The sequence below is a fragment of the Poecilia mexicana genome, unplaced genomic scaffold, assembly GCF_051168715.1.
Source record: "Poecilia mexicana isolate PSO_F unplaced genomic scaffold, ASM5116871v1 scaffold_11, whole genome shotgun sequence".
Taxonomy (NCBI): domain Eukaryota; kingdom Metazoa; phylum Chordata; class Actinopteri; order Cyprinodontiformes; family Poeciliidae; genus Poecilia; species Poecilia mexicana.
Window position 1 is genome coordinate 21,586,588 of NW_028263380.1, and position 71,235 is coordinate 21,657,822.

Consider the following 71,235-nt stretch of genomic DNA (forward strand, 5'->3'; position numbering starts at 1 on the left):
CGCTTTTCAATTTAGCGGCAGGCGCAGAGGGAGCGGCGCCCAGCTGCGTCCAGACGCAGGAGGAAGATTGCTGAGCTAATAGTGGACAGAAAAAAGCTGGAGTCAGAGCAAACATGGCCGCTGTCCAGATGATTCTTATTATTGTGAGAATCACGAGAACGATCCATTGCCATCAGCGTATTTTTACGTCAGAAACATGTGTTCGACATTAAGGCTTGATGACAGCGCTTCTGATTTAATTTTTTTTGTTTTGCTACTTCTTTGTCTCCCACTGCTCATGAAGATATTCGGAGTGTGAAAGTGACAGCAGGGTGTTGAATGTTTTCTGCTCTCAGTTTCTAATGTCTCAGGCTTTTGGGCTCGTTTTCTGTCTCTCCACACTTCATCTCGCTTTACTTCGCTGCTGTAATTACTTTCTCTGCGTCTCATCTCACTGTTGATAAAATCTATTTATCTGATGGCAGGAAGTGTTTTGGTGTCAATGCCTCTCCTCATCCCTCCATCTGTCCATCCGTGTTTTTTTTTTTTACGCTGTTTGTCTCTTGCTCTGTTTCAGGTTTGGTTGTGATTTTCCGGCATAACCAATCAGTGGTGTCAGCAGGCTCCCCCGCTGCGCCTGGACACATCGCCGATGTCTCGACTAAAAGAAAAAGAAAGAAAAATGACCCCCGACTGCCAAACCCGACACACCATCGACACTTTGAACGAGCAAGAGTCTGTGCGTAACGAAGGCCCCGTCCAGATTAATCCAACTGTATCAAAATGGATTTTAAATCTCACCTTCAGCACTTTTTTTGTTGTTCAGGAAAACAAAAGTTTTTGGACACTTTCTGAAGCATAACATTTTTAAATTTCAGTTTTTATGGACAAGTTATCTGTAGAATATTGGTACAGATGACTAAATAATATTAGAAATGAATAGTAACTTTGTTTGGAGGTTAAACATAGGCTGCAGTTGTTAGATGAAAGTTGCTAGCACAACGTTACCCATGTTGAGTATCTTTTTCCTTTGAAATCTGATCATTAATGCACATATTACTGCCACCTGCTGGAAGGGAGTGGGTATTACAGTGTTTCTGATTAGAATCCTGGATACTACAGATCTGATTGTCTTTTCAAAAATCAAATATTGATGCGGAGTTTCATAAACCCCAGATAAGGTCTTTGCATGCTAGCAGAAAACTTCATGTACTATTAAAATGCAAAGTTTTCTGTTCTCTGTCTCAGAAAGTTTAACTAAAAAGCTGGATCACGAACAAGAGGAAACCCAAAGTTACTTTATCAACTGATTTGAATTTAAACAAGTGAGAAAACAAAATTCACTCTGTTTTTGGGTCTGTAAAGATTTCTAAAATACTGGAAAACAACTATTGTAGTATGTTTCCTTTAGCACATTGGAAATATTTACCCAATTTCATCTTTTGTACCCAGTTTCTCCAGATTTTAACACTGTTTTTTAATGCAAGTGGACAAGTGGGCACCACAGAAATAAAGCAAAAAACAAAACAAAAAAATAATAATAATATGTAGTTTTGGTAGATTTTTCAGATAGAAATTCAGAAACCCTCAACAACTCACATATACGGAGGACAATTAGAGTCATTGAAAAAAAAGAGAAAGTCAGCATTCTGAGATCACAAAATTACTTTTTTCTCAGAAATGTGACTTTTTTCTCAGAATTGTGGCTATTTAAAATCTAAATTCTGACTTTAGTCTGAGAATTCTAATTTTGTGTCAATCTCTGTCAAAATGACTGTCAACTATGTTGCTAATAAATATATAAAAACTAATCACATAACTATTTATTCCTTCTTGTAGGAAGTCAAACGTCAGAAGAAAGTTAGAATTTTGAAACTAAAGTAAATTTATTTTGTGTTATTGGCCCTAATGGTGTTCCGTACACCATGGAGTATCAAAGAACTCACATTTTTATCAATCAAATCTCAGCCCATATATGAAAAATGTGAATGTTTAACATCTAGGTAAAATCGTAATTGAAACCCTTAAAATTATAGAAATGAATTCATTTTAAGTAATTTTTTCATTCATGTGGGACGCCATGTTTAAAACCAAACAGCCAACACAGCGATCGTTCTCACTAAACAACTTTCAGTCTAGTCAACAGTAAATCTGCAGAAAAAGCGTTGAATGTGACAAAACCAACGAAGCGAGACGCAGAGAGGAAAGAGAGCGATGCTCTCAGACGCCCTGATGTTCCAGTTGGACGATCGTCGCTCCGTTTCAACGTCCTGAGCTGCAAACATCGTGTCGTCTTCTCCATATGTCTTTCTCATATTCCTGATGTTTTTGTTTCTGTATTTGCTTTACATCTACATTTATGGACACTTTCATGAAGGTTTTTACAGCTTTTTTCACTTAAATCATCCTTTTCTTTCCTTCTGTTAAATCTATGCGCTCTGACTTAATTTAGATTTTGTGGTTTACATTTCTTCTCTGGTCATTTTGCAGATACTTTGATATTTTAGCCTCTTCCCTCTTTTAAAATAGTTTCGTGACCATGCCAGTCCTCTGACTCTTTATCCCTGCAAGCGGTTTCTGTTTCCTTTTGAACATTTTGCCTTCATCAATTCTCACTTAAACACATTATAGGAATTAGACGCATTATGCAGGAAAATTCATAATTTATAATTGCAGAGTGTGGTGAGGAAGAAACATTTCTTTACTTTTTGAATTAGGGATTTTTAACTTGAATGACTTCACATACAAACAGAAATATTTCTGTTGTTATGTGGGTAATTAAATCACCTGAGACTGATTTAATTCACTGTCACATTGTCAAGTCATTTTATTGCTTGGAGTTGAAGAATGATAAACATTTTAAACTTTTAGATTATAAATAGAATCCAGATTTCTGTGGTTGTTCATGCAAGCAACTTTAAAAAACTAACATTTTATTTTGTGACACGGTGTTTCCTGATGCTAGAAAAGGCATTATTTATCACAAAACTGGAACTGTATCATTGGAAAAAGGAATATCTGTAAAAAGATGGCAACCTGACGCTTCAGTTGCATCATTTTATGAGGTAGTCTGGAATCTGTTTTTTTCACATCTCAATGTTTTAATTAATGGTTGATTTGTGTGAAGTTTTACTAGCAGCAATGTCCTTGCCAGTGAAACTCTTGATAAAACGCAGCGATGACAGCATGTTTCCCTGGAGGAAACCATCATGGACAAAGTAAGAACATGTTCTACCATCTCTTTGTTTTTAACCAACCTTTCACTGCTGATTCAACCAGATCAAAGATATCACTAAAAGTTTAATTAATGTTTTGGCATAAAAGCTGCTTTTCCACTGACTTTATAACGGTGCAAATTGGAATTATGAAAATAAATTTGCTTTATGGAAGCATGCTAATTTTGAAATTTTGCTCTAAGATGAGGTGAGTTTTTGTTGTATTTTGCAACATTTTTGTTGAATCTGGCGTAATGTGACCAACCACCGGATGTTTCTACTGGTGGAGACGACAAAGAACCTGACAGGAATTGGTTATGCTTTGCATTGACTTGTGTGAACAAATTTATTTTATTTTAATTGTGTTTCTTATTGCAATTGCAAAATTGTGTTTTTTTTCTACATTAGCGGGATACTGTCAAAGTTTTGCCTATATTTGTAGTGGAAACCCAAAATAAGAGATCTTTGAAATGATGTCCATGGTGTTTCAAAGTCAAAACTACTTCTCATTCTTGCAGATCTCCAATAACTCCAAAATGCAACAACGATGTGACCTCGCTTTGATTGTTCATTTAGAAACTTTGAACAAAATTATTTTTAAGTAAGTGAAGTTTCTATTATTGATTGTTCATGGTGTTAAATCTTGAATGTGAACATGCCTTAAATGAGTACAGCAGATGTCTTAAGGTCTGAAAAATGCTGAGTGAATTTTTATTGGCTTTCTTATGTAGCCCCAAGTCCTTCTCTGATTGGCTAATCAGTCCCTCATGCTAACTCCTCCCCCGGGACCAGCTACGCACAGAATATGATTGAAACAGTCCAGAAAGGACTGGCCAACTGTTTAAAATACATATGAAGCACAGTGTCAGACCTGCTCAGTTACTTTAGTGATCTAAATCCAGTGACATTTTTTCTGTATTGTTAGAGATTTTTAAGGTGACAAAGCATCACCATAGGAGCAGTTTTTGGAGAAAGCATAGTGTTTTCTCTTTTCATACATATATTTGCCTATTCTAGTCAGTAGAGAATGTTAGAGAGATGATTAATAAGGTGCAGTTCTTAAAGCCTTTGGTTATTATCTAATTGTTTCTTAAAGAGTCATATTTTGTGAATCGAAATGAATTAAAATCCTAACAGAAACAGAGTAATTCATCTTATGTAACAGAGTGGAAAGGTTGGCTGCATCCTTCAGATTAATTTTGTTAGATTGTGAAAGTGATTGATTAACAAAAGGCGACATTATTGAAGGTAGTTCAATAATCACTACAGCAATTTAATTTAATATGAGATCACTCTTCATGACAACACCCAACGCAGACTACCACAATAAAACCGTAAGGAGCAAATTTAGCAAAAACTGATCTTTGCTAGTCTCTTTTCTTAGTATGTTTTATCTTTTCCTTCTTTAAGGTCTATTTCTGTGTCTTTGAGATCACTAATGTCTCTATATTTGTGGTCTGTCGTTCTCTAATTAAATTTAAACCTTTGTGTTTCTCGCTTAGAGAAGCTATTTCTGTCTTCCTCTTGATTCCCAGCTGTCTAGCTCTCCCTCTGTGAGTCAGCAAATATGGACAGGACAAACACAAAGATGAACATAACAAAAATCTAAATATAAAGCGAGATGCGAGAGGTTGAGTCTGGATATAAATGATCTGACAGCTAATCTGTTTTCTTCTCCATATTCAATCATCTGTTCTGTCTGGGATTCGGGTTCGTATTGACCGTCCACTCTGGGGCCGTCTCTGGATGTCAACAGCTTTGGCGTCACTGCATTTTCACGCTGTGTGTTTTTAACGCTTTCACTTTGGATGGTGTGAAATAAATGCTTTAAAATGTTGCAGAAGAAGCTTCTTGAACACCAGAAACGGTCCTGTTACTAACTCAGCTCCGGGAGTTAGAAATATTTAGGAGGAGGAAAGAAAAATCAGAACATGCAGATTCATACTGACTTTAAATACGAAAACAGATCAAAAACTTTCTGCTTAAAGGGGCAGTGTTACGTAAAACCTAGATTTTTAAGCTTTACATCATGTTATAATGTTATTCTCTCATTAAAAACATACCTAGAGTGTTGCCTTAATTCTTTCATGCATGTCTGAGAAATCCTTTTATCTCCATGGCTACCATTCAGCTGTAAAAATGCCTGGGTGGACTTAGCTCCGCCTTCGAGGCATAGCTCCTCCTCAGAGCTGCTGTTTCCATGTTTCCAAACTCCTTCAGACTAGCCAGCAGGAATTAGCAAACACCAGGTGGAACTGCACATCTGCTGAGCTCATTGTAGGAAATACTTCTCAGTAAAAAAGTTGTTAAATCGTTTATAGAGGGACGATGTGATGACTTCCTGAAAGCAGCGTTTCAGAAAGAGCAGGAGTTTTTAAAGAGACCCCAATTTCAAGGACTTAAATTACAAAGTCAATATTTAATGGAGATGTTTTATAACAACTGAAGTTAACATAGTTACTTGATTGTGCTATAAAGTGGCACTATGTTCCTGGAGAATACATAATAGTTCCACTTTGAAGTGTTTTTATTTTTTTTTTATTTTTTACTGCAAATAAATGTGATCAACTCACGTTTTCCTTTTCTAGGTTACAAAAGATTTATCTTATATTCTTATTCCCCTCCATCAGCTTGATCCTAAATTTTATCCCTCAGATATTCTTTTTGTCTTAAATTCCCAAATATTTAATACAGTATGCAGCTGAAGCTTTAAAGAGACGCAGAAAAAGCAATAATGCACAAAACGTTACATTTTCTGATAACTCTTGTTAAAAATACAAAGCTTCTGCTGCCTTGTTTCAAACATCTACTGTAATTTCTAATAAATTCCATTTTAATTTTGACTGAGATCAAATTAAAGCAGATGCACGTCTCAAAGAAAGCTGTGGAGAAATGGGCCAAAGCCGAATCAGTCTGCACAGTTATCACAGGAGCAAGTTTAAGGTTTCTGCAGCCCAGTTATTGAACAAAGCTGGTCCACTGTTGTGCACTGAAGTGTGGATGAACAGACGAGGCATCTCCATCTCTTTTGTTGGAGTTCTTTAGAAGAAGCACTTTTTATTCTGGGCATAGGAGACTCTGTTAAAGCCGAGGGTCACTGCGGCTGAAAGCCAATAACTCCACAAATCAATTGCAGCTCTTTTTTACATTCTAAAAAGAACATGCTAGAAGAAATTTCAATGCTCTGAAGGGTCTACATTTGAAATTGCAACTTGGTAAAACGCTATATTTTTGAGTTGCTCCATTTACAAAATTAGCAAACTTCAAAAAATACAAAAGAGGCAAAATTACAATCAGCTTCACCATAATTTCCTCCAGCTACTCTTGATTAAGTTTGCCCTCCAAGTTACTTTGCATCTGAATGGAAACTTAAAAACATTTTTCATTGCTAATAAAGCTTCTTGAATGTGTATAACTACCAGTTTAATTTAGCAGGTAAAAATACATACATTTCTTAATTTATGTATTAAGAAATACATAAATTTCTTAACACGACCAAGCCAGATCTTGGTCGTGTTATTGCGAAAAAAGCTAAAATAAATCGGTATCAATTTGTGGGGTTTTTAGCACACCAAAACCTTTGTTTTTATGTGTGTGTGGGGGGTGAGGTGGGAGGTTAGTATTTCAGAGGTGTTGTCCTGTTAAATAACCTAAGTGTGTTTGAGTTTATATTGTCACACTGATACTACCACATTTTCTGTTTTAATTCAAATGCGGCATCATAATGTGCACCATCCAAAAAGTATAAAGATCCTTATGAAGATGTTTTTTTGAGAAATCTACCTTTATGTTTTGAGTACTTAATGTTGTTAAACAGGCTCTATCTACTTGATCCTACACTTCTGATAACAGGAAGTTTTAGTATGAATGACTAAATTTGGTTTGTACCATTTTTTTCTGTTCCTAAATCAAATAATCATCTAAAAAGTGCAATTTGCATTTACTCAAATTAGCATTGTCTGATAGAAATCTGAAACCTTCAAGGTTGACAAAAAGTAAGAACAGAAGTAAAATGAGGAGGCAACTACTTTGTACAGTACCATGTTGGTATTAAACTAATGCAGTTTATAGGTTGGGTTCACTAATTCTGGTACAATCATTTCATAACAGGGTTTTTATTTTGACAATATTATAAATGTGACATGTCAAAATGTGTTTAGTTATTCTTTTAATTTACTTTATTTGGTCAAGAAGTTGTTTCTTCGGACGTTTATTGGCGTATTAAGTTCTGTTACACTGCTCTTGACAGTTGGTGGTTACCGTAGTAACCAGTAACTGACGGCTCCTCCCCCTTTCTCAGTTGCCGTCGGTAACTGTGGGGCCTGATGTTGACCACCAACTTCATTTCCTATTTTGTTAGAATAAATACAGCAAACCTGAGTGTTTCTTTCGTTAAGTCAACAAACATAAATACTTTTGAAAAATAAAATAAAGTTTTTCTCAACTAATTTTTTTTTGTAGTTGTCTAATCATTTCACCCAGAAAAATTATAATTTTTGAAACTGAGTTTCTCAACCAGAACTGTAAACAGGTCTCTACCAGATCTTAGCTTTCAGCTTACCACAGTAATTAAGGAATAAACACATGCTGGAAACGTACATCGTAAAATAGGATGTTCAATTACTCTGACAAACCGAGAGAAAAACAAAACAGGAACAAATTCAGATAAATGAAAATGAAAACGTTTCACAAAGAGCAGCAACAACCTGTGGATGACACGGCAGCTCATTACTGAGCTCACACACATTTCATCTCTTATTTCTCCCAACAAATTGCTTCACGACAAGCATCTCTGTCTGGGTGAACGTATTTTTTCAATAACACTTCAATTTTATACACTAATGAATAACTGCGATATTTGAGGGAAAAGTGACATGGGTGTGATTTTTCTGACTATGTTACTAATTAACAATAACTTGATGATGAATAGTTAAGGTGAGAACTAATTAAAATTAATCATTTAAGCTACTTCACAACCCTGTAAATGTATAATTAATGTTTATTTAATCAAACTCAGTTTTTGCATTTATTTCCTTTGCTGAGGAAAAATAAAAAAATCGTCTGAACAAAAAAAAACATATCTATGCAAATGTTGGGCGTGATTTTGCCAAACATCTTGCAGTGACAGAGGCATTTTTTGGCCACAGTTTTCTGGGTGTTTACCGGCTGGGAGACGCCATCACACCAGACTGGCACAGAAAGGGTCCATGACACGGCTCACCTCCCTGCACCACACCGAACCCTCACATTCTGGACCCACATGCTGGCCAACACAAACCACGTCAAAATAAAATGAAATAAACCCCCACAAAGTGACACAAAGGTAAGTTGGGACTCACCGTGCAGAGGCGGCGGCGGCGTCGGGTGCCGGTGCCGCTGGTTGTTTTTTGTGTTTTTTGGCGTCGGGGTCACCACCTGAACTCCGACGATGCCGAGAGCTGAAGCGACACTTTCCTGTGTGAACAAGTTGTTACCATCTTCTCGCAGCCTCTCCGGAGACGGAAGCAGAGATAGAGCAATCCGGGTGACTTGAGCCGCTTGTTGTTTTTACATCTTCCTGAACATTTGGCGGGTTTTACTTTGACAAGGCAGAAAGCTCTTCAGATCTCTCTCCGCCGCTCTGCTGGCGCCTCGCCTTTCTCTCTTCTCCGCCTGCCTTTCGACAACAACTGAGGGGAAGATGCTCGCTGGCGCTGGCTGTGTCTCGTCACCCGTGGCAACCAGTTGCTATAGCGATGGACCTGAGCTCATTGGGAGAAGGAGGTGATGATGGAGAAGCTGGGAGGCCCATAGAGGGATGGAGGCAGACTGGGAATGATTATTGGGAAGTTTATAGGTTGTAAGATTTTGAGAAAGAGGGGGAAGAGAGAAAAATATTTTTTGAATATTTAGTTTAATTCTGTTTTGAGTTGTTAGTGTCAGATCCTTATAAAACTTTGTAGAATAAGAAAATTAAATGCACATTTAGTCACTTTTCTCTTTGTTAAACTGTTTAGTCAGCCATCTGATGGGCTGTTAATTTTCTTCTTTCTGTACAACATCAATTATTATTTTATTTTATTTTTAGAAAATAATAGAATAAAAACAGCCTTTATTGTCAATTCAGGTGTGACAGCAGCATCAGGTATAAAAATAAAGCAGAAAGTACAGCACAGTTATTACAAATTTACACAACGACAGAGATGGATGTCAGATTGCACAAAATTAGTTCAAACTTGTACATTTTCAAATCGATATGATTTAGAAATCCCATTTAATCAACAATCAGGTTTCTTTGTTAATGTCTATAAAATAATGCAGGTTTAGTTTATTTCAGGGAAAATAACAATAACAACAAAAAAATCACAACAAGTTTTCTTTTGAATTTTTAATTAAAGAAATATCAGATTTTTGTGACCCTCCACATTGTCAGCTTGAACAGTTCTGCTGGAGCGGGTTATATCAAGCTTATCTTTTTCACCATAGCAGACCGCAGCAACAACATCATTATGACTGATGACTCTGATTTTCCTATTTATCTCCTGCTCTGCCTGACTCCTGCCATCACTTAACAAGACAGAGATACTTGAACTCCTCCGCTTCTCTGGTTCAAATCTCTGGTTTCTGAGTTAGACGGGCTGATTCTTATCAAAGTTACTTCGCAGTCGGCTGTGAACAAATCCAATGCACTCTGGAGGTAATAGCCTTAAGATTTTATATCTATGCATTTATTTATTTATATCCCTCCCTTTTCCACTTCTACCCAAAATATCTGTGACCCTATATTAATCACGAAATGTCTGAAACAAGGAAAAATAATAATGCAAATCAGAAAATAACTGCTAATATTAAAGGGGAAAGAGTATATCCTAACCCACATATGTTAAAATCTTTTTAATGTATTTTTTTGTTTTTGTTGATTTTTTGTTTTATTTTGTTGCTATTATTCATTCTCTTATATGGTCATTTTGTAGATCTATGCCTTTTTTTGATCTGCAGTGTTTATTTTATATTGCTAACTGATTGATAAAAAAAATAAAAAAAATAAAAAGAATTAAGACGCTAACAAGACCATCAGTGGCAAAAAGCAAAGATGTGTCACTCAATAACAAACGACAACAAGAGATTGCTCGACTTTCATGGTAAAATCATCTATTATTTTCAGCGTTTTCCCTAGTAATTTTTAAAAGGAACTTGTATAAAATAATAGTTAGCTAGAAATTTCCCCAAATCACAGAAAAATAGTTGAAGGAATTATAGAATTACCACAGATAGCAATTAATTTTAGATTTTATCCTTCAGGATAATAATAATAAAAAAAATCCTCACACTGCAAAATACGACTTGGACAAAACTTGTCAGCTAATGCCGTAGTTCACTTTTACACTGTTTATTATGCTCATCTTCAGGTAAAAAAAAAAGTTGGAGAAGCCGTGTAGCATATTTACAATGGACGTTTAGGCAGGTTAAAAAAACAAACAACAAAAATGCAGCATTACCTCCATAGCAGCTCAGAAGTCCATCACATTCAGTGCCACCGGCTGAGAGTTGAAACTTTTCCTTTTTTATGGCGGTTGGCAACAAGAGTTGAAACGCTTCCTCTTGTTGGTTTTTATTGGCGGTTGGAAAAAAAACGTAAAGTAGTTCTACCGCCACCTACTCGGGGAGAAGGTGACCCCGTGGCGCCTTCCTTCAGCGTCACAGGGTCCGTCCACAAGAAGAAGAAAAACAAACAAACAAAAAACAACAAACATTTACGTCTAACTCAAGTAAACTATTGTCAAAGTATACAAAATAAATTTTAAAAAATCATAATACTGAAAAAAGAACCAAGATACGTAATGATGACGTCACTATTGCGCGCATTACGGTCCGGAAACAGCTTGGCCTGAAGTACATTTGGGAAAATGACAAAAATGTCGACCTAATATTTTTTTGCCAATCCCCAATAAAACTCAAGAAGAAGAAATGCTTGACATTTGACACAACAAGCGAGGACAAACACGACAACTGAGGCAGGAACATCGCGTGGGGACCCACGACGAACCGCGCCAGTTTGAGCTGAAACCAAAATGTAAGTTATGTCGGAGCTGGTTTTAAATTCTTAATATTGATTGAATGTATTGGTTCTGCTGGCAATTTATTTCACTTATAACACAGGAAAAATGCCTCGCTATAAGAGAAATAATCTGTTTGCGAAACTAGAACTATTTAAAATCAATATTAAGAAGTCACAATATCTTGTTTTACAGTTAGTGTAAGTTAGTTTTGTCTTGTTTCAAGTATACGAAGATACTTAGACCAGAAACTAGGCCAAAAATGCTTGCTAACATTGTGTGTTTTTTCACTGGTGGAAAATCCTTATTTAAGTAAAAGCCATAAAATTATTAACTGTTTTACAGTTTAAACATGAACTTGTGAGCTCCCTCTAGTGGAAGTACTCTGTATTGAATGCATTTTCAAATAAAAACACACTCATAATGTTAAATCTGATTATATATGACTGTTCATTATCAGTGTATCATCTCTGAGCGAGTGTATGAACACACTATTTGTGTTCAGATCGTGTTTGTCTAAAAGCAAAGAGGCGACATGTGACTGCAATCAGTGCAAACCTAAAATTATCCCAAACATGCTCACTTGAAGCTGCAGCTGCACTGACAGACAGCTGTGTCATTACAGGCCGGTAATTTCAAACGTTTGATGGAGGCGTCACAACAGCATCTGGGAAAAACAACACCACGCAGGGAAAAAAGATCACAGCTCAGACGCCGCATGGGCGCTAATTATCACCTCTGTCTGTGTATTTCAGGTATAAAGACAGAAAAAGGAGCAGTCTTGATTTTGCTGATTCAAAATAAGGCTGGCCTCTTATAGAAGATGCTTGAGTTTATCATTACCAGTGGAAGGCTAGTCTAGGTGCTTTATTTTAGCATGTGTTCATGTAGAAGGACTTGACTGTGGTCAGAATATCTGAAATTAACCAACTATTCGATCTGGTCATAATAAGCTCTTAGTCTACACCACATGTGTTAAAAGTAAGGCCTGGGGGCAAAATCCAGCCCGCCATATGGTTTTATTCGGGCCACATATAAATATCCTTTAAGGAAACAGTTGTGTGCTTAAAGGGGCAGTATTATGTAAAATCAAGTTTCAGAAAGAGCAGGAGTTTTTAAAGACAGATGACCAATTTTAAGGTGATAAATTACAATGTAAAATTTCTTTTAAGTCATCTTTGAGTCAGTTGTTATAAAAATGTGTATAAAAATGCATTTTTCTAACAACTAACGTCAATATAGTTACTTGATTGTACTATAAATGTGCATAGGAAAGACATAATGCTCCTTTAAATATGTTTTTGTCATTCAAATTAAGACAGTTTGTAACTGTATGCTGACAAATTACATTAATGTCAAAAAAGATGTTCAATATTTTATCATTTTAAGACATACTCATGAAATATTTTAACATTTTAACTACATTTAATGCGTTTTATTAATCCGTTCTGCTCCAACCAGCCCTTTGAGGACTTTAGTGAGACAGAAAATATATGTTAAAATATAATGTAAAGAAAACACAGAAGTGATTCTAACACATACAGAACTGATGCTGTTTGCAACTTTTTTCAGTTGGAAACAGCGTCTGAAAAAAAGGGGCGGAGTTTCCGGTTTCCGGTTGCTATGGTAACTACCAACCGCCAACATCAGCATAACAGAACTTAAAACACCAACAAATGTCTGAAGAAACAACTTATTGACTAAACAAAACAAATTCAAAGAATAAATAAACACATTCTGACAAACTTCACATCTCTAATATTGTTAAAATAAAACCTTGTTATAACCTGGTAAAGACAAAAAATTCAAAGCGTGAATTAGAATAGATGTTACTACTTGTGGCCTTTCTGTAATGCACTAATCACAGCTTGACATCGTCGCTCCGGCTGACAGAAGCTGCTAAGATGGTGACATTTCACTGCAAATTCAACTCATCCAGAAGGAAAAATGCACATCTGACAAGACTAATGTTACCTTCAGTGTACCTCTACAATGAGAACGAGAAGCACCAAATCATGTGATTTTTCACTGCCAGAGGTTCGACGCTCAGAGGGGGAGAAAAACGCGGCTGCTTTCGAGCTCGCTGAGTTGTTTTGCTGCTAGGAACAAACCTTCTGCAGAATGAAGGAAACAATTGAGATAAAAAAAGTAGTTTGTCTTATATTATGTTAGATCAAAAGTTCCAAAAAACCAATTTGCTGCAGCTGCTAAAGCTGAAGTCTTAGGAGAGCTTTGACTTTCATACTGTCATATCTTAGGTTAGAGGGTTAATAATTTTTTTTTTTTAATAAAATACTCTGAATTTAAAGAAGCAGAAATTGACTGACGATAGACGTCCTTTGTGTTTGAACAATGGAGGACAAAGACTTAACCAAGGGCTTTTGTTGAATGTGGTGCAACATTTAACATTTTATTTTGGTTTATAACTACATTGCAAAAACTAAATCTTACCACGTAGTTTTGGACTAGCTTCTAATGTTTGGTCTAGTTTCAAATATAAAACTTAAAATCAGTGAAACAAGGTTTTTTTTCTGGTGCGTTGCTCCAAATAAGACAGCAGTATGCTGTGGTCCACTGTGCCAGAGGCAGCTGGGTCTAAATGTAGAAGAGTAGTTCAGTTTTCAGCCAATAAAAGCTCTCACTCTTTTAAGCATGCTGGTTCTGTGCCGTAAAGAGCTTTAAACCAAACGTAAACACTTCCTGAACGTTGTGTGGATCTTATAAACAATACATTTATTTAAAGGCCTGGGAGGCATTGCCGGTTCAATTTCTTCACAAAGTCTTTATTATCTATCTGGGTGTCCTCAAGGTCCGCCAAGCTGTTAAAATGAATAATGTCCTGCATTTTCCAGGCATTAAAGGGAATCAAAGCCTCTGTAGTTCATGAGCCTAAAGTAGCTCACTGTTCTCCCACCTGCCTTGTTTCCATCCCTGCATGCTTCTTCCCAAAGGCCTGCATCCTGCCAACCCCAGACCTGATTCCCCTCCTGTTCGCCATACGGCAAATAGCATGCCTCTTTTGCCCCGACGCAACACGGAGAGTAAAAGAAACCCTTTTCACCAACTGGTGTCGAACAACAAAGGTTTCAGATAAACATCTCAGATGCCGAACCTCCTCAGCGAAGGATAAATAGAAACATTAAGAAGTAAGGATCACATATGAGCGACATGCACCATTTATAGTTTGGTCACTACAGATAGTTTTAAAGGTTCAGCATGAAACTTTTATTTTAAAAAAATAGATGCAGATAGTCTGTGTTGCTATTGCTGTCTGAAGAAATGCCTGGTCAAAAACAACCAGTCAGAGTCAGGGGAGGGTCTTAGCGCTGTCAATCAATCTCATGTACGCTGCTAAAAGTATTAATAGCCAAGAAGAAACTCACCGTTACGGGGAAACGATTTATACGCCATGCTAAATACCCTTAGCTTTCAGGCTTTAATGCATTTATTTTACTAATGTTTAAGGGAAAGTGTACTTCTAGATGTAGTTTTACTTCATCGTAATTTTTACTTTTACCTAAAATGAATCACTTCTCTTGAGTAAAATTCTGGATACCTATTGGAAGTAACTATGCTGAATGAAAACACATATATTTTAAACATAAATGCACATTAAGTATCTTACTAAATGTAAAAATCTAATGTATGCCTTACATTAGGTCCCACTCAATGTAAAACATACATTTACATTAAGTGAAACTTATTGTTTGTGCACATGGTTTGTTGTTCTAATGTTCATTTCTGTCTTTTGTGCCATTTGGAGATCAAGTGAATATTTAAATACCTCAAATTGTCAATGGAAGCACTTTATTCTGTTAAAACTAATACCCGTTTTATGTATTAGATTCACAAGTCTCATAGTAGAAAAAAAAGTTTTTAAAAAGTGTTTCATCTGCTTGAATTTGTTTTATTTATGTATATAAATATATATTTTTGGTCTTAGTCTTCAAAATACCAGAATTTGCTCATAACTTTATGTTTGAGCATTTAATGCTATGATATATTAACTTTATATGCCATAAAGTTATCTCATAGCTTAAAAATATTTAAACCTATATAACTTTCCCCCAACAAAACAGAGAATAAAAGAAACCCTAAAATAAGATAAATTATAATTAAATTTGAATTAATTCTGTTTCATTTTAAAATATTAAATATTCTGATTTAGGATATTAAATCAGAATATATGATCAGTTACTCAGTACTTGAGTGTGAATTAAATGTTTAAGTGCTGAACTTTGAGCATTAAGAGTTTTAAGAAATGTAAGATAAGCCTGAAATCATTATTTAATTCAATATTTTTTATTTAAGTTGTTTCTTGATAAGTATGTAACCAAAACAACATTGACAGATTCAGCCCTCTCTTTCTGTTTTTTAAATTCAAAAAGCCTTTGCTGAATATTTCAAACATTGTGAAATATTATGTCAGTACCGCTCTGTGTTTCTGTGAACTCCAGCGCCCTCTGCTGGTCATGTTTGTGTTCATCCAAACTCTCAATCCATGGATCATGACATCAGTTTAATGTAATTATGTCTAATTTTCATCTTGATTAAATTTACATAATGAGAACATCCTGGTATAAGCAGAGACCAAAGCAAATCCTGTGGAACCTGCTGGAATAATCACATTTTATTTATTTATTTTATAGTAGATCTATAGGCAGAAAAAATAGTTAAATCTAAAACAAAGCTTTGAAAAAAGCATTTACTTAGCTAACTTAACCAAGACTTTTTGATGAGTCTACAAAGTAACTTTTTTCATTTTTAAAAGCTGGTTTTCTTTTTTCATTTTGCACTTAATTACTGTATATTATGTGATTTTCATGGGCTACTGGCAGAATATGCTTCTCTGTGTTTCATCTGGTATAAATCAAATCATTTATCTTTTGTTTCACACAGAAGTTGTTGCGCAACCCTCCCCCCCTCTCCCTCTACTTCCCCTTGTCAGAGGAGGGAGATGTGCTACCAGCTCTCCGTCTGACGGGTGAATTGAGTTTCCTAAATCTGCCAAGATTTACCCTGTCCAGAAGTGAAGTAAACTCTGATTAAGCTGGCGTCGAGAAAGACTAGCCTGGTTCCTGATGACCTCCATCCAGATGTCCCACCCTTTTTCACCCTGTGAATTAGCCAGATTGAGCTAATTCACTAGTTCCAGCTAGTTTCACAGAGCACACCTGTTAATGATCGCTCTTTCTCTTTATCACAACTTGCACTTGTTACTGAACCAGGTTGGTTTTAGTGACTCGGGCGAGTCCCAAGGGTGTTGTTTCAGTTTTGGGCTGAAAGCAACCTATAAAACATTTTCCATTTTTTCCTCCCTGAATCAAACTTCATAGCTATTTTACAACCATCAAAGAACTTTAAGGTGACTCATTAATTGAATGTCCACAACATCTTTTAGATTTTCTTAATGCTAATTATTTATATTATTTATTAGTAAGGCAATTTTTCAAGGGTCAGTACAGCTTAATTCAGTTGCAGAAATAATCAAATAAATAAAATCAGTAATCTAGCCTCTTTCCCTAATGCTGACACTGTGAACTAAAAAAGGGGAACTTTGAGAGAGACGGCCGGAGTTTGACATCTTGAACCCCAGATTTGGCCTGATGATGAAGAAGGTGTTGCAGCAGCAGGAGGCTCACAGCGCTGATAGATGAGGGCAGACGTCCCTACAGGTCTGATGAGCTTCCATCTCTGCTTCGATGGTGAGGTCACACAGGACTTCGGTGCTGGCAGGAAGAGTACTGACTTAGAGCGGCAGGTCTCGGGCCTCAGGGTAACTTCCTCTTGTGCGTAGCGGTCCTCAGCTTCTTGTCTTCCGGCTCTGTAGCTCCCTCCTCCTCGTGTCACGATCTTTCTGGTCCGTTAAGATGTAGACGAGCTGGTCTCAGGGAAGGAACGCACCAGATCTTTCTCTTTGCCTTTGCCCTGGTCTATGTCTTTAGGGTCCGAACCCAGCTGATGAGAGAAGTACAATTTGAAGCCACATGTTGCGGGGCTAACGGGTTGGTCCCCATGTGCAGAACAGTCTTCGGCTCTGTGGCCCCAGCTCTTCTTCAGCTGCAGAGTTCTTTGTCCATCTTGATCTTGGCTTGATGCTGCCTGAAGGATCCAACCAAAGATTCCTTCAGCTTTTGGTGCATTTGCATTGGCTAGCTTTGTTGCTGTGCCTGTCTCATTGGCTGACTGCTTGGACCGATGAGCTCCTATCTATCACTGTCTTGGAGACATTATGACCTGATGTCTGTTCTAATGACCCCGAGTTGCTCAACAGTCCTCCTACGTCTGTTGCCTGCCCAACCATTTCTTAGGAAAGTTAAAGTTCAACAATAAGGCCTTGGTCAGCTCTGCTCTCCCATGAGTTCCAATAAAACTAAAAAGAAATAAATATTTACAGAACAATTTTTTAAAAACCACAAGATGTGATAGGATAATGTATAAGAAAAAAGGTTATTGCCTTTAGAGTAAGCAACTTTTATTGGTTTACAGACGAGCTCTTTATGTCTAAAGTTTCACAGTAGTGCAAACATCTAAAAACAGAAGCAGAACTCGCAACACCTAAGCCCTAAATAGGAATCCATTTTGCATTGAAAAAGGGAACATGAGGTTGATGAGGTAGGTGTGACGATATTTATGTGACAAACTGGTATGGCTTTTGTCCTACCAGTCTAAAATCTGACTTTTGCCTCCTGATATGCAGCCATTTCCTGTGGCTGCATATCGTTAGCGTTCCTAATCGTCTCTGAGAAACTGAGTCACAAGATCAGCAACACCGATTGTTTTCAGTTCCTCTCAGAATAACATGAAAGCATAGCATTAATGGACTCATCTTTGCCCAGATTAAAAAAAAAAATCTCATAATGGCATATGGGGCAATTTTTACAGCACAATAAAGTAACTATGTTACCTTCAGTTGGTATAAATATGCTATATATATCAAACATGACTTAACAGAAATTTGACTTTGCAATTTTATGTATTGAAATTGGCTTCTCTCTCTTTAAGAAGCTTCTGCTCTTTCCAGCATGTCATCATCTTCTTTACAACAATGGTACTTCATTATGCCGTTTACAATCGTTGCTAATTGCTGCTGCCGCTAGTCTGGAGGAACTGAGAGGGAGAAAGCAGGACCTTTTTGGAAATGCGTGGAGTTTGGATTAAAAAGGCTGAGCTTTGTGAGACCAAGCACCTAAATAGAGGCTACTGGAGTTTAAAGGATTTGTCAAGCATGTATGAAATAGTCAAAACAACACTCCTGGCATGTTTTTAAAAAGGAAATAGATTATTGGACGATATAAAGCTCAAAAAGCCATTTTTACATAATACCATCTTCTCCTTTAAGAAAAAACTGGCAAGAAGGTAATAACATGTCAAAGGTTATAATACTGTTTAGCAAAAAGCTCTTATTGGTGCATCTTCAGGAGGTTAAAGGTGGGGATTTGTAGAGTCTTCATTGAGTGATGTTCAAGGAATATTCCTCTGTGAAGAGATCAAGAACTTTCTGGAAGGGTTTTATATTTCTTCTAGCGTCTGATACCTTGTAGTTTTCATGACTGGATTGGAGGAGCAGCTTGAAGCCTGAAGTCAAAGGAGCAAAAAAGAGAGGATGAATTAATAGATGTTGATTTTTTTATTTTTTGTAGTTTTTAAATCTTTTAATTCAAGGAACATTTTTGAAGCCATAGATTTGGACCAGATACATTTTCAATGAAAGGTCCATATCTTAAAATACATTAAACCTGTAGCACACAAATGTTATAAATAAATATGTTTTCTTTTGCATATTTGTTAGAATGGTCACCATGACAGTTTATGAGACAGATAATTAGTGAAAACATTGCGCTCCTCCACCTTTTCCCTGATTTGTCTGAAAAAATGAACGACTCCTGGTCAAAAACAACCAATCAGAGCCAGGAGGAGTGTCTTAGCGCTGCCAATCAACCTTGTGAACTTCTCTGGTATGCATAATACCAGAGAAACAACTCTCCGTTACAAATAATATGTTCATTCGCCTTAGGATTCACAATAGGCTCTACTGACAGGGAGAAGTTGTACCTTGCAGCTCTCTCTCACCATCCTGCTGGTCCGATCAGCAGGTCCGTGTTTTCTGAGTCCCCTGCCTGCAGAGCTCTCTGGACGTTCTGCCAGAAAACTCCTGGATGTTCTGCAGCCTGGGGCCAGCTCAGGTAGGTGCGTTTCTTCACCAGCTTCCTCATGCGGTAATATGGAGACAGATGACGAGCAGGAATCTCCTCCAAAAACAGAAGAATCAGAACATCTTTCTGTTCGTCAAATAGACGAAAGCTGCAAGATGTCAAAGAAAACTTATCAGATATTTTCCTGACGCTGTTCATAAATGTGTAACAGAAAGTGAAACTGAACAGACCTGATTTTGTCAGATCTGTTGCAAATAATCACTGTTATATTAATTTAGGTTAAAAATGCACTTCTTTTTGGTGAAATTACATTGGAAACAATCATTAGTGGTGCTTGTTGCATTGTATGATGAACGAACTTGCATGAGAAGGAGAACGCTAAATATAAACATCCAAATAGTTGAGAATCTATTAAAACTACAAAGCTAACACCAAAAAGTACAGAGATTAGTTTAGCACTAGTCAAACAAGAAGCACACTTTCCACCCTCACACCTCAAACGATGCATAGATGTTGTAAACATAAACCTTCACGAAGCATACATTTACATACATTTCATTTCTCCATTTAAAAAGCATCAAGTTCAAGAATAGCGCCCCCACCTGGCCATCTGGATCTCTCTGGAGCACCATTCGCTCTGCAGGTAGCTGCGGCTGATCACACAGATGGTTTTCCTGCTGCCATAGATGGCATCAGTGATGTTCTCTATGATGGGTTTACCTGTGGATATAACAGATGTATTTTCAGCCGTATCTCAAAAAGACCTTGCCTACGTTATAGTAAAGCCTCCAGTTCAACTTCTGTCTAAAAATGTAGCTTCATCAAATTTATTGTCAGAATCACCCTGGGTGATTTCCCAAAGAAAAAAAAACACTGCAAAGTATGACCTGTCCAATGGTTGATATTTGAAATAAAGCAAATAAATTAGCATATAATAATGGATTATTCTTCATTCTCAGATACATTTTGACATTTCAGTAATTATTTTAAGGAGTTTTAATAAATGTGACCTACTATTCTTCCTTCAACAGGCTAGGATAAGACTATGGACTGTACAAAACATGTTCATTACATTTTTTGCACAGAATCATTCCTAAATAATGAGAATTTAGTCTGATCAGTTCTGCCTATTTTGAGCTTCTTTTATCTGTTTCAGGGCCTCTTGACATTTTAAATCCAAATAAGCTGCTGCTGGCCAAATATTTACTACCGTATATATTTGAAAAGCAGAAGAGTTAAGCACACAACCAACAAGAATCCATGAAATGCTTTCTGAATAGTTAGAAAAACAAAACCAAACAACATTTCACTTGTCTTTTCCAGCGTACAATGTACAGCACATGATCGGAACTCAGATTGCGTTGCTAGGAGACGGGCTGGGCTTTCCCTGGGGTTGCTAGGTAACGGGTTGGACTTCTCTGGGGTCACTAGGTGAAGGCCAGAGCCTGCTGATTTCTGATGTTGCATTCCGAAGAGTTTTGAAATGGGTAATTTTCCACACACTAAAAAACATTGACTTACAGCTGAAACTGAGCTAGGAGGTTTTTAAAAGCAGTAGAGATCCAAATGGAAGAAGAAAAATGAATTTTTCGTAATATGTCCCCATAATAGAACATTAATGTTTTTGAAAGTTTACAAAGTCACCAACATTTCTCAATCCTCTACACCTCAGTCATTCAACAGTATCATCGTAAAAATAAAGAGTTAAAATACTTTATTTACCTGGTTGGAAGTCTCTGTGGTGCAGACACAGTCTCCAGCCCTGCTGTCCCTCCAACACTGGGAGCATTTCCCTGTAAACCCAGCCCTCATCGTGGACGTTATAGGACACGAAGGCATCAAACTGATGAGGGTTCATGGTCTTTCTCTTCCTGCTGTCGTAGAGAAATGCTTGGAAGAGGTGGAAGGTGTATTTGAGATGCCATCTCAGGAAGTTATAGACGAATGATGTAAGAAGAGTTAGAACAACCAGACAAGTGCTAGAAATGAAGTAAAGAAAGCTGCCATCTTCCCAACAGGTCTTAACATCAAAGTCTAGTAATAAGGTACCCCGTTTAGACACTGGAAAGGAACATTCATACTGATGACCATTGAATACCTGTGTTTGCTTGTTGCTCTTCACCCACTGGATAAAACCTGCGTTTAAGCACTCACAGGTAAACGGGTTATTACTCAGATCCAAATATGTTAGAGATGGGAGATACTGGAAGACAGTCTCATTGACCACAGAAAGGTCACTGTCTGTCAATTTCAGATATCGGAGAGCAGAAAGATTGGCCAGCATCAGAAAATCCAATGACTTGATCTCAGACTCAGAAAGATCCAGAGACTGCAGGTGTGGGATTGGTAGGAACATTTTATGTTTTACAATCAAAAGATCAGTTTTTGTTAAAGTTAGACTCTTGAGCTCAGGAGTAAGCTTAAATGTTCTTCCATCAGGAGGGTCTCCATAGATGTTTATAGCTGTAAACTTTTCAGCAGGTTTAACAGTCATAAGAAACTTTTTTACTGAATCAAAGTCAGTGGGTTGGTCTTTGGCAATCAATGTGAGACTTTTCAGTGAGTGTGAGTTAACGTGTATTTCAGAATAGTTTGAAACAGAGGTTTTAAAGTTTTCTCGAGGGCGTAAATATATTGTTAGATGGTCCAAGAGCTGTAAGTCATTGCAGACATATAAATTATTTAAAAGCTGTGTTTCCACATTTAACACTTTTAGTGACTGTAGTTGTTGAAATTTCTTTACGTCTAGCGTTTTTATGGGGTTCTGGATTACATCCAAGATCTCAAGCTTATGTAGGGGAATCTCAAAGGAGTCTCCAAATGTCATTAGTAGATTATAGCTCAAATCCAAAACTGTGAGATTAGGAAGTTTTTCAATCACACAACTTTTGATGTCAGTTATACGATTTCCAGTGAGGTATAGCTCTCTAAGACTTGTTGTGTTCACAAAATCCTCACAGCTCAACGTGAGGATTGTGTTGTTTTGCATATTTAAGACCTCGAGGAAGGTAAGGTTTCTTATATCATATGGAACTATAGTGAGTCGGTTGTTAGTCACATTCAGTGTCTGTAGTCGGTTGATTGATTGTATTGAACCTTTTCGCAGTTCAGCCATTTGACCGAAGGACAAATCAAGCTCTATGAGCTGAGAGCATGATGCAAGTTCAAAAGTTAAATTCTGAAGATCACTGCACATCAAATTCAGACTCCTCAATGTTGGTATGTTACAAACTGTAGACAATAGCCCTCTCTCTATCCACCTGCTTGTTGCGTCTAAGCTCAGATATGATAGAGAGTTGAGACTCTTCATTACTGTCTTGATATTTTTAAAGAGAAGTACTCTCCAACCAAGATACAAATGTGTTATGTTTCTCAGAAAATGTTTGTCCGATATGTACCATATCATTTTAGACAACTGCAATGGGCGTAAAAGTTCTATAAGTTGGAGGTGAGGAAAAATTGGAGTTGTGATGCTAAACATTTGCATGTTACGCCCAGAAACATGCAACTCTTTAAGACTTGATGAGAAATTAAGCTGCAGGTCTTTTGTCTCAAAGGAAGGAAATGAATTGTCTAACAGTTTAAGTTTCTGTATCTGTGGTAGCTGGAAAATGGGTTGGATTTCAGTGATTTGTTGGAATTTATTTCCACTTATCTCTACAGTTTGCAAGCTGACAAGGAAATTGAATGCAGTTTTATGAATACACTGGATGCTGTTAAAACTGAGGTCAAGCTGGGTAAGATTAGATAGTCCTTGAAACATATTGGCTGTTATACTGGTAAGTTCGTTCAATCTCATGTTGAGAGTCTTTAAAAAAGCCAAATCAAGAAATGATTCATTTTCCACATGATAAATTTTATTTAACTCTAGTTCAAGAATCCTCAGTTTGAACAAACCACGAAAATCATCTTGTTTAAGTTTTAGAACATGATTTCTGCAAAACAGTAATGAAACTGCATCTTTAGGGATGTCATCAGGAATAGCTAAAAGGTTCCTCTGTGAGCAATCCACATAAACATGATCAGATGGATTCTCCTGATAAAGGATAGAGCAGTTCTTCAGAGAATAAAGCAGAGAAGGGTTCAAATGAAGCAGAAGCAAAAGAAGTCTTAGAATCAAGAGTGAAGACAAACTTCCTTTGGTGGCCATAACTGCAGGTTTATCATTCAATGGTGATCACCTGCAAAGACATTTACACAAATTCATAATTTCTTTGTAGCTGTAAAGTTGTACTTTGAACGTTGAACTGTGTAACTAACCCCCAAATCAACCGCCTAAATGGGTTAAGGTTGTACATTTATATTTTGACATTTTCATTATGTGATTTTCTTTTAGTTTCAGCAACTTTTCAGCAACACGTCCTGCGGAGGTGTGACGTATTCTGCAGGTGTGAAGAACGCACAGGTGCAGCATTTTTTCTATAATTGCATGGGCAGTTAGCAACAAAAACAGTGGTAGATAGCATTGTTTTGTGTTTTACTACTTAACCTATTCAGTTTAACGCAGAGTTGACTAAAATATTCAAAATCATTCCTTGGAATTACTTATAATTATGAGCAGTAACAAAAAGAACTGCTGAACATCCAGTTACTGCCTGTCTCCATGGGCGGGCAGTAACTGTGTCAAAAGCTGATGACGCCTCCGGTCGAGAGAGACAAAGCTAAAAAATAAAACCAAAACCAGAAGCCAACCTTGAAAGTAAACAGGGCTTGGGAGTTTCTCCCTAACTTGCCCTGGTATCTGATCCACAAAAATCCTAAATTCTTCCAAATTTTCCCTTAGGATCCAAAAAGGCATCTAAATAAATGAAATGAAATGAAATTCGAACATGATACAAATATAAAAATAAAATAGTGCACAGTAACAAGAAGTGCATAAGAAAGAAGAGAAAATACAGATTTTTTTGTTTCAGTTAACATATCATGCTCAAAAATCAAAATATGTTTTTATTTTAGATAAAAAAACAATCCAACTGTTAAGTAAATTGAATTTATCATAGTTAGAATTAGTTTTGTTTATAATAATAGTATAGTAATATACAGTAGGGTCAATGTTTGCAATACTCACATTTGATCCTCAGCAGTTTGTGACCGAAGTGAAGCTCTTCTTACCTTCAGTCACTTTAAGAGACGATGTGTGAGCTGTGTTGGTGTGATTGTATCAGATGTTGGATGTGTCTCTTTTATAAGCGCTCCAAAAGGGGAACCAATTTTTTTTTCCTTAAAAAAAAGTACTATTGAAACTGTCTATGCACTGAACAGTGTGCACTCATAACACAAGGTTAATAATCGTCTTTACCATACTTTGTCCCTGCACCAAACTTTCCAATAATATTCTTGAATACAGCACTTTGTCACCAACCAACCAACTTGTGTAGTTTACCAATAAGAACTCAGCAGTCTTGTAGGTATAACATGACTACAACATGATGTTATTTGTATAATAAACCATTTGTTGGTCATTTTCACATTTTTCTACAGAAAGAGAACAAGCTTCAGGAACAAATTCCTGCAGGTTGAAAACAGAAAATTTAAGATTTTAATTTAAACAAAAGAATAAAGTACTACAATAAGACAAAAGCTAAAATTACATAATGAGAACAAGACATTGAAATAAAAAAAAAACACTAGACAGAGCTGAACAGATGGCACAGAAAATAAAAAAAAACTGTTGTAAATTTTGCTTGTATGTTGTTATTCCACATGTCAACATAATAGTACTCTAAAGTTTCAAAGATCTACAGTGTTTGCATGAGAAAAAACTGCCATTTCTTTCCAGGTCTGCTGTCAGGTTGAGTCCGAGCTCCTTTTCTCTCTTAAATTTAATGCGTTTAACTTCAGTAGAAATCCTCCTCACAATCAGAAAGAGGAACATTGCAGAAAGCTGATGATGTGTGACTTCCAGTTTGCACAGAAATGCATCGCAGTCTAATTATGTCTGCAAGAAACTCAGTCAAAAAAGAGGGGGCAAGTAACAGCTTTCAGTTCCTTTGACGGAAACACTCAGCTATTCTTTGCAAAAGATCTGAAAAAAACCGTGAACTATGCTGCTTAATGAGCAAAGGCTAACTTGTTGCACATTGGAAGACAGCGCCTGGAGGTTTTTCATGATGGCAGTGCAAAGTTATGCTTCATAATCACACATGAAGAAAAACAAAGATTGTGTATACTTACATTGATTTACATATCTAACACCTTTGTCTCACAAGCTCTTTCTTAGCTATGTAATGCTATGGCAGTTGTACAAATGTTTGAAGGACAGTGTGGTAGGTTGGATATTTATTTACATTTATGCCAAACCATCAGCCATGCTGTTTCTCCATCAGACCAGTCAGAAAGCTGCTGACTGGTCTGAAGGAGCTGTATCCATCTTAATGCGTATGCATTAAGATGGATACAAAAATAAACGAAACAAAAAGGACGCATTTCCTTTTTGTTTCGTTTATTTTTGTTGCTATTATTCGTTCTCTTATCCGGTTATTTTGCACACACCAATGTTTGTTCTGTGTGCAATAATTGGTGAATAAAAAAAAGAAGTCTGAAGGAGCTGAGTTGGAGAGTCTCGAGAAGCTCCAAGGAGAAGCTGCGCCTTGAGGGCGGAGCTAGGTCCACCCAGGCATTTTGCAGAGCTGAATGGTTGCCATGGAGATTAAAGGATTTCTTATGCATGCATACCTGGAGACAAAACTCCAAGTATGTTTTTGAAAACATAAAATGATGTGAAGCACAAAAAAATTATCTTACATTGAACTAACCCTTTAACACCCTGGAATAAAGTTAATCTATGGTTAATCTTAACCGTGATTTTACAGCTCTTTACATTTTCTCAGCATCCTGCTGGACCAGTCAGCGGTCCGTGTTTTCAGTGAGAGCGCCCGCTGTCTGCAGAGCCCTCTGGACGTTCTGCCAGAAAACCTCTGGATGTTGTGCAGCCTGGGGCCAGCTCAGGTAGGTGCGCTTCTTCACCAGCTTCCTCATGCGGTAATATGGAGACAGATGACGAGCAGGAATGTTTTCTAAAAACAGCAGGACCAAAACATCCTTCTTCTCATCAAACAGGCGAAAGCTAAAAGAAGTCAGGTGAAAGAGAGATATCATTTGTCAATATTTGTGAATAGTGATTAGTTATAGCTTTAATCCATTCAGTGTAATTAGTGCACTTTTAATCTTGAAGGGCAATATTATTGCCTAAATGTGAACAAGAGTGGTTTGGGGATTAAGTGACAATGTCTGGTTATGAATTATTGCTAATTTGATGAAAAACTAGTGCAAAAATTATTACAAATTTGATAAGTTTTTGTTAAGACAGAGTTTTGCAAAAAAAAAAAAAAAAGAGGCTATAAGAAAAAATAAAAATTACAAAGGATTTATTCCACTCCAGTCGTTGATCAGAGACTGCACTTCCATAAATCTCAATATCTATGTATATATATGTTCGATTTTCATGAGCTGTAAACCCTAATTGCCACAATTAAGAGATGAAACCATTTATAGCAGGGGTTTCCAAAGTGTGGTCTAGGGGCCATTTGTGGCCCTTGAAATGGTTTTGATCAGCCCCCTGAGAACTGTAAAAATTTGGCCAACAAACCTGAAATCAACTGAGGACTTGTGTTGTGTTTTTCTTTTAATAAAGGCAGCAGTCCGAAGCCGTTTTAATGTTTTGGATCTTTAAGGATTTATATATTTTATTAAAATGTTGCTTATTATTGAGCAGGTGAAACTAAAGAGGGAAAATCACAAACAAATTTTTTCATTTTTAAATGCTACAATCCGCATGGTTCAAAGTTTAGGAAAAAAGTAGCAGCTTATAGTCCGGAAAATACGGTACCATAGGTGAAATTGGATAATTTCCACGGCACACCTGACGATCACTCACGGCACACTAGTGTGCCTCGGAACAGTGGTTGAAAAACACTGCCATAGAGTTATATTCTCGTTGTTTATAAAAAGAGACAGCGCCCCCACCTGGCCATCTGGATCTCTCTGGAGCACCATTCGCTCTGCAGGTAGCTGCGGCTGATCACACAGATAGTCTTCCTGCTGCCGTAAATGGCATCAGTGATGTTCTCTATGATGGGTTTACCTGAGGACACACATGTAGTGCATTAAGTGTATGTTTTGTCATTTCTGATTAAAAAAAAGAAACAGAATATTAGCAAACAAAAGAGAATTGTTAAACTTATTTTCTAATTCAACAAAACAAACTATAAAACAACACACAAATCGACAGGTAAAACAATAAATCGATTGCTTTCTGATGTTATTGTCATTAAGACCTTCCTCTGATAATGTAATGAATTTATGACTTTACTGGCATATAAGATAATTTCCTGTTGAAATATTTATACTTAATATTGTTTGTTTTTTTAAATTATTTGTGCTTTGCAAGGAAAATAAAAGAACAACCACCAAAAACTTTAACTTAGATGAAAAAGAAAAAAATAATTTTATTTCCTAAAGGGCGCTATTAAATTGAAACAAAAAATGTTCTAACGCAAAACTTTCCGTCATTTGTTGGCTGAAGTTTACTAGTAAAGGTGTGACCACCTGGTAGCAGCTTTGGATCTTAAAGCCATAATTTGAAAATGGCTGCAAACATATGTGTAGTTATACAACAGTACATCTTTGAAAGTCTTCTGCACAAAAAAACAAGAATACATCAAATGCTTTCTGAATGGTGAGTCAGGAAGACAAAACATTTCACTTGTCTTTTATGGGAGATATGGTACAGTGCCTAGTCGGAACTCAGATTGCGTTGCTAGGAGACGGGCTGGGCCTTCCCTGGGGTTGCTAGGTAACGGGGGTGGACTTCTCTGGGGTCACTAGGTGAAACGGGTAATTTTCCCACACACTAAAAAACAATAACTTACAGCTGAAACCAAGCTGGGAGGTTTTTAAAAGCAGTAGAGACCCAAATGGGAGTAGAAAAATGTGAATTTTTCATAAAATTTCCAGATTAAAGAAAATTATGTAAAAAAAATTTCACCGAAATTTCTCAATCCACCACGTCAGTTATTCAACAGTATCGTCTTGGCAATAAGTTAAAAGCCTTTATTTACCTGGTTGGAAGTCTCTGTGGTGCAGGCAGAGTCTCCAGCCCTGCTGTCCCTCCAACACTGGGAGCATTTCTCTGTAAACCCAGCCCTCATCATGGACGTTATAGGACACAAAGGCGTCAAACCGATGAAGAACTTCCTTTTTCCTTCTCTGACTGTCATAGAAATAGGCCAGGAAGAGGTGGAAGGTGTAGGTGAGATGCCACCATAGGAAGTTATAGATGAACGATGTGAGAAGAGTCAGAACAACCAGACAAGTGCTGGAAATGAAGTAGAAAAATCTGCCATCGTCCCAGCACAAATGAACGTCAAATTCTAGTAACAAACTTTCTCCTTTATCCACAGATGAGGAACATTTATATTGATGAGCGTTTACCACCTGTGTCTGCTTATTGTTCTTCACCCATTGGATAAAGCGTGCGTTTGAGCAGTTACAGGTGAACGGGTTGTTGTCCAGATCCAAGTACGTTAGAGATGGGAAAGACTTGAACACAGTGTCATTAATCACAGAAAGTTCATTGTCAGTCAGTTTCAGGAATCTGAGTGCTGTAAGGTTGGCCTTCACCAGAAAATCCAAAGAGCTGATGTTGCATTTGGAAAGCTCAAGACTGTGCAGGTTTGGGATTGGAAGGAAGAGTTCTGGACCCGCGTCTGAAAAATCAGTCTCTATGAATGTCACACTCTTGAGATCGGGATTGAACCAAAACATGTCTATAGAAGGAGCTTCAATAAAGACGTTGACAGCTGTAAAATTCTCCAAATATGTCATAGCCCTGTGTATATCTGCTAATTGATGTGGAAAGCAAAAAATGTTGCAGATTGCTGTGTATCTTTTCATTGATTTAAAGACCACAATATCTCGAGAATAGTTTGTTTGAAGACTGCTGAAAAGGTTTCGAGGGTTCAGTTCTATTGTTAAATTTTCCAAGAGCTTTAATTCCCATATTCTGTCACGAGATGAAATATTATTCTCCTGTTTATTGACTTTATGAAATGATCTTTGTGTCATCCCATCAAAGAAAGTTGTTCCTAGATCCAACTGTTTCAGGGATTGGAAACCAAGAAAATCAAGTATTTCTAGGAAAGCTATTTCATTGTGATTTATGTTTAAAATTTCAAGCTTTGGCAAATAAATTTTGTTTTCAAATGTCATCAGTTGATTAAAACTCAGATCCAAAAGCTTTAGGCTTTCAAGATTTAGAAAAACACAGTAATCCACTTGGCTAATGCGATTTCTCTTCAGGTAAAGCTCTCTCAGTTGTGTTGTGTTCTCAAAGTCCTCACAGGTCAACTCTAATATGTAATTGTAATTCAGATTTAAGATCTCGAGGGAGCGGAGACTTCTCGCATCATGTGGAACTTGCTTTAGCTGATTGTCACAAACGTTTAGCGATCGGAGATGCTTCATTGACCCCAGTGACCCTTGAGGCAGTTCGTCTACATCACTTTTTCTCATGTCAAGCGCTGTGAGTTGAGAACAGAGTGCAAGTTTAACAGGCAAATTCTTGATATGACTGTTAAACAAATCCAGCTTCCTCAGTGTTGGTATTTTGCAAATTGTAGATAGCAGTCCTTCGTAAACATGCATCTTCAGGGCTTCTAGTCTTAGATGGTGTAAAGAGTCAAGACTCTCCAGGACTTTTGTGATCCCTTCGAAAGAAAAAATAGACCTCCCAAGATATAAATACGATATGTTCCTCAGAAACTGTTTGTCTGGAATTTCCCATTGCAGGTCTTTGTAACAAAAACACATAGATATCTCTATTTTCTGGAGGTAAGGAAAGACAGGTGTAGAGATGCTGAAAATTGTCAGGGAATCACCAGAAATATCCAACTCTTTGAGATTTGACGACTGATTCAGCAGCAGGTCTTTGGTCTCAAAGGAAGTAAAGCTGTTGCATTTAAGTCCAAGCATCGTGATTTGAGGTAACTGTAGGATGGGCTGAATGTCGGTGATCTGTCGAAGCCTGTTGTTTCCTAAATCTAGAGTTTGTAAGCTAGTGAGGAACTGGAAAGCTGTTGCATGAATGACCTGAATACCATTGTTGTTGAGAAAAAGCACAGTAAGGTTAGACAGACCCTGAAACATGTTGCTCATCAGGACATTAAGTTTGTTATTTCCCATGCAGAGAGTTTGTAGAAACATCAGATCGATAAAAGACCCTTCATCCACTTGAGCAATTTGATTTGACGTTAAATCCAGAATTCTCAACTTTGACATGCCAGAAAAATCTCCTCCATTAATTTTCTGCATCCAGTTGTTGTTCAGGTTCAGTGAAACGGCATCTTTGGGGATGTCTTTGGGGACATTTTCAATTTTCCTGTTCGCACAGTCCAAAGCCATATCAGCGGAGGGATTCTCCTCGTAACGTACATTGCATTTTTTCAGTACGTAAGGAAGTGAAAGATTGAAATTAACAACAAGAAGGAGAATCTGCAGAACGAAGCATGAAGACGGAGGTCTAGCAGCGGCCATTTCTTCAGTTTGAGGTGGCTGACAATGTCATTCAAGAATAATTACCTGCATGCAAAAGTCACACAAATCTAAGATCAGAGATGGGTAGAGTAGCACTACTTCAACATATTAAATATGTCTAAGTAAAAAATATCAATCATTACCCCATCATCCGGACCAAAATAATTTTGGTATTTCAAGATTTATTTCAAAAATTGTCTTTCAAGATGAAAAAGACAATAATTCATATCGGTAACAAAAAATAACAATATCAGGCAAAAAAACCCCAATTCTAAATCAGTTTTTGTTGATAAAAGCTTTAATAAAATCTGCAGGTGTGTTTCTTCTACACCCTTGTCCCTTAGTGGGGTCGGGAGGGTTGCTGGTGCCTCTCCAGCCAATGTTCTGGGTGAGAGGCGGGTTCACCCTGGACAGGTCGCCAGTCTGTTCCAGGGCAACACAGAGACACACAACCATACACACACTCACATCTAGGGGCAATTTGGAGAGGCCAGTTAACCTGATAGTCATGTTTTTGGACTGTGGGAGGAAACCGGAGTAAGCCCACCATGCACAGGGAGAACATGCAAACTCCATGCAGAAAGACTGGGACCGGGAATTGAACCCAGAACATTCTTGCTGCAAGGCAACAGTTCTACCAACTGCACCACTGTGCAGCCCGTTAAATTTACTTGTTTGGTTAAAACAAGTGGATAGAGAATCCAGAAATTTTACTCAAGTAACAGAATCAATGCTTTATAATAAAGTTGCTCAAGTGAAAATAAGAAGTATAGTGTAGTAAAAATACTCCTAAAAGTATTTTTTCCCCAAATAAAATTTGTCCAAATAAATGTGCCTAGTTTTTCGGTGTAACTTAATCTGATGTAACCAGCAACTATTATATTACAAAACAGGATGTAGAAGTTTTAAACTAGTCAGTCCAGATTTACATGGCTCATTATTAGCACAAAACATCAAATTTCTTTTTAAAAAGTGAATAAAACTCATAAAACAGAAATTAAGCAGAGATGGGAAACTACCACATCCTGATGGATACTCCATCCAAAAATATTAAATTGTTAAAAATCTGCACATAATTTCAAAAACAGAACTACTGAAAAATCCAAAAATATTAACACATAATTTGATCAGTTTTGTGATCCAGCACAGTGTTCAGAGAAGTTAGATGCATTATTAGCATCATAAAAATCATGCAAACTATAAAAGTCACCACAGTTACATGAACAAATCAGAAGACATCAAGAGCACCAGAATGTCTCTATTTATGGAAATAGTGTTAGCCAATATAAACTTACAGAATATACAAAGTAGTGCAGAGAAATGCTGAGTACTAAAGGAAAAGTCAGACTCGTCATGTTTACTTTGAACAACATGGTGAACAAAAATGATCAAAAGATAAATGGTTGGTTGGCTGGCATCCACAAAAACCTCTTTCAACTCTCAAATTGATCTTTTTCACTATTTCTGTTGCTGAAAATTGTTCAAAATGTAACTATTTAGTTTTTTTTGTTGTTTGTTTTTATTTAAGGTCGTTTCCAGCTTAGGTATAATCTCAAGAAGATCAATCTCATCTAAAAGAACTTTAATTTGAATTTAAATTTCGTCTAAATGGCGATTGTTATTGTTGATGATGAAAAGAAGAGTATCTGTTTCTGGTACTCACATTTGATGTCTGCGTTGCATTATTCTGAAGTGGCACGGCAGGTTTTTCTTTTTGAGTTTTGTGTCATGTCTCGGTTCTTTAAATAAAAAAACAGGAAACCACACACACCAGTTTTATTTACAGATTCATTCTTCCTCCTTTTATTTAAGGAACTGAGTAAAACAAAAGTACAAATTTAAGTTCTGCCTGCAGCATCGTTTTTAGCAACAACTTCTTGAAAAACTTTACATTGCAAAGACCACTAATCTTTTCATTGCTTTTTTTTATTTATTGCTCTGTTTACTATTAGAAAATTAATGGAAAATTGTACTAAATGCAAGCCAAAAATATAAAAATAGTTAATGCAAAAACATTAAAACTGTCAACAGAAGCTTAAAGTAATAATTATGTGAACCAGGGGAGTCAAACTAATTTTCAAGACAGATCATGAATGCTCTTAAAGGGCCGGTTGTGGCAGAATGCATTGATGAAACCCATTAAACTGTTAAAATATAAAAACATTCTTAAAATTAAATAATATTGAACATCTTTTCAATCCCTCAAGGATTTCGTGAGTTTTGTGATTTATTTTGCAGTAGAAAAGTGTTTGTAGTAATAGTTTAGAAATATTTGCGCTTCTATGTATGATGATAACATTACTTGCCGTATAATTATGCATCGTAGCATCAGGTGAGGCAGCTCTTCAATGGAAGTAAGAAACAGTGCCACCTCTAGGTGGGAGTAAGCCGTCACTTAGATCCAATGTTTTTCACTAACTTTCCGGAAAATTTGCAATAAACTCACAATTCTGCATTAACGTGAAAAAATGCAGGAATTTGTTTATTTTACGTTGATTTTCACGATAACTCACAAGAAATTGGAGGAACTAATTGTTGCAATTTGGCAGTAAACAAAGAAAAACTGTTATATTAATTGATAAAATCATATTTAAGCACACTGTTATCTTGATGGTTCCAATTATGTGTCGATTAAGAGTCTAAAGGGCTGCACAAAAAGCTATGGCAAGCCGGATTTGGCCCCTGGGCCTCGAGTTTGGCACACGTGACGTAAGCCATTCATTCTTTCCCTGCGAGGAGCAATGGTTACAATATATTAGAAGAAATGAAGATACACCACAAACCTGATGTAAAAAATTAGGTTAACAATAACAAAAAATGACTGATCCACCCTAGAAAAAGGAAAAACTGATGCCATAAACATAAAAAAAAAATGCTCGACCCACTGTTTACAGCCAATCTGTACATTAATTCATGCTCTGATCTGACTTATTTGTGGTACGAAGAAGAAATAATGTCAGCTGTTCTCCATTTTTGCTTTTAAATGTTATGATGATATGATGTGCATTGTGATTGTATAATTTGATTTGTACTTTTATTCTTAATATTTAAGTTACATTAACAGCCATTGTACATTTCTCAAATTCCAGCTGGTCCGGTCAGCGGGTCCGTGTTTTCAGTGACAGCGCCCCCTGTCTGCAGAGCTCTCTGGACGTTCTGCCAGAAAACTCCCGGATGTTGTGCAGCCTGGGGCCAGCTCAGGTAGGTGCGCTTCTTCACCAGCTTCCTCATGCGGTAATGTGGAGCCAGATGGTAGGAGGGGATCTCCTCCAGAAACAGCAGAATCAGAACATCTTTCTTCTCATCAAACAGGCGAAAGCTGCAAAACAAAAAAGAAAAACATAATAATCAACCTTCCAGACTTCCCAGCTCTTCTTGGACAAACTTCCATAAAATGGTAAAACAGCCGAAACACTGAGTGCCTTTAAGTCTAGACTAAAAAGCCGACTGTAGACTTGATTTTGAAACATTATGAATGAAACACTAACCAACATTTTGATGTTGGACAGTATTTGGGAAAATGTACTGTAAAAATGTAATCAACAAAATTGTTGATTGTTGTGTTTTTATGATGTAAAGAACTTTGAACTGTTGCTGAACTGTGCTATAAAAATAAAATTAGATTTGATTCGAATAGTATTACATTTTATTCATCTTGTCTGACTAGGAACACTGCTACTTTGCTCAGACTATTATTTCATCTGGCCCAATAACAATAAATAGTACTGTAATACCTATGTTGTGTCAGCAGGTGGCAGTAGTGGAAACAGAAAGATGAATTTAAATTCAAGCTAAAATAATGATAATTTGGCTGAAAGTTCTCCCAAAAAACACATCTCAGGTTTTCCATTACATCCTGTAGGTGTCACCAGTGAACCGCAGCTGTAGAAATGAGATCACGCAAAATCATGAAATGGTGCACCGCATATTTTTGTTTGTACCTGTCCGTTGCAGACATTTACAATTTGGCATAATCCATAAATAACTGCATAAAACGTAACAATTTTTTTGCACATTTTTCTCTCATGTTGCTCTCTCAAAAATTCTATAATCTTTTCTTGAAGACAGAATTGTTATACTTTCATTATTCAGAAAGACAGCGCCCCCACCTGGCCATCTGGATCTCTCTGGAGCACCATTCGCTCTGCAGGTAGCTGCGGCTGATCACACAGATGGTTTTCCTGCTGCCGTAGATGGCATCAGTGATGTTCTCTATGATGGGTTTACCTGTTTACAGACGCATTAGTTGTTATTTGATTGGAGTTTTTCATGGTAGGAAATGAAAAGAATACCAAAACGTAAATGAGAAAATGGTTGTGTTTAGAGCTGCAGTATGAAACTTTTATAAAAGATATCTGTCACTTAATGCTGCGTTCACACTGCAGCCTGAAGTGACCCAGTTCTGACTGTTTTGCCTTAAGGCGACCTGTATCTGATCTTTTCATGACAGTCTGAACAGATCGGATTTTATATGCGACCCAGGCCTGATATCCGATATGTATCTGATCTTTTCACTTGTGATCGGAGTCTGTACAATCAGGTTGTATTCAACAGACCTGAAAGTCAGTGATACTCGAAAAACGCCACAGGGGGCCTCTGGAGGCGCCATGATGGATGTCTGAAGTGAGGGATGGAAGAATTGAACAGAGCGACTGAAATTGTTTTCATAAGTTGTTTTTGCCAGTTTTTTTCATGGCTTCTACTTGTTCCAGTCAAATTAATTTGTCTGTGAATGTAACGCTCCTGGTTGGAGCTCAAAGATGGCGATACTGACAACAGTTGGAAATAATTAGCTTAGAGCCCATACCTCCTCCTTCCTGATGTGTTGATCAAATTACCGACTTTGCCTGAATTCACACCACATTATTTATATCACTATGTCATAAAGAGCGTTTCTCCTCACACCAGAGGAGCCTTTAAAACGGACAAAAGACGAGATGCTAACCAGTTTTTCTAGACATGCTAGGCTACATGACGGTGCGGCGTTATCTCCATGGTTACCAACGGTTCGACACGTACATTCTCCATAATGTGGTATTTGATATCTTTCATCTACACGTAAAGTAGATGAACGTTAATCTTCTTACCTTGTAAAAAGTGTTCTCTGCAAATCCGCAGTAACACGGAGGGCTGACAGTCACTGTTAACGGCTACTTTCCATCGTTGCCGCTTCTTTCCTCATTAATGGTTAAACAATAAAATGACAAGTTTGGTTTCTATCCCTACCAGCTGATGGTGCAGCATCCTGTGACCATTTTTAATATGAAATCAACTAAATAGAAGCGATATTAGGTTACAGATGTCTGTCTTTAGACCAGCTTTAAAGGACAGCGTTGTTTTGACGTCTGTCATGGTGGAGGGGCGGAGTTATGGAGAGCGTGACGTCACGTGCAAAGGGTCAATCCAGAGTTTACCTGGTTGGAAGTCTCTGTGGTGCAGGACTGATATGTTACCTGGTTGGAAGTCTCTGTGGTGCAGGACTGATATGTTACCTGGTTGGAAGTCTCTGTGGTGCAGGACTGATATGTTACCTGGTTGGAAGTCTCTGTGGTGCAGGCAGAGTCTCCATCCCTGCTCTCCTTCTAATACTGGAAGCATCTCTCTGTAAACCCAGCCCTCATCGCGGACGTTATAGGACACAAAGGCATCAAACTGATGAGGGTCTTTCTTTCTCCCCTTCCTGCTGTCGTAGAGAAAGGCCCAGAAGAGGTGGAAGGTGTAGGTGAGATGCCACCTCAGGAAGTGGTAAACGAAGGATGAGAGGAGAGTCAGAGCAACCAGACAAGAGCTGGAAATGAAGTAAAGAAAGCTGCCATCGTCTCGACATGACTGAACATCAAATTCTAGTAACAAGGCTTCTTGTTTGTCCACAGGAAAGAAACATTTATACTGATGAGCGTTTACCACCTGGGTTTGGGGGTTGGTCACTACCCAATGGATGAAGCCTGCGTTTGAGCACTCGCATGAGAACGGGTTGTTGTCTAGAGCCAAGAACCTCAGAGAGGGTAGAGACTGGAAGACTGTCTCGTTAATAACGCTGATCTCATTGTCAGTTAGGTTCAGATATCTGAGAGCAGAAAGGTTGGCCTGGACCAGAAAATCCAAAGACCTGAGTTTAGACATGGAGAGATCCAGGTGCTGCAGGTTTGGCAGTGGTAGGAAGAATTTAGAGCTTAAGTATGACAAATCCGTCGATGATAACGTCAGACTTTTTAGCTGGAGGTTCAGCTCAAATGTTTCCACTTCATAGTAATTTATATAGATATTCAAAACCGTAACGGTTCCCAAATCTCCATAAGCTCTGAGCATTTCCCTAATTGTATTAAAGGGCACCCATTGGGTATTGCTGCTTCCGATTAGAGTTAGCTGCTTCATTGTGTTAACATCACTAAAGGGTTTATCATTGTTTGACTGAAGACTTTGGAAAGTCCTGTCTGTATGTAAGTAGATTGTTACATTTTGAATGTTCTCTAAGCCACTGAAATAAGGTACGTCTACAAAATGATAGGTTTCCACCTTCAGTTCTTTGAGAGACTTTAAATATTGAAAAACATCTGTCTCCAGATACCTTATGGGGTTGTGGCTGATATCTAAGGCCTCAAGTTTCTGCAGGGAGATTTTGAAAGAATCTCCGAATTCTTTCAACTCATTGTTACTCATATCCAAAACCTTTAGATTGACGAGGTTTTCAGTAATACACCTCTCCAGTTTGGTTATGTGGTTCATGTTCAAGTAAAGTTCTTTCAGACCCGTGGTGTTGGAAAAATCATCGCATTTCAACCCATACATGTCATTTGCACTCATAATCAAGATCTCAAGAGTCGAGAGGCTCCTTATGTCACCTGGAACTTCGGTGAGGAAGTTGTAACCCAGGTTTAAGAATCGCAGCTGCGTCATTGATTGCATTGAACCCTTTGACAGTTTATCCATGAAAGTATCTTCCAGGTTAAGTTCTCTGAGCTGGGCGCATGATGCAAGGTCAGTAGTAAAATTGTGAAAATGGCTTTGGGAAATAGTAAGCTTCCTGAGTGTTTGTATTTTGCAGACTGCAGGTAGCAGACCCTTTTCAATCCAGTTATCCACACATTCAAACTTTATATCTCTCAGTCTTTCAAGACTTTCCAGAACTTTATGGATTACGTCAAAAGAATCTGATGCTATGGCAACATCCAAGCTTGTTATGTTCTTCAGTAAGCTTTTGTCAAATAACACCCATTTTACACTATCTGTGAGTAAAACATCTACTGTCTGGAGGTAAGGGGAAATTGGCCCTATGATGCTCAAGATTTTCAAATTAGAATTAGAAATTTCCAACACTTTAAGACTCAAGGAGAGATTCAAAGGGAGATCTTTGGTGTCAAAAGTAGTAAAGCTGATGTATTTTAAGTTAAGTGTAAGTAATTGCGGGAGATGGAAGACTGGTAGAATTTCTGCAACTTTCTTAAGTGGAATAAAGGCGATATCAAGAGTTTCTAAGCTGGTCAAACACTGGAAGGCAGATTCATGAATATGCTGGATCTTGTTTCTGCTGAGGACCAGAACTGTGAGGTTGGACAGGCCTTCAAACAAGTTGGCTGTCAGACTGGTAAGTTTGTTATTTCCCATATCAAGTGTCTCCAATAAAACCAAGTCGATAAATGACCCTTGTTCAACGTAAGCAATTTTATTCACTGCTAAATTCAGATTTACCAGCTTTGACATGCCGTGAAAGTCTTTTCTGTTAATACTTAGGAGCTGATTGTCTCCAAGTTGTATTGACGAAGTATTTTTAGGGATGTAATCAGGGACAGTCACAAAGTTCATGCTTCTACAGTCCACAGAAACATCAGCAGAGATGTTCTCCTTGTAAAGTATAGTACAGTTTTTTAATGAAAACGCCAGCAAAGGGTTAACAGGAAGCAGCAGAAAGAAAAGATTAAGAATAAAGTATAAAGATAAAGTATTTATAGAGGCCATGTTTATCTGAAGATCATCACCTGCAAAAGAAAAATGCAGTGGAAGAATAACACTTTGGTTAGGATCACCCATTTAATCCCATAAGCAACAATTGGTGTCAGATATTTTTCTAACTTCTTGAAGGTCTAAAAGTGTTTTTTTTTTTTTTTTGGCTTTTGGCTGATGATTGAAGTTATAAAACAAAATAATAGGTTGTATACTCTAAGCAATATCAATTTAATGTAGGTAGTGTTAATAGTCACATAACCTTTTCACTTCGTACCTTTACACCGGGAGTGAATGTCTGCTTAAGAGGAAGTCAGTAAAACACTTTAATAAACAAATAAAACTAAAATATCTTGTATATTTATTCTTTAAAGAGTCTTCTACTGATGCATAATGAGAATTTCATCCCTGCATGTATCAAAAAAGAGTAAATGTAAGCATAGCAACAATTATCACATAACCAGCATCAAATGTAATGTAATTTATGCATTATTAATGTAATAACGCATAAATATTATGCATTAAGGAGGTCCAGGGATTGACATGCATTCACTTATTTTGCAGGAAATAAACTGGGACTAAACGGGTTCAGTTAAGTGACCTTTCACATTTCATCTGAGAGGTTCAGTCAATGTGTCATGGGTGTTGACTGTTTTTTCCAGTTGACTGGTTTATTGTTGTGGAAACTGCTGAAATAAAGCCATCGGTCCCTAAAAGCCTAGCCTGCCATACATATACCCAAACAGCTTTTGGTATACCAAATGAAAACCAAAATTAGATGCTTTAATCTTGCATAAAGATAGGCTAAGAACAAATTTTAGTACTCACAGTTTGATGCCCAAAGCTGTAAATGTCTGAACCAACGAGTTGCTTCACGTCTTAACACCAACAAAAAGGAAGCTACGCTCTCCCTACATGTACTGTTCAGTGTCTTCCTCTAACAGCATTTTAGTACTTTAGTTTTAATGCATCAAATATTTGGTAAATTTAGTTAATAAGAAGTAGAGATGTTGTATTCTGACATTAAAGCAGGTTGATGATGAGCACTTATTATACTAAATAGGAGTAATAATGTTTTTGTTTGATAAACCCACAATAACTACCTGAACTCCAGAAATGTGGAGTCCATTAAAAGCTGTACGACAGTGACACCTGGTGGACAGAGTAAAGAAGACAAGCTCATTCAACAACACTGTAAAACTTGGTGTAGGTCAGGGGTGTCAAACTCCAGTCCTCGAGGGCCGGTGTCCTGCAGTTTTTAGATGTACCACAGGTATAAAACGCTGGAATGAAATGGCTTAATTAACTCCTCCTTGTGTAGGTAAGTTCACCAGAGTCCTGCTAATGACCTAATTATTCTATTCAGGTGTGGTGCAGCAGAGGCACATCTAAAAGTTGCAGGACACCGGCCCTTGAGGACTGGAGTTTGACACCTGTGGTGTAGGTGGTTTAACATGAAAATGAAAATCCACCTGCTGCCTTGAAAATTCAATTCAAGTTGTTTTGCTTTTAAACAAGTTTTGCAAAAAACTTGTTTAAACGTGGAAAAGAGGTAGCAAACTAACACTCTTATGGCACAAACTGACCAGAATCTCTCAGTGTGTGTGCACGACTGGACCTGTAAGACATCAACCACTGTTGACCTCTTCCACTGTTTTTTTTTTTTTTTTTTACAAAAACCTCCACTGACAGCCTGACTCTTGTTGCATGAGGAGTACAGTATATTTATTTATCATTTTATGTGCTCCAATCACAAACATGATGATTTTGGCAAAAGTGACAGAAACTTTGAACAAAACTTTAAGACATATTTCATGAAAATAGGATAAAACAGCTACAGCTGGACAAAACAACGAGCACAAAAACGTAAATAACCAAGTCAAAGATTTACCCAAGGATGTTATTTTTTGCAAAAACTATACTGGAATACTTCACTGACTTTTTAATCTAAGTATCATCTCACAATAGAGTTTTATTTTAAATTTTTAGTTTGTCAGGAATGGGCATTATTTAGCTTGCAACATATTATGTAATCACAATTTTTTCCTGCATTAGCTTAGAAACAATTACACATAAAGTGTTCTTTCTCACAGAATAGGTGCAACGTTTAACCAACAAAATATTCCTTAAATGTAGGAATTTCCAATCACTGATTGAATCGATAAAGTTTCTGATACTCACAGGAAGTCACTTGTGTCAAGCGAAGCGTAAAATGTTTGCGTTGTTAGACTTCCTCCTTATTTCTCTGAAAGTCACACCGACACCTACAGACTCACTACCACTTGTGATGTGAGCGACTTCAGTTACTAAATATGGAAAATAGGAAGATACAACCCTCATGACCCTCCACTGTTGTGTTGTCTTCACTGAGATTCTTTTAAACGCATTCAGAAAGAAGTGTTTAATTGCTGCACAGACACAACCTTTACATACATCAGGGTAAAGCACCAATGAGGTTCTTTATTTGTTTTTTACACACGTAAGATATACACTTGTGAAGAATAGTAACAAAAATTTCAATAAACTAAAAAGTGAAATAAACTAAAAAGAAAAAAAGAAGCATAAAATGAGATGTAAATTCAATAGATGGAGTTTTTCCACAAAATGCCAGTGGTTCTTTGTGTTATTTGTTCCCCTTTTGCCTGAATGTGACCACTACTCATGGATGACAATTCAAACCTCCTTCAGCTATTCATACAAACTTAATAATATCCTATTGTACTTTGGATAAACAGATATTTTTTATATACTTTTTATACTATTTGCATTTATCTTCATAATTCCAGATGTTGGACTGAGCACTGAACATAAAGCTTGACTCATGCAGTATTATAACATAAACAGTTCCTTGCTTACAGATTGTGAGTTTGTTATTGACCCTTTCCACATGACGTCACGCTCTTCAGAACTCCGCCCACTCCGCCATGACAGACGTCAAAACAACCGATGCGTTAATTTAATGCCTGTAAACAGGCAGCCGGTAACCAAAAAACGCTTTTATTTAGTTGATTTCACTTTAAAAATGGTCACAGGATGCTGCGCGGTCGACTGCACAAATAGACAAGGATAGAAACCAAACTTGTCATTTTATTGTATAACTTTTAATGAGGAAAGATGGCGGCGGTGGATAGCAGCCGTTAGTTATAATCAGCCCTCGGTGTAACCGCGGATTTGCAGCGAACGCTTTTCACAAGGTAAGAAGATTACGTTAAAAGTAAGTGTAATTAGAAAGATATAAAATATCGCATTATGGAGAAAGTACGCGGCTAACCGTTGGTAACCATGGAGACGGTGCCGCACTGTCATGTAGCCTAGCATGTATGAAAAAAACTGGTTAGCATCTCGTCTTCTGTACGTTTTATAGGCTCCTCCGGTGTGAGGAGAAACGCTGTTTGTGACTTAGTGATGTAAATCATGCGGTGTGAATTCAGGCACAGTCGGTAATTTGATCAACACATCAGGATTGAGAAGGTATGGGTCGGTTTCTAAGCTAGCTGTTTTCATCTTTTGTAAATGTGCCGTCTATGAGCCCCAACCAGGTGTGTTACGTTCAAAGACAATTTAGTTTGATTGAACAAGAAGAAGCCACGAATAAACAGGCAAAAACAACTTATGAAAACAATTTCAGTCTCTTTGCTCAATACTCCCGTCGCTCACTTGCGACATCCATCATGGCGCCTGATTGCGTGACGTAGTTGCAAAGAGTCAATATACAGTAGCTATGCAGTTTTAAGATTTCCCTTTTTAGAAATCTTTATTGAAAGCTTCTGAATGGGACTACACTATCTGACTTCTCTCAGCATTGTGTTGGTCCAGTTAGGAGAGCTGGGTTTTTAGGGGGATCGTCCTTTGTCTGCAGAGCTTTCCGGACGTTTTGCCAGAAAACTCCTGGATGTTTTTGAGCCTTAGACCAGCTTAAGTAGGTGCATTTCTTCAGCAGCTTTCTCATGCGGTGGTAAGGAGACAGATGCTGAGGAGGGATGTCCTCCAAAAACAACAGAATCAGCACGTCTTTCTTCTCGTCAAACAGGCGGAAACTGCAAGAGGTCAGATGAAATGGGAATTAAATCTATGCAGAAATTCATACTCAACTCAAAATCCTCGTTTGTTGTCTGTCATAACAAGAAATGTAAATCTTGAACTAATGTTCTCATTTTTCAATCAGTGAGATCAAATAAGGTTTTGTGTCATTAGTACCACTGGGAGTTCCTGATTCTGTAATTGATAGTTGGAAAGGTTTATATTGTTTTATGAAGCATCCATATTCTTATTTTCTCATTGAATAGAGATACCTGGCCATCTGGATCTCTCTGGAGCACCATTCGCTCTGCAGGTAGCTGCGGCTGATCACACAGATGGTTTTCCTGCTGCCATAAATGGCATCGGTGATGTTCTCTATGATGGGTTTACCTGTGGATACAACGTATATGGTGCATCAGAGTGTCTTTAAGAAACTTCACCAGGCAATGACATTAAAAGAGCAGCAAAACTTTCTGCTTTAATATTACACTATGAGCAGAGGTGGGCAGAGTACCCAAAGATTGTACTCAAGTAAGAGTAGCACTACTTCAACATATTATTGCTCAAATAAAAGTAAAGAGTAGCCTTCCAAGTAATTTGATCATATTATCAATCATTTAATATTTTAAAATGACACCATCAGTTGGACAAAAGTATAAAGTTATGTGGAAAATTTGATATTTTAAAGACCAAAATGACAATAATTCATATAGTTAGCAAAAAAAAAAAAGCCAAATCAGGCAAAGTAAAGTTTCTTTCAATAAAAAATATGAAACTTTAACAAAAACTGTAGGTCTGTGTCTGCTGAATTTTTGGCTAAAACATGTTTTTGATTCAGTGGGTATAAAATCCAGAAATTTTAAATGATTGATAATTTGATCAGTTACTCAGTACTTGAGTAGATATTTTACCAAATACCTTTTTACTCTTACTTAAGTAATTTCTTGGATGGCAACTTTTTACTTTAACTTGAGTAAAAATATGTTGAAGTATAGACAGACAATACAAGGAACGCTAAAAAATGACATTTTCTTTGAAAAAACAAAGAGAAACATAGTAAAATCCATCCTTTACCTGGTTGGAAGTCTCTGTGATCCAGACAGAGTCTCCATCCTTGTTCTTCCTCCAGCACAGGAAGCATTTCATGGTAAACCCAATCCTCATCTTGGGAGTTATAGGACACAAAGGCGTCAAACTGGTAGGAGTCTGCCTTCTTCCCTTTCCTGCTGTCATAGAGAAATGCCAGAAAGAGGTGGAACATGTAGATGAGATGCCACTTCAGGAAGTGGTAGACGAAGGATGTGAGGAGAGTGAGAACAACCAAACTAGAGCTGGAAACGAAGAAGAAAAAGTTGCCTTGGTCCCAACAGGACTGGATATCAAAGTCTAGCAACAAGGTTCCTTGTTTTTGTACCGGGAAGGAACAAACGTACTGATGAGCGTTTATAACCTGTGTTTCCTTGTTGCTCTTTACCCATGTGATAAAATCTGCATTTAAGCACTCGCAGGTGAATGGGTTGTTGCTCAGGTCCAAGTACGTTAAAGACGGGAGAGCCTGGTAGACTGATTCGTTGATCTGACTGATCTCGTTGTTGGAGAGTTTCAGATATCTGAGAGCAGAAAGATTGGCCTGCGTCAAGAAATCCAAAGACTTGATTTTGCATTTTGCAAGATCAAGAGTCTGCAGGTTTGGGATTGGTAGAAACATACCAGGTTTCAAGTTTGACAAATCTGTTTCTGCAAGTGTCAGACTTTTGAGCTGGGGATTAAAATGAAATGTTTCTGCAGGTGGGGCGTTTATGTAGATATTCAGGGCGCGGAAACTTTCCAAATGCTTCATAGACTGGAGGAGCTCAGTTGGCATGTCGAGCGGAAAGCCATAGTGATAGTCTTTGGAGATCATAGTGAGCGTTTTCATAGATTTTAAGGTAAAAAAGCTTTCATTAATGTTTGAATGATGGGTTTTTAAAATGCCATCATTGTACAAATACAATGTAATATGCTCTAAAAGTTGTAGTCCCGTGAAATTAGGTTCATAATCATATGGGAGACATACTGTAAGAGATTCCAGGTTGATTAACTCCTGAAACACTTCAGGATTTACTTTTCCAATTGAGTTTCTTGTCACATTCAAATATTTTAGTTTCTGTAAACCTTGAAAGTCACCTGATTCTAGAGATATGATAGAGTTATGGCTCATATCTAAGACCTCCAGCTTGAACAGAGTCTTTTTAAAGGTGTCTCCAACTGTCAAGATCAGATTGTTACTCAAACCTAAAACCTTCAGATCAGTGAGACTCTGCAAGACGCATCGCTTCAATTTGGTAATGCGATTGTTATTCAGGTAAAGCTCCATCAGACGGGTTGTGTTCAGAAAATCCTCACAGTTCAGTTCTGAAATTAGATTGTTGCCAACAAGCAAGATCTCCAGAGAAGATAGGTGTCTTATGTCAAACGGTACGTTGGTGAGCCGGTTGGTGCTCAGATTCAAGAACTGCAGCTGTTCTAATGATTGGAGTGAGCCTTTTGGTAGTTTACTAATGTAACTTTCTCTCAGGTAAAGCTGAGTAAGTTCAGAGCAAGGCTGAAATTTAAGAATGAAATTGGTCAGACGGTTAGACAAATCCAGTGTTTTTAGAGCTGGTAGTTTGCAGACAGTAGTCAATAATCCTTTCCTAATCCACTCATCTAAATGTTGTAATTTGAGATGGCTCAATGAGTAGAGACTCTTCAGGACTTTTTCCGTTTCTGTAAATGACAACACAGCGTCTGCAATGTACAGCTTCACCACACGTTTCAGTAACGTTTTGTCTGTTATGTCCCATTTAAGGGTTGAATTTCCTTCACATCCAGACAGACTTATCATTTGGAGGAAAGGGAAGATTGGAGTTGTGATGCTGAATCTTTCCAGGTTTCGACCAGAAATGTCAATCTCTCTCAGACTGGAGAAGTTCAGAGAAAGCTCTTTGGTCTCGAATGATGAAAACTGGTTGCATCTTAGTTTGAGGGTCTGTATTTGTGGTAGCTGTAAAACGGGCTGGATCTCAACAATTTGTTGGAGGTCATTGTTGCCTAAATCTAGAGTTTGTAAACGGTACATGTGGCGAAAAGCAGAGCAGTGAATGAACTGAATGAAATTGCTGCTGAGGTTGAGGAGTGTGAGGTTGGACAGGCCATAAAACACGTCTCTGGTCAGGTGGTTGAGGTTGTTATGTTCCATGGAAAGTGTTTTAAGGAAGACCAAATCACTGAAAGACCGATCGTAGATACTGTCAATTTGATTGAATCCAAGATGGAGTCTTCTCAGCTGTGACATTTTGGAAAAGTCCTTTCTGGTGATTTTCTTCAGCCTGTTGTTGTTAAGTTGAACCGAAGCAGCATTTTTAGGAAAGTCGTCAGGGATCGTCTCGAGGTTCCTGTTTGCGCAGTCCAGAGAAACGTCAGCAGAGCGAGTCTCCTGATAAAGTATGGTGCAGTTTTTCAGTGAGTAAGCCAGTGATGGAGTAATGTGAAGAAGACAAAACGGTTCCAAAATGAAAAATAATAACAAGTGTCCCCTAGTGGCCATCCTTGGGAATTACAAGGAGCTTGTTCTTCAGGCCTGCAATAAGAAACAAAATATCATCATGTCTGCAAAATGTGATCATGATTTCATTTGCAATAGCAGGAAATTATTATAATTAACAGAAATAGTGTCTTGAAAATATGACAGTGTTAGAGCCACGCTAAGAAAAAAGAAAAAGTAAAAAATTAATATTACAAGAATAAATTGATGGGATTACAAGAATAAAGTCAAAACATTCTCATTTTATTCTAGTAATATGATTAAATTCTCAAAATATTATGATGTTATTCCTGTATTATTATGACTTTATTCTTGTATTACTGTGACTTCATTTTTGTAATACTATGTCTTTATTCTCGTTATTTCAACTTTATTCTTGTACAACTTTATTCTCATAATATTATGACTTTATTTGTGTAATGAAGTCACTTTATACAAATAAAGTTGCAATACTGTAACTTGATTCTCAAAATATTATGACTTTATTCTCATTTCATTTTTTATTTTATTTTTTATTAATATGTCCCTAGTACTCTGCATATAAAAACATCAGTCATTTAGAAAAAAATGACTTCAGTTTTATCAAAATGATAAATTTTATTGATCATGTCTGGCTTCTTTTCACTGACTAAAAATGATGAGTTTTAGTCTTAAGGTTGATAAATATTTTAATCTGTTGATAAAATAATAAATGCACACTTGTCATTATTTTATTTATACATGGCATCAACATGATTGCTGCCTATTTTTTAAAATTAAATCAGAATAAGTGAGATTTCATGCCAAACTCTCTCTTGCAGAATTTTTCTTGTATCTGAATCAAATATTTGATGAAGAGTTACACTAAAATTAACGCTTTCATTCAAAAACTGAATGTTGTATTAAATAAAAGATGCATAAATGGTTCTGATACTCACAGTTTGACACCCGACGTTTGTCTTTCATGCCAGGTTGACCTTGGATAAGTTCCCTGTTTTATACCTGAAAGAGACAATGACCATCGCATTTGATTAAAACTGCTTCACCTTTTTAATACCCGCCAATTAACCCAAACAAAGCACTGCAGTGTATCTGGAACCTCAGTGAGGGAAGAGCTGTGATCAGTGGGTTCATCTGACTGGTAAAATCAGGAACTTCTTTGAAGATTAAAGATTCATTGTTTTTTCTGTCCTGTCGGCATTTGGCTGACATTTATTTCATCATATCAGAAGGAGAAGCAACATGTCAGAGCTTCAGATGGGAGTTTTACCAATATTTTAGCACAAAGAAAAAAAATTCAGTATCTGTTAAATATTTGTAAAAGATGCTTTGCATCAAATTTATGACATCAGAGTAACACAGTAAATGTTTTATTTGGTAAAATTTTTTCAATTAAATTACCACAGTTTGTGTTAAATTCGACACATTTACGTTGCTAATATTTTAACACAACTGACGTATTAAAATTATTTAATGACTGTGTAAAATAATTTAATTAAATAATTTTTTAACACAATAAATCTTGAATTATTAGCAAAGAAAATGTGTTATGTATACACATTGATGTTGTTTTTGACACATTTTGTGTTGATATTAACGCATCCGTTTTAAGCGTGAATCCAGATTCTGTTCAGTACCCATCCTGGGTGTCAAACCCGAGGCCCGGGGGCCAAATCTGGCCCACCACAGCATCTTATGTGGCCCTGACAGTTGTGTGTCTTAATATTAGAGAAGTTTTTATCTTCTTACTGCCAAATCATTCCTTTAGTTTTTGTGATTCCACAACCATGAAAATTTACACAAATCCACAGATACTCGCATTTTTTCACACTGATGCATTAATGTTGGTTCATCGCACATTTTCTACAAAAAAATTGGAAAACGTTGGGTTTGAGTGACGCTAACTCCTGCCTGCAGGTGGCAGTACTTCATACCATAAGTGTAGATATTTCTAAATTTAAGCAACAATTTTTTATTATTTGTGACGGTCTGGGACTCGTGCATGACTCTAAATTTCTAAAATTTGGAAAATGTTTTACTGCTTACACTGTAAATAAAGCAGAAGGGCCACATTTTGTTTTACACATATTGTTTCACAAACTCATTTAGAGTTAATTTTCTCTTCTTTTTTCAACGATCAGGATTTCTCTTAGAAATCTGTCAGGACTGACAGAAACGTGTCTTGAATTTAAAACATTAAGATGCAAATTCTGGGAGCATCATTGTTCTCCCTGCGGTTTTCTGTTTATTGTATTAGTTCCTCTTCACATGAATGAGGTAAAAACTCAAACTTCCTACCTATCAGTTTGTATAAAAAGAAAAAAAGATGAAATGCACATATTTACCCATCTTATTCCAAAATGAACTTTACCCTAAAGTAGACATCTGCTGCATTGAAAATGGGTGATTTGTTGTCTAACAACGTTTTGGGGATTAATACCATTTTAAATTTTTAGATGAACTAAGATTTGATTTAAGTTCATTGCGGCTTTGACTAAATTACAACAATAAGTGTCAATTTATAGAAGTTGGTGTTAAGTTGTCTGTCACCAGGGTCAAACCTTCCCATTTTGAAATCCCACATTAAATAATATAAAAAAACTATAAGCTACAAAAGACAGTAGAAATTGTTCACATTCTCTGTTTCTCTTTAATTTTCTTGTAAATGTGGAGCGAACTGTTCCCATATTTACATTGCAGTAAATAAACCTGACACTAGAGGGCGCTGTTGAACCTTCAGGAGCAAGTACAAGACAATATTTTCTATGCATTGTAATTTTATTTAAATTTAACAGCATTCCTTTCAAAATGAATTTTGTTTCATGAAAATGACTTTTTACAGAAGTGTACATTGTTGGCTGTGGTTTCTGTGAATTACTTGATAAATATCCATGACCTAAATCATTTATTAAAATGTACTAAAGACTGTTTATCTAAAGGAAGACAACAATAATAATAATTTTCTACCTTAGACAATCAAAATTATTGAAAAACACATAATTTCTGAAACTTGATGTAAGTAAAATATTAACATACTGACAAAATTCTTAACTAAGTGATATTGTGATAAAGCAAAAAATATTATTATAATTAACTGATATCCGGGTGAAAATAGTTTTGAATAACTACATATTTAATATTTTACCAGAGTACAGTGACATTAAACTAAGTATTCTGCATTGAATTAATGATTGTCTGAAGATCCTTTATCAGAAAGACAAAGTAAACTTTTGCCATTTCCCAGTAGGAGTTTAGATTAAATCAGAAAGTTTTTTACTTGAATATTAATTTTAGCATGTGGCTTTTTCATGCAAAGCCTCCCCAAGCAAAGTGACTTTACTCTTTTCCTCTTTCTTGATTTTGTGCTGCAAACTTTTACAATAAGCTTCCATTTTGCTGCTTCTTTCAGCGTCCATCCGGTACCAGTTCAGCGACAGCGCCCCCTGCCTGCAGAGCTCTCTGGACGTTCTGCCAGAAAACTCCTGGATGTTCTGCAGCCTGGGGCCAGCTCAGGTAGGTGCGTTTCTTCACCAGCTTCCTCATGCGGTAATGTGGAGACAGATGATGAGCAGGAATCTCCTCCAGAAACAGCAGAATCAGAACATCCTTCTTCTCATCAAACAGGCGAAAGCTGCAAGAAATCAGACAAAAACTGGAGACAATTAAGTTACTCACTCAACAGAGAACGTTATTCAGCTTTTATGCTTTTTTATAATGCAAGACCTGCAAACAAAATACATGCTACAGGTACTTTAAAATGCCATATTTAACCAAGTTATTACTATAAAATATAGAGCTTTTCAGCAGTTGTGAAAACGAGATCACCTGAGAAAATGACCCAAAAATCAAACAAAAAAAATGGCTAGAAAAATAAATTACTTCATGTATTGCTTCAGGTTTTTTGGTAAAGCATATTATATGTATATTTATTTATTGCTTTTTGCAGTAAATATTATCTTACGGTTTGCCACCATTCATTTTCATTTTATCTGATGTCCCTATAAATGTCTTTAATGTGTATTGCACAGTTTAGTTTGAGAAAAGTTTGAAGATATTTACAGTGGAGATTAAATAATTCTCGGTTGAAGTGTAATCAGATTACATCTTCTTGCCTCGTTCTCTTAGTAAATAAAAACTTTGCTCATTAGTCGTAACATGGCAACCGTTTCAGAAACAACATGCAATGCTTATGTTTTTTTTCTCAACCTGTCTGAATATTATATGAACACTTATCCCCACCTGGCCATTTGAAACTCGTTGGAGCACCATTCGCTCTGCAGGTAGCTGCGGCTGATCACACAGATGGTCTTCCTGCTGCCGTAAATGGCGTCAGTGATGTTCTCTATGATGGGTTTACCTGTGGACACAACAACTTCAGTAAACCAGCTGTCTTTTGAAGAGACACTCACCTAAAAAAGGGCTGTTTGTTTAAATATTAATTTAAAATGTTTTCAGTATTTTTTCAAGCTATGCAACTCTAAGAAAAATGTCAGTTTTATTTTTATTTAAAGCATTTTATTTTAAATGAAAATTTACTTATTTGTTAAATGTCGTGATTGTATAATATGAAATAGATAACAAATGTTTTTTGTTTTTGTGTAGTGGAGTACAGAGCTCTCTTTACATGGGATTAACTCGTACTTAATTTTCTGACAGCAAATTAGCTGCATACATCATACGATTCTACCTATATATTTTTATTATTATTTTCATTTTTTTATTGTTGTGTGTTATGCTGGGGCAAACACATTTCCCTCTTTTGAGGATCAATAAAGTATTATCTTGTCTGAACTTATTTTATGTTAGCAATGCATACACAAGGGTGATTTCTGACCAAACTTTGAATTTCAGTAGCTAGCACAGATTTTTTTTTTTCTGATTATCTATCTCATACTGTCGTACATACTCCAGGTTTAAATCTTCTGCATTACGTCTCAGAGGTTTGTAACACAAACTGAAGAAGTACTGATGATATGTTACCTGGTTGGAAGTCTCTGTGGTGCAGGACTGATATGTTACCTGGTTGGAAGTCTCTGTGGTGCAGGACTGATATGTTACCTGGTTGGAAGTCTCTGTGGTGCAGGACTGATATGTTACCTGGTTGGAAGTCTCTGTGGTGCAGGACTGATATGTTACCTGGTTGGAAGTCTCTGTGGTGCAGGCAGAGTCTCCATCCCTGCTCTCCCTCCAACACTGGAAGCATCTCTCTGTAAACCCAGCCCTCATCGCGGACGTTATAGGACACAAAGGCATCGAACTGATGACCATCGTTTTTCTTCTTCCGTTTGCTGTCGTAGAGAAAGGCCAGGAAGAGGTGGAATGCATAGACTAGATGCTGCCTTAGGAAGTGGTAAACCAAGGATGTGAGGAGAGTCAGAACGACTAAACAAGTGGTGGAAATGAAGCAGAGGAAGCTGCCGTTAAAGCAGGACTGTGTATGGAAATCTAGTAGCAAGGTTCCTTCTTTGCTGACAGGAAAGGAACATTTATATTGAGGAGCGTCTACTACCTGTGTCTGCTTGTTGGTCTTCACCCACTGGATGAAACCTGCGTTCGAGCAATCACAGGTGAACAGGTTGTAGCTCAGGTCCAAGTACGTTAGAGACGGCAGAGCTTCCCAAACAGACTCCTTGATCATAATAATTTTATTGTCTGTCAGTTTCAGATATTTGAGTGCAGAAAGGTTGGCCTGCAGCAAAAAGCCCATAGATCTCAGCATCGAGTTGGTGAGATCGAGTCTTTGCAGGTTTGGGATTGGTCGAAACAGTTCAGGTTTCAGATCGGACATGTCAGTGTTTGTTAATGTCAGGCTGCTGAGATGGGGGTTGAACTGGAATGTATCTACATCTGGAGCTTCCTCAAATACACCCACAGCTTCGAAAGCTTCCAGATGTCCCATAGCTTCAAGCATTTCCTTTAGGTTCTGCAGACGAAAGGGGAGGTCTGTGCAGCCAATCACTGTGAGAGATTTTAACAACTTCAAATCACTTAAGCCACCATGTTTGTTTGGATAAGGATTTTTAAAAGTAAATCCTTTTCCAAAGTAAACTGTAAGATTTTCCAAGCGCTGCAATCCTTGAAGTTTAGGTTTATACCCAAATGGGAATGAGACATTCAGGTCCACCAGGTTCCTCAATTCAGGAAATGTTTTAATTTTCATCAATGTTAAATCGTCACTTGCCATCTTTAAATGTCTTAGGGACTGTAAACCCTCAAAAGTATTTGGAAATAATTCATCTATATCGTTTTCACTCATGTCCAAGAACTCGAGCTTATGCAGGGCGACTTTAAATGTGTCTCCAAATGCTCTCAGCTTATTGTAACCCAGATCTAAATGCTTTAGCTCAGTAAGATGCTCTAAAACGCATCTCTCCAGACTTGGAATCCGGTTTGTGTTCAGATTAAGCTCCACGAGACGGGTTGTGTTCTCAAAATCCTCACAGCTCAACTTTGAGATATAATTGTTATCCAAGTGCAGGACCTTAAGGAAGGCGAGGCTCCTAATGTCGTGTGAAACTCTAGTGAGCTGGTTGTCACTCATATTTAGGACCTGCAGCATCTTCATCAATTGTATTGAGCCATTCGTCAGTTCATCTAAATTGGTTTCCTGCAGGTAAAGCTCTGTGAGCTGAGAGCAAGGAGCAAGTTTCAAAGTCATGTTGTTCATGTTGTTGTAGAACAAATCCAGCCGCCTCAGTGATTGAATTTTGCAGACAGCAGATAGCAGCCCTCTCTTTATCCACCTGACCACCATATTTATTTTGAAATGTCTCAATGAGATGAGATTCTGCATGACGTTTTGCACTCCTTTAAAGGAAAGTGCGTTCTCTTCAACATAAAACTGCGTTATGTTCTCTAGTAACGTTTTGTCAGATATGTCCCATTTTAGTTTGGTTGGTGTTGAACATGTTGACAGTTCTATCACCTGAAGGTGAGGGAAGATGGGTGTTGTGATGCTGAACTTTCTCAGGGAGCCACCAGAAATAAACAGCTGCTGTAAACTTGAGGATTTGTTCAGCAGGAAGTTTTTGCTCTCAAAGGTCGACAGTTCGTTACATCTGAGGCTGAGCGTCTGTATCTGTGGTAGCTGAAAGATGGGCTGAATGTCGGCAGTGGTTTTTAGCGCATTATAATCCAAGTTCAAAACTTTTAAGCTTGTCAGGAACCTAAAGGCAGATCTATGGATGAAATAAATACCACTAGAGCTTAAATCAAGCATGGTGAGATTCGACAGACCCTGGAACATGTTTGCAGTCAGGGCGGAGAGGTCGTTGTTTCTCATCACAAGTGTTTCCAATGAAACCAAATCACTGAAACATCCATCATCCACAGAAGTGATGCCACTTTTTCTCAGACCCAGATATCTGAGCCTAGACATGCCCCGGAAATCTTCTTTAATTTTCTGAATGCTGTTGCCCCTGAGCTCAATTGAAACGGCTTCTTTGGGAATGTCGTCAGGGACGGAAACAAGGTCCCTGTTCGCACAGTCCACAGAAACACCAGCGGACGGGTTGTCCTCATAAAGTATTGAACAGTTTTTCAGTGAATAGGTCAGAGAGGGGTTAATATGAAAGAGGAGACAGAAAAGTCTCAGGGTGAAATTTAAAAGCAAAGCCATGCTTGTTCAGTTTGTTACGTAGATCATCTGTGGAGCACAATAAGCAATACATTTGTCATTAATAATTGCAGCAATTGCAACATTTTCAGCTGGTGCGGTTCTCTTTCACAGTGCAAACGAACCAAACTAATTGAAAAAACTGTTTCCCTCCTCGCCTGTGGTGGCGCTGCACCACAAGCCGCTGAAGGAAACAACATGCAATCCTCTGGAGACAACACTGAACGCATCTTCCTCCTTTACAAAATGTAAACAAAAATGGAGGTTTTAGCGGTTGTAGGATTTATTTTTTATCTTTAGTAAAAGACTAACAGTCATTTCTCCATCTAACATGTTTGTTTTGGATGTATTTACCCAGAATGCCCTGCGCTACAGCCTGCTTCCTGCTTCTGGAGCGGTCTCCGGCCTGCTTGTGTCCACATATGCCTTCGAACCGAGACTTAGATTTTTAGGCGGACCAGAGATTTATTTTTTTTCTGTTGTCCGCATAAAAGTTTGATTGTGCATTCTAACAAACTAGACTTTCTCTTTTTTTTAATCCATTTTATCACATTTTTATAACATATTTATTTACTAATGCCGACAAAATAGTAAACAAATAAACAAAACAAAACAAATTAATTCTGAAATACAAATTATATATATATATATATATATATATATATATATATATATATATATATATATATATATACATTTTTTTTTTCAAAAAACATCATTGATTGGATTTTATCATGAGAACCATTTGTCAAAACTAACTATATATCACAATAAATTTGCCTAAGAACCAGACTTTATAGGCAGAGAACTGGGCTGATGTGAATCCTGAAATTAATCTAGAGAAATTTTTTTCAATTTTAGAAATTTGAATAAAAACAATAAAACAGAAATACAATTTTTCTGTTAGACTCTATAAGAGCTCCTGTTTTCCTGTCTCTACACTCTCATTGTGAAGCTCGTCTAGTCATTTACAGAAGTTAACAAAGCCATAAGGTTAAAAATGTTTTAATTTTATGGGTAATTTTATGAGTTTAAGAGGCTGGCTTCTCACCATGTTTAAAGATTTCATGACACGTGTCCAAAATAGACATCTGATCTTTGTTTCCTACTAACGGTAAATATCTTTCATTGTTCAGAGTTCATAATGATACATTGATCCTGCACACCACATTCAGTCTATTTGACTTCACGAGTTCACATTGACAGTGTTTCATTTATATCTAAACAGCAAACTTTAATTTAATTTAAAGGTAAATGTTTCCTTTTCTTGAAAAAATGGAAAGTTAATGAAACTTTTTTTTCATATTTGTCAGTTGTTCAGCGATTAATAAATGTAATTGATACTCACTGATTGTCGTCACATCTTCATGTTCAATTTCTGGAGCTAAAATAGAGAAATGAGGACTGAAAGGGGTGGTCAGCTATCTCTTTTGAGACTTCCTTAAATTAAAAAAGAAAACGGAAGGCATGTGATGCATTTTGGCTTCATTAAAATGTTTAAAACGCTGAAGGTGTCCAAATAGCATCAAGCCATGTTGTTATAATTAATTTAAATGATTTGTCATCATGAATTAAGTACAGATTTAAATATAGATGATTTTACAAATACTGCAGATTTCTTTGAAAATTATATCTGGAAGGATTTATCATGCTGTACGTTATTAGAGGTCAAACTACAGATATTTAAAATGTCTTCAGGATAAGTTGAGGTGAGATTGTTAATTTCCTTTAGTGGTAACATGCACCGACAAAACAATCCCCATCTGGATTTTGACCTTTTCCTTATTGTGTGTCGCTTTAGTTCCTTGTTTCAGATGCACTGCTGTCCTTTCACAAGGAAGTTTACTGAAGTGAAAGGGGAGGGGGGCAATAAAACAGAATAAATAGAGTACAAAGTGTGGCCAGAGGAGGTAAACGTGTGGTACTTCTGTGAGGAAGTCACTTCACCAAGCACAAAAATTGGACAAAAGATATGTTGGAAGCTTTTAATCATTAAAACACAATTTCTGTGTTTTTAATTGCATGGATTTAATTATTCACACATTAAATTAAATAATAAATCCAAGTCAATTTATTAAGTTGGTATGTTAAATAAATGTAAATAAAGTAAGTTAGACACACTTAATTCAATTACATTAACTTTCTTTTAACGTTTTTTCAGTGTGGGGAGGTGTTTCTTTTTTACTCAAGTAAAAGTAAAAAGTAGCCATCCAAAAAACATTTGCGAGTAAAAGTAAAGAAATATTTGGTAAAAAGTCTACTGAAGAACTGAGTATCTGATCAAATTGTCAATCATTTAATATTTAAAAATTACATACTCTATACATTGGAGCAAAAATATAAAGTTAAGGGGAATTTTTTGTATTTTAAAGACGTAAATCACAATAATTAATATAAGTAACAAAAAATATCCAAATCCTATATCCAAATGAAAGCACTATTTTCAGGTTATATGTTTAAAGATAAAGAGGCATATGAACAGGCATATAGAAATGGATTATTTTTTAAAAAGATAATTATAAGGAGAATAGAAATTTATTGTAAACATATAAACATTTTATTTATAACAAATGTGAATTGAAATTAATTTTGAATACAAATTTGAAATTAAAAACTCTAAAGCGGAGCGGAGCTTCATCAAACCAGAACACGCTGCTTCCCGTCCCATCATTTCTCCTGGACTTGTTTGGCATGGATCAAATTGTATTCTTGGGGGGAAAAAACCTCATGCAAACTTTGAAACATGAAGGCGACGGTATTGGTTTTTATTTTGGGGATAATCTTTGCTGCTGCAGGACCTGGCCAGCTCACCATCTTAGAATCCACCATGTTTATCAAAAGGTTGTTGAGGAACATGTCCGATAAATAAATAAAACCTAAAGGGGAACTGGATGGTGCAACATGATGATGGAATGTATCTAACCACCAAAATAAAGATCTGGTTCCGGTTCTCAGTTACAGAACTCAGTGAGCACTAGAGAAATACAGGAAAAAGAGAAGGAATGAGACCGTGACTAACGGAGCATAAAGCATGAGCATTTCAGGAACACCAGTGAAGCGAAACCAAATCTTTAAAAAAGAAAAAAGGCAAGATACAGTCAACTAAAGTCATAGACCATAACACAAATAATTAGTAATAAAACTTTATGGTAAGTTAAAGCCTCTTCATCAAAGCAACTGATAAAAAGTAAAGAATCAATGCATGTAAAAATAAGTGACTAAATTAATACCTAAAGAACCAAAAGAGCAAAATAAAAAGAGAAAAACAACAAACATATTTAAAACGTTATTACGTGTTGTTTACTATTTTAGTTTATTTTATCTTCTCACAATAAATGAAGTAAACGTAGCTTGATAATTTAATATTTTTCTTGGGCTATGGTCTGCAGGGCAATATTTCATTTTCAGTATTTTTAGTTTCCTTTTCAGCAGCAGATTCAATTTATTTGTTTTTACTTTTCTGTTCCAAACCAGTAAACAGAAACCAGAGCATTTGGCTGCTGTTTTTACTGTTTCCAAACATGTATAAAACTGATGCTAAAACTCACTTGTATTACCAACCATGATTTAAAAGTGGTGTTACTTACCTTATTATAATGTGTAATTAATAATTACTTATTGAGCTTAATTATTTGCCTTAAAATTAAGCTAATAAAATGGCAACTGGTAAATCTGTTTAGTGCAAACTGTTTAAAGTGAAACAAACCTGTAAAATGAGTAAAAAGTGACAGATATGAACTTCATGTTTGGTTCTGCTTTCTCTGCTCCACTCTGCTGTGACAGGAAGAAACAAGAGGAACAATAAGGCCTGTTCCTAAAACAGCAACAAGCAATGCATCATTCACAAGGGGAATAAAGGGTGTTTTCCCATTTATGCATATTTGGAGGACAGAAAATAGCTACTTAATGAGAGAGTAATAATAATAACAGTTATCACTGTTTTTATTGTATTCATAACATAGTTATAATCTTAAAGACATTCAGTTCTCGACCTTTGCATTCAGCAACCTGTTTTGCATAAATGAGGCACCATTTTTGGTTTATGTTTTGCATTTATAAAACATAAACATACATGTTTTGCAAGAGCATTTATTTAATTTCTCAAGATTATGTATTGTGGCTCAACGTTAAGATTAATCAACACTTTTTCTGAACTAATTTTTTTCTTAGCACTGTAAGCTGCTAAAAATTTACAGTTAAATTTTTTTTACAAGTTACTTTCAGTATACAATTATTTACATTTTGTTGTGAATGTATTATTAATATATACTGCTTTGTTTATGTGATATTTGTATTTTATGTTTTTAATGTTCTTTAAAAATTTCAGTAAACATTTAAGTAATAAAAGACAAAAAAAGTTACTTGACTTTTTATAGTTATACATTGCTCGCCATTTGGATCTTTTTCATCTGAGTTACTATTTTCAACATCCTGCAGGTCCGTCCAGCAGCAGGTCCGTGTTTTCAGCGACAGCGCCCCCTGCCTGCAGAGCTCTCTGGACGTTCTGCCAGAAAACGCCCGGATGTTGTGCAGCCTGAGGCCAGCTCAGGTAGGTGCGCTTCTTCACCAGCTTCCTCATGCGGTAATATGGAGACAGGTGACGAGCAGGAATCTCGTCCAAAAACAGCAGAATCAGAACATCCTTCTGCTCATCAAACAGGCGAAAGCTGCAAAATGTAAAAAAAGAAGTAAAAATTAAATAATAATTCACACTTTATTTAAATGGTTTAATCATGGCAAGTAGTTTCAATCTATAGTTTTTTTTTGTGTTTGCAGTAACAACATTATAGCTGCTATGATTTGCTGCCACATACTCTCTAATAACACTGAAAATACATTTATTCTCATGTACAGGAGCATTTTAATTACTCATGTTACCATGGAAACTGTTATTGCTTTGATTGGAGCAAACAAATACCCACAGCGTTGTCTCACATCATAAATCATAAGATAATTTTTGATACAAAAGTATTTTATTGCTATACTATGTTGAGCTAAAAGTTCAGGTTTATATTATAGTTACTTTATCTATATAGTTATTGATCTTTATTTAGTTTCCTCCAGTCAGTACTTTACAATAAAACATGATGTAAGTCGATTAAACTATAATTAAGATGATGTAGAAAGGATATAAAAAATGTAATTATTTCATAATTTAAAAACTAAATGCCAAATGCATTTTAAATAAGCTTACTTACAAAACCCTGACCCTCTTAGTATTCAAAACGCAGGCATCTTCATTCAGGTTGTTAAATATTTTGCAACTCAAGTGGTTTTATTTGGTTGTCCAGCCGTCATTGGTACAATCTTCAAGGAGGTTTTAGGTTTATGTCTAAACTAGGTGATGCTGTATCAAGAAGGTTAAGTGGAAGAAAAAACAATGTGACAGGAACTGTTATAATCACACTTTGTGTCTAGTTATCACTTTTCAATAATATCTTAATTTATTGAGATGCACACCCACAGAATAGAACAACAGCAGCAAATCCAAAAAGACTAAAATATTTTCATTTTAATTCTCAAATCTGATGATGAGAGTACAAAGAAAACTATACTCTGTTTGACATTTTTAAAAAGAATTTATTAAAAACAGCGCCCCCACCTGGCCATCTGGATCTCTCAGGAGCACCATTCGCTCTGCAGGTAGCTGCGGCTGATCACACAGATGGTCTTCCTGCTGCCGTAAATGGCATCGATGATGTTCTCTATGATGGGTTTACCTGTGGACACAACAAATGCAGGACTTTAGATATTTAATGGTTCTGACCAATTCAAACTACTAAAAACATAAAAAGAGTGTCTGTCAAGACAAAGTCTTTAGAAAATCGCACCTTCTGTTAAAATTAAATGCAGTCTTTACAATAAAGCAGCTTTGCTAAAATAGTAAAACATGAGTTATTTTATTCTGAATACAACTTTGAATATGATTTGAAATTTGAACAGAAGTCACATGTGCCTAAAAAAAGCACCCCCCATCTTATCTTATAGTTTCCTCTTTATGCAAAGTTCAGTGTGGTTTTAACAAGCTTTAAAATACTCTTGTCACCTTTCAAAAGATGGCTGACTTGAAAAGACTGTGAAGCACGAGAAACAAAATAAGTTGCATGTCAGTTTGCTGCTGTTGCATCTGAATTTCCTCACTGTGGAACAGTTAAGAACATTTTTAGTTATATTTTTAAAGTTTAATTTGAGATTTCACACTACATACTGCAGCAAACCAGAAAAATATTTTATGTAAAATAATAATCTCGCATGCAAATCTGACATTCTTTTACTGGGGGCTACAGCTACAGACGTGAAATGTAAAAAAAAAAAAGAAAAATTAAAAAAGCATTAAAACATATAAAGGCATTCCACAGAGTTCAGGTCCCACTCCAACTTCCATCTACATAACAAACTAAATTCTAGTTTCTATAGTTTCTCCATTTATCTTTACACTAATTATACATTTCTATACTCCACTGGCCTCTCCCTAAATATAATTGTTGAAAGATTGTATCTTAATTTAGACTAAATGGCATCTAGCGCTAAACATCAAAGTCATGTTGTTCAGTCAAAAAGGCTGTGTGCTATCAAAGCCCCCATGTGTTTCCACCTTTGATGAAATCCATCCATGCCAGGAGTTTAAAGGTGACCTACATTAGATCCTAAATATCATCACAGTATTTGATATTTGTATTGCAATGACAACAAAAATCAGCCTCATTTATACACCTGTTATTTTCATTATTGCTACTCGACTGTTAAATAGTGTGCAGAAGTTACATCAAACTATTTTTATCGATGCTCTCTTCAAACCAAGATTGGTCACTTAATTTTTGTGTCAGCTACAATAATGTGACCTTCCCACATTATTGTGGGTTCATAACAGGGTTCATAACCCTGTTATGGGTTCATAACAGGGAAAGAAACAAGGACTGGATTGTTGCGTAACAATTGATCACCAGCCATAATGATAGGCTAGCTAGCTAGGCTAGAGAAGACCAGTCTCGGTGTTTCTGATCAGGATTGGAAACTACATTTACAGTTGTAGGTATACGATCAAATCTAATTGACACCTCGAAGGGGATGTGATGGACACATCGTATAAAATATTAATGTGTAACATAACAGCATGAGCATCAGCTGTAGTGATGCAATGCTCCAACCAGGACATGGTGTGCCAACCTTCATATACATGTTTAACTTTCCCCTGGTAAAAGCTGTGTGATGGATAACAATAAATAATGTCTGTACCAAAGTCAAAGGTTAGGCTTATAGCTAGGAAGCTTCTCGACCTTTCCTGAAGGCAGTCATTAAATCATAACAGTAAAAGTGTAAACATATAAAAACTTTGTCAAAAATTATAGGAAGGATTTGATTATTGTAATGTCAAAAAAGTTTTATTAAATGTGAGTAAGAAGAATTTAAATAATTTGCAGAATGTTACTTTTTGTAAACAAGAAAATAAAAACAGAAGATATTTTCTCATAAATATGCACCCTTGGACATTTTTTATCGTGATGTACAACAGCAACAACAAAAAAACCTCCCAGATATTTCTGGAGCAGAGACTATTTGTGTAATAATTTGCTTACTGTAGGATACAGTCCACAACAAAATCCTGCAAAACAAAATATGAAGGGCGAGCACTAGATGGCGCTTTTGGTCTATCATGGCAGAAACAGAAAAGGAACAAATCATCAAAACTCTGAGATCTCAACCTTCAGAGTCAACAAAAGGTCATCCTGTTACTGTTGGTGTTAAACCATAATGTAACTAACAATCTCATATCCAAAGGATGTAATAATTTTCTAGCAGGTTATTAAAACAGTTTCATATAAATGAACTAAGTTGTTTTATGATTCATTAGAAACGTTTATTGAATACCCTGTAAAGGTCAATTCAAATTAAAATGACTTGATAAACATCCTGAAGGGCAACACAGTATAGACAGTAAAACAAAATACACAAATGATAAAACTTTTAAGAAAACTGAAATATATAAAGAACAAAAGGTTAAATAAACAGATAACATGTTAATAACTAAAATAAGTAGTTAATTAGTTTTAAATATGTACTCATATTTAATAAACTAGAATTATTTTTCTATATTGTAATTACAGACATTGTTTTCAAACCTTTATTTCTGGTAATTATATATTTTTTTAACATGCAACTCATGAAAACAAGATATTAACGATTAGAATATTACATCAGTCATTAAAGGAGAAATGTGGGTTTAACAAAAAATGTTTGCCTGCTCAAATGTTGTTTTCAAACAAATCTCATCTTAATTTATTGATTATATAAATCTGTAATATTAAATTGGAAGATGATTCAGCTCAGTGAGTTTAAAGCTGTTAAAGTTTTTACTGTCCTGTTGGACCAATCAGCAGGTCGGTGTTTTCAGTGAGAGCGCCCCCTGCCTGCAGAGCCCGGATGTTGTGCAGCCTGGGGCCAGCTCAGGTCGGTGCCCTTCTTCACCAGCTTCCTCATGCGGTGATATGGAGACAGATGACGAGCAGGAATGTTTTCTAAAAACACCAGGATCAGAACATCCTTCTTCTCATCAAACAGGCGAAAGCTAAAACATTTCATTTTACAGAGAAATTGTATTAGAATAATAGCAATGTACTCATTTCATTTCATTTCATTTCATTTCATTTCATTTCATTTCAATGTTTTAGGTTTGTTCAAAAAGGTTAGCTTATCAAAATGACAACATTTTCAAGTCTGCTGTAAGTTGATTACAGTAGATTATGAAGTCATAGATTTCTTGGATTGCTGAGGTACCAACAATGTTAATGTTGGCACCTTTTATCTCTCTTTAGCTTGGAGTCCTTCTCATGGGGCATGATGACCAAATACCAAGTGAGCGGCATATAACTTAACGAGTACAAGTCCCTCTGGTACATTTGGTGAAGAAAGTCAAACCAATAAAATGATTATTAGTATCCAGCAAGGACGGACTGGCCACCAGGAGTATCGGGATTGTTCCCAGTGGGCTGGTGCGGCCAAAAAAATAAAATAAAATAAATAAATAAACAAATTATTCAACTCTATGCCAGTTGATGGCACTAGTGCATCAATTTGTTGTTTGCCAACTACCAATAAACACCAGAGAAGAAGGAGAAGAGGAATCAGAAGTTCAAAAATGGAGAAGAAACAAAGGGAGAGCGCAACATTTGAGAAAAGACAAAAGGCACACATGAGAAGAGAATGCCGCCAAATGTCAGAAACCGAGGAAAACATTTTCTGCTGACGCATCGTCCTACTGCAGTTTTCACATCTATGCCTGGAGGACAACATGACTATTAGGTAATATGATGACAAACTTTTTCTGGCTTGCTAACCTTTAGCCAATGCATCTGGGGTAGTTTGACCGTAAAAGCATCAGTTACACCAAATATTGTCAGGTCACCTTATAAAAAAAGTAGCATTAATAAAACAATTGTGCTTAGCCACATATCCCTGGTGCCGTTTTTCATTTAGGTAAAGTGAACCACCTGATCTTATTGTCAGGGTAAATGCATTTTTCTGCGCAGTCAACTTAATTAATCATTGGCTAATTTATCACCTGGAAAAAACACACACATACATTTGAAAGGCTTAATGTAAAAGTTTACAGTATTAAAAACCGGAAGTTACAAGGTCAGTGGTGCTGTGGGCCGACCTCAAATGGAAATTTTACAACTTATGCTATTCCATAATCTAATACTTATTTTCATTTTAGTTTATTTTTATTCAATTCATTCTTATTTTTTCAGATAAACAACATATTTTATATTTTTCCACTAAGATCCAGGTCCGTGCATTATCTGACAAGCTCCATTAATGCTAAAGACTACATTTGTCCAAGCATCAAATCTCACAGGATTTCTGCTCTGTGACACACCGAGTCAACTTTCCACTTTCTGCTGCCAATTTCATTTTTTTCTGCTTAAAAAGACTTAAAAGCAACAGTCGACCGGCACCAGGCCATCTGGATCTCTCTGGAGCTCCATTCGCTCTGCAGGTAGCTGCGGCTGATCACACAGATGGTCTTCCTGCTGCCATAAATAGCATCAGTGATGTTCTCCATTATGGGTTTACCTGTACACAAATCATATGCGTTTTATTAATTCTGACACTGCTTTGAAAAGTGTTATTTTATGTTATCCAAAGCATTATGCTATCACCACCACTTTCCTTGTGAAGAAAATTAAATATTGTTTTTAACTGACTTCCTTTCAGTAACGGGTTTTTTCTTGGTTCCTGTCCAATACGGTTAGATTTCTGGCATCAATAACCAGCAGTTATGTTAAAAGATCCTGCAACTCGATTGTGGATTTCTGCAGCTCCTCCAGAGTTACCATGGCCTTCTTGGTTGCTTCTCTGATCAGTGCTCTCCTTGTCAAACCTTTAAATTTAGGTGAATGCAATGTAACGTAGGTGGAATTCAGTCCATCGTATTTCTGCAGATGATGAACTGAATTCTGTGAGATGTTCAGATCTAGTGTACTATTTTACGTCCTAACTTCCCCACAACTACATCGCTGCCTGTCTGCTGTGTTTTTGTATTAATGACTGCGCTCAACTTACCTTCACTAACAAGCCTATTTAGTTACACGAGATTTTATTTTAAGAATAATAGTAAACAAGGCCACATACAAATGTATGCTACTCTTTAAAGAGTTTCGCTTGTAGAAATTCTGAACTCCTATAGGTGAGGAAAGATGGGTGTTGTCATGCTGAAAAAAAGTAGGCAACCACTTGAAATGTCCAACTCCTTGAGGTTTGAAAACAGATTCAGCGGTAGGTCTATAGTCTCAAAATTCCTGCAATAAGGCTGAGCCTACTTATTTTTGGTAGCTGTAGGATGGGCAGGCTGTCAGTGACCTTTTGTATATTATTTGTACTTAAATCTAAAACTTCCAAGTTGATTAGGAAACTAAAGTCTCATCACTTTCAAGCCTAGTGATGAGGCTCGAAATCTGTGTGAGGTGAAGGACTCAGACCTGAACCTTCAAAGACATATAAAGATAATTGCAAAGTCAGTCTTCTGTCACCCGAAAATTTTTAAAATAACCCAAACCAAATCCAGCAAGATCTTGAAAAACTCATCCATACGTTTATCTTTAGTGGCATTGATTACTGCAAAAACAAAAAATCAATCCTCCAGTTGCAGCAGATCCAAAACGCTGCTGCTGATGTTCTGACTAAAACCAGGAAGATGGAGCACATCAACCCACTTCCAAAGTCCCTACACTGGCTCAAAGAATAGACTTTAAAATACTGTTAGTTTATAAGTCACTGAATGGCCTAGTACCACAACACATTAAAGATCTGTTGTTGTATCAACCTTCTAGACCTCTCAGGTCTTCCGGTTCTGGTTCTGTTCTGCATCCCCAGAACAAGAACCAAACACGGAGAAGCAGCATTCAGCTTCTATGCACCACGAATCTGGAACAAACTTTAGTAAAACTGCAAAACAGCTGAAACACTGAGTTCAATTATAACTAAAGACATACCAGTTTAGACTTGCCTTTAATTCATAAAACATATTTGACGTATATTTACTTGATGATTTTGATGACGGCTCTTGACAAACATGTTTATTGCTTGTTTCATAATTGGTTACTGTATTATGTTTTTAGTCTATAAAGCAATGTGAACTTCCCTGTTGTTTAAATGCTTTATGCAAATAAACATGACTTGCCTTGACTTTAAATACTGCAGTCTTCCAGTAAGCAGTAACTGTTGGTTGGTTTGTTTATTATGTGAGACAAAATAACACCAGTAATTTAAAAATCAGAATAAGAACATATGTAATTGTAATAAGAAAAGGAAAATGTAATCAGATGTAGTGCAATCCAGTGTTCTGACATTTATTTTTTATATGGTGACAACCCCTGGTTATTGAGTATACACTTAAACCGCTCAGTTATTTTCATAAGTTACCACTAAATGGCTTTGTCTTATTTTACTTATGTGATTTTGAACTTTGTGCAGCTAGAGTCTAAGTTTGGATGTGTAAATGAGGTGACCTAGCAAAGCTTAAAACATCCACATTAACAAAAAGGTGCATGAGAATGTGGCTGGTAGTTGGACTTCTTTATTTTGCAGCAATGGTGTTAAGAATTCGCGTAGAGAAAGTTCTGTTTGTGAGAATGTTCTGTAAAACCTCAGGTTTACATATTTGAAAAGGTTGGACTTCTGTTCTCGTAAATACTCCTGTGATTGTTCTGGTATTTAGTGAAGATACTTCAAGCCCTTTGGTAGAGCTGATGCACACAGACTTACTGAATATTCCTCAACATTCCTTAAACTTTTGTTCTAAAGTTAACATGAAATGAGAAGTAGGCAGGTTGTGTTAAAAAATGTCTCGCTAGTATGAACTGACTTCCAGCAATCCTCCAGAGAGCCAATAGTCCTTCAGATGCCAACATTAAAGCTGGGTGTGTTTGGTTGTACACCGATGCTTTAGGTTTTAAAACCTATAAGAAATACTTAAATGTTTAGATGAGGGAGCCAGAATTTGTTGAGATCTCTGTGAAGAGTCCTTATGTCGCTCGCTTGTAAACAGCTTGAAAAGTTGCTACGAAAAATGCTAGAAATGCAAAACTGGAAGAATAGAGGATCCTTGAATTCATCAGGACTGCGCCACTTGAGATATATAAGTGCTGCTCGAAAATAAAAAAAAGATCTTCAGTTCTGTGTGAAAGTTTCCACAGTCACTCCACAGACACTCAACACTCGAGTGAGCAGAGAAAGGCTGATTTCAGATGCAGAAAAAGGCCGCACATGCTCTTTGTAGCACTCTTTCTTTAAAATCAAAACATGGAGATTCACTCGCAGTTTTTAGATTATTTACAGTTGGTTTAAATAACTGAAAAGAAACTAGATAAAATCATTTCACAACAATGTTTTTTAATTCTGTGACTTCTCTCAGCGTCCTGTTGGTCCCATCAGCATGTTTCAGGAGCGTCTCCTGCCTGCAGAGCTCTCTGGACGTTCTGCCAGAAAACTCCTGGATGCTGTACGGACCAGCGCAGGTAGGTGCGCCTCTTCAGCAGCTTCCTCATACGGTAATATGGAGACAGGTGGTGAGCGGAGAGCTCCTCCAAAAACAGCAGAATCAGCACATCTTTCTGCTCGTCAAACAGACGAAAGCTGCAAAATAAAAAACAAAAAAATAACTAAGAGTTGACAAAAGCAAATTAAAAACTTTAAATATTTTTTTTACTGCATCAAACTATCATATCTGGTTGAGAATGAGTTTGATCCAGATGAATGAGCATAGTGACACTTTCAGGATCATCAGTGAAGGATCAATAAAAGGATTTTCCCCATCTTTATTTAAAAAAACATCTATATAATAACAGAGTTGAGCCCCACCAGGCCATCTGGATCTCTCTGGAGCACCATTCGCTCTGCAGGTAGCTGCGGCTACAGATGGTCTTCCTGCTGCCATAGATGGCATCAGTGATGTTCTCTGTGATGGGTTTACCTGTGAATGCGATAGGCGTGCTTATTTTATTCTACAAACTTGAAAAATGAACTCCAACATATATTTTTTCCCAAAGCGTTCTATTCACTGAAAAAGTTTCCATGTTTATAGACCGAACTCCCAATAGAGTTGCCTTGAGACCAGTTGTAATTGTCTCTGTTCTGTTATCTTATTTTGAAATATGTGCTTTTATTTTGACACGGTAAAACCAGAAATAGTTTTTGTTTTTCTCCACAGAGATAGAATACAAACACTTGCTACTAAGCTAGTTGTTTCTATGCTGCTATTCCTTGCTTTATTCTAAAGCTATTTGGATGCTACTCTTAAGACACTTTTGTCTAACAATATGGGTATTGAAGATTTTGTTATCTTCAGCACTATATAATTGTAGAACTATATGATGGCCATTGAAGATAGTAGAAAAAGGAATAAATTTCTACCAGACAAAAAACTTGGTTATTTTTGAATTTCAAAAGTCAAAATGTTTCACTTTTGAAATTTTGCAATTTACATGTTTTTAAATATAAGAGATACATCTCAACATTTCTAGATTCTTCTGCCTCATTTTCAGTGTTAGAAATTCAGAAATTTGCAAAATGTTTATAGGAAACTTCTGAGATTAATCATGAAATTTCTATGTTCTTCTAGCACATTTTCAACTTTTAAAATTCAGAAATGTCCTATTTTTTTCTAGAAATTTTCTGAGATTAATCTAAAAAATTTTGATTTTTTTTGTGTGGAAATTTACTGCTCTTCTTTTTCTCTACCTGCAATGGCCCTAATGCCCTGTCGGGATTTTTACTAATGTACCAATCTGTGTTGTTCATATTTGTGCACTTTAGTTCTATGATGAGCAGTTCTCGGGTCGCCCTTTGGGTCTGAACTGTGTTTCAGTTCTCTGTTTAAACCCCAAGAGAGACAAACTGTTGGGTTCATCTTCACACATCAGCTTTAAATACTCAGAAGACAAAAATAAGTGCCGTTACTCTGAAGTTTCCAGTAATTCAAAACCTCACTGACTGATGTGCAACCTGGAAACTGAGACCACTTTTAGTCGATAAAATTACAAGTATTTACTTTAGCTCTTTGACCCTTTAAATAATTAGCATTCTTATTGTGCATGTTATGTTAAAAGTGATAATAACACTAATCTGTAATAATTGCAAGGGCAAACTTAATCATCTTGAAAATGGGTGGATTTTAAATATAATAAACAATAATCGTGCACAAAGGCACACTTGTTTAACTGTAGCTTTCAGTCCAGGGTGATAATTATGACTTCCTGACAGCCTCACCATCTTAGAAACAAAACTTGTGACAAGTCAGTGCAAATTTATTTGTAAGGTGTGATTTGCAATGTACTTTACAGTAAAAAGAAAAAAAAAGAAAAATACATATGAAAAGGTGACATTTAAGCATTCTATTAAAAAACACTTTAAAGGATCAATTTAAACCAAATTATTCAGAGATGTTTGAATTATATTCATGGAAAGTTGTGGTCAAAGGTAATGTTTTTATTCTGCCCAATAGATTTTTAGTTTTACAGCTTTTGCATTTCGAAAGTTTTCAAGACGTTTGTTGCAAAACTAAGAAGCATAAAAACAAAATGCTGCCTCTTCTTCCACTTCTGGTATTAACACAATGACTGACAAGAAATGATGTCAAGTGTTGATAGTAGACTTTACCAAAAGGGTGCAAAAAAGGAGGACACAAAAAAAGCCTCAAACTCTGTAATTTATGACTGGTGGATTTGGACATATTAAAGAAAATTGTCCCAAGAATGGAGCCTTGAGGAACCTCTTACATTCATCTGCTTGTTGCATCTTGATTTCTGTGCATTAAATTTTCTGCAGCTCTACTCTAACTCTGGATATGTGATTAGTTTCTTATCCGAGGTTTAACAGATGGGGAAGGAAAGGCGTCAAATCTGACTTGGAGACCTAAAATGTAATTTATATTTACAACAAGAAATTATATAAAGTTGAGATTTAGGTTGTGCAAACATGGTGTGAAAGCAGAAATGGAGGAAGTTCTGTTTTTGGAGTGTTAAATACAATTTGTTCTGATGTTCAAAACAGTTTCAGCAGTGGTACGTAATGTTGACTGTATTAAAACTAAACATGCCAAGAGGTCAATAGGTTAACTGACATCCACCAATACATCAGTGTTTTTCAGGCTGAGGACCGCTTGCCCCATTTAAAAAGCGCCCACCGACCGCCTAACGTGGAACTGCCGTCTCAATACGTTCAACCTGAAATGAAAACATTAGTGTCTCAACTCATTGTTCCTCCTAATGTGAAGGGTGGCGCTGTTTTGTAAATGTGACTGGATGCAATAAAATCATGAATAACTCGGGGCTTTTTGAGTTACTTACAGATTCTGAAGGTCTGGATGCTAAGCTTTCAAATGATAGAAAACACACGGAGATCAAAACAAGTTATTCACTACAAGTGTTGTGTGAACTAATAATGTTTCAGAAGCCTAATAAAATAAAAATACTCTTGAGTTGCGTTGGCAAAAACAAACATTTTCTTTTGGCCTGACGTGAATAGTTTTATTTCAGGTGTTAAGGTGCAGTTAGTGAGCGTGGGGCGCAGTGCTGCTCACAGCAGACCTAGCTCTGCATCCATGCTACGTATCACAATGAAAACAAAAGTTATGCAACTTTCCACCGGTATCTTCAGGCTTTCTTTTTAGTCTTAAGTCATTTGTCCGTTATTATTTTAAACACGGTGCGTCACACTTTGAGCTAAAGTCACAGATAATAAGTGGTTGTTTACATGCAGGCCCTAGTGGGCGCCACAGTTTGATAAAAACTGCCATAGAGGTATTTTACCATGAAGCATCCACTTCAAAGTCTGCTGATTTCTGATGAGCGATGCTACAATTGCTTTTGTTTCTTTAGTACTTTGTCTGATTGTCTTGTTTTTCACTCAAACAAAAAACTCTTCAGAAAATTGCCAATTTTCTAAGCAGCAGAACAGGAAGAATGTTTTAAAGTGAAGACCCTGAATTACTGTAAACAAATGGTTGATTCTGTGATGATGGAGCCACAGACGGCCGAGCTGCAGCGTCCTTGACCTGCCACAAAACGCTTGAAATGCAAAACAAAGAATGGAGGGTCCTTCACCGCATCACAGTCACATCGCTTAAGATATTTAAGAGCCGCTTGAAGTTAAAAAGGGTTTTCAGGTCTTTGTGAAAGTTTCCATGGACACTCAACACTTCTGAGCAATAAAAGACTGTTTTTACATGCTGACAATATGCAGGAATTGGCTGTCTATACAAACAAGGCTTCAAGTTTAATTTTTTCAAGAACATTTGGTGTTTTAGTTACTTCATAACTTCTCAAAGGACTCGAATCAACAAACCAGACGTAGCATAACCCTCAAAAAAGTAGTTTTTAACCTAATACCTCTCCTTAAATACTGACTCTGGCCCAGTTACAAAGTTTGGATCCTGAAGGGATCGTCTGATTTGTTTGCAGTTTGGTTCACAGGGAGACCACCGAAGTTTTTTTATGAACTCCAAGTGTATAAGAAGCACCAGGAGACAGAACTTTACGGCACCATGAGCTGATCAGGGCGCCGCCGGCAGCCAGAACAGGTGGTGGAGATCATAAGACGGAGACGACGCCTTGGAGACGTAATAAACAGCAACTGCTGAATATTTGCTCCATGATGCTGGTGAGCAGTTTGATGTGCAACCTTTAGCGGTTGTTGTTTC

The 71,235-nt window shown here is 36.7% G+C and overlaps 4 protein-coding genes and 2 pseudogenes across 6 annotated transcripts; all 6 read right to left on the reverse strand.

The window, feature by feature from the left end:
* Positions 1–17,680: 17,680 nt before the first annotated feature.
* LOC106934234 (uncharacterized) lies at positions 17,681–24,668 on the reverse strand. Its single transcript, XM_015014003.2, has 5 exons — positions 24,455–24,668; positions 21,109–23,567; positions 19,989–20,106; positions 19,286–19,534; positions 17,681–18,808 (listed from the first exon to the last, which is right to left on the reverse strand). The coding sequence occupies exons 2-4, from the start codon at positions 23,534–23,536 to the stop codon at positions 19,300–19,302; spliced, it is 2,781 nt and encodes a 926-aa protein (XP_014869489.2). The 5' UTR covers positions 23,537–23,567; positions 24,455–24,668; the 3' UTR covers positions 17,681–18,808; positions 19,286–19,299.
* Positions 24,669–24,902: 234 nt separating this feature from the next.
* On the reverse strand, positions 24,903–32,658 carry LOC148156528 (toll-like receptor 2 type-1; annotated as a pseudogene). The gene is made up of 4 exons (XR_015764664.1): positions 32,582–32,658; positions 28,446–30,963; positions 27,352–27,469; positions 24,903–26,452 (listed from the first exon to the last, which is right to left on the reverse strand). The product of XR_015764664.1 is annotated as a toll-like receptor 2 type-1 (transcript).
* A 34-nt stretch (positions 32,659–32,692) lies between these two features.
* LOC106934235 (uncharacterized) lies at positions 32,693–39,687 on the reverse strand. 2 transcript variants are annotated; one of them, XM_015014004.2, is made up of 3 exons: positions 36,450–39,687; positions 35,028–35,145; positions 32,693–34,237 (listed from the first exon to the last, which is right to left on the reverse strand). In XM_015014004.2, exons 1-3 carry the CDS (start codon positions 38,944–38,946, stop codon positions 33,997–33,999), a joined length of 2,856 nt encoding a protein of 951 aa, XP_014869490.2. In that variant the 5' UTR covers positions 38,947–39,687; the 3' UTR covers positions 32,693–33,996. The 2 variants fall into 2 exon arrangements, with proteins under 2 accessions (XP_014869490.2, XP_087866532.1); XM_088010406.1 differs by having other exon boundaries at positions 36,333–39,687.
* Positions 39,688–41,293: 1,606 nt separating this feature from the next.
* On the reverse strand, positions 41,294–46,598 carry LOC106934204 (uncharacterized). Its single transcript, XM_015013956.2, has 3 exons — positions 43,954–46,598; positions 43,152–43,269; positions 41,294–42,896 (listed from the first exon to the last, which is right to left on the reverse strand). Exons 1-3 carry the CDS (start codon positions 46,445–46,447, stop codon positions 42,656–42,658), a joined length of 2,853 nt encoding a protein of 950 aa, XP_014869442.2. The 5' UTR covers positions 46,448–46,598; the 3' UTR covers positions 41,294–42,655.
* Positions 46,599–49,182: 2,584 nt separating this feature from the next.
* On the reverse strand, positions 49,183–54,237 carry LOC106934205 (uncharacterized). The gene is made up of 3 exons (XM_015013957.2): positions 51,560–54,237; positions 50,663–50,780; positions 49,183–50,054 (listed from the first exon to the last, which is right to left on the reverse strand). Exons 1-3 carry the CDS (start codon positions 54,039–54,041, stop codon positions 49,829–49,831), a joined length of 2,826 nt encoding a protein of 941 aa, XP_014869443.2. The 5' UTR covers positions 54,042–54,237; the 3' UTR covers positions 49,183–49,828.
* Positions 54,238–58,461: 4,224 nt separating this feature from the next.
* Positions 58,462–64,101, reverse strand: LOC106934202 (toll-like receptor 13; annotated as a pseudogene).
* Positions 64,102–71,235: the final 7,134 nt, after the last annotated feature.

Bases quoted from the DNA above. Each gene is read 5' to 3' on its own strand.
- LOC106934204 (XM_015013956.2), bottom strand. From the start codon at position 46,447: ATGGCCACTAGGGGACACTTGTTATTATTTTTCATTTTGGAACCGTTT. The intron at 43,270-43,953 runs GTAAAGGATGGA...TTGTATCCACAG, and splicing joins TCACAGAGACTTCCAACCAG to GTAAACCCATCATAGAGAAC. The intron at 42,897-43,151 runs GTATCTCTATTC...GACCTCTTGCAG, and splicing joins AGAGAGATCCAGATGGCCAG to TTTCCGCCTGTTTGACGAGA.
- LOC106934235 (XM_088010406.1), bottom strand. From the start codon at position 38,946: ATGGGTGATCCTAACCAAAGTGTTATTCTTCCACTGCATTTTTCTTTT. The intron at 35,146-36,332 runs GTAAACTCTGGA...GTCTGTAAACAG, and splicing joins CCACAGAGACTTCCAACCAG to GTAAACCCATCATAGAGAAC. The intron at 34,238-35,027 runs GTGGGGGCGCTG...TTTGTTTTGCAG, and splicing joins AGAGAGATCCAGATGGCCAG to CTTTCGCCTGTTTGATGAGA.
- LOC106934205 (XM_015013957.2), bottom strand. From the start codon at position 54,041: ATGGCTTTGCTTTTAAATTTCACCCTGAGACTTTTCTGTCTCCTCTTT. The intron at 50,781-51,559 runs GTAACATATCAG...TTGTGTCCACAG, and splicing joins CCACAGAGACTTCCAACCAG to GTAAACCCATCATAGAGAAC. The intron at 50,055-50,662 runs GTGGGGATAAGT...GATTTCTTGCAG, and splicing joins AACGAGTTTCAAATGGCCAG to CTTTCGCCTGTTTGATGAGA.
- LOC106934234 (XM_015014003.2), bottom strand. From the start codon at position 23,536: ATGGCCACCAAAGGAAGTTTGTCTTCACTCTTGATTCTAAGACTTCTT. The intron at 20,107-21,108 runs GTAAATAAAGTA...TTATATCCACAG, and splicing joins CCACAGAGACTTCCAACCAG to GTAAACCCATCATAGAGAAC. The intron at 19,535-19,988 runs GTGGGGGCGCTA...GACATCTTGCAG, and splicing joins AGAGAGATCCAGATGGCCAG to CTTTCGTCTATTTGACGAAC.